Source organism: Seriola dumerili, unplaced genomic scaffold, assembly GCF_002260705.1.
Source record: "Seriola dumerili isolate Sdu_G_001 unplaced genomic scaffold, Sdu_1.0 BDQW01000449.1, whole genome shotgun sequence".
In the NCBI taxonomy this organism is placed as follows: Eukaryota; Metazoa; Chordata; class Actinopteri; order Carangiformes; family Carangidae; genus Seriola; species Seriola dumerili.
The window spans coordinates 6,467,811-6,520,273 of record NW_019174704.1 but is presented as its reverse complement, the minus strand read 5'-3'; the positions used below and the strand labels follow the sequence as shown (position 1 = coordinate 6,520,273).

The 52,463-nt window shown below is 40.6% G+C and overlaps 3 protein-coding genes across 3 annotated transcripts; 2 read left to right on the top strand and 1 right to left on the bottom strand.

Annotated features, from left to right (window-relative positions):
- The first annotated feature begins 5,770 nt into the window (after window positions 1–5,770).
- LOC111234632 (pleckstrin homology-like domain family B member 1) lies at window positions 5,771–32,031 on the top strand. Its single transcript, XM_022762809.1, has 24 exons — window positions 5,771–5,836; window positions 7,938–8,036; window positions 8,821–8,944; window positions 9,712–9,882; window positions 11,120–11,245; window positions 12,459–13,543; window positions 17,959–18,195; window positions 18,292–18,423; window positions 18,614–18,751; window positions 19,415–19,543; window positions 20,375–20,530; window positions 20,643–20,753; window positions 20,884–20,973; window positions 21,605–21,727; window positions 21,926–22,084; window positions 22,311–22,451; window positions 23,129–23,221; window positions 23,303–23,381; window positions 23,672–23,816; window positions 24,160–24,250; window positions 25,173–25,319; window positions 26,469–26,688; window positions 30,379–30,464; window positions 31,151–32,031. The coding sequence occupies exons 1-24, from the start codon at window positions 5,834–5,836 to the stop codon at window positions 31,289–31,291; spliced, it is 4,026 nt and encodes a 1,341-aa protein (XP_022618530.1). The 5' UTR covers window positions 5,771–5,833; the 3' UTR covers window positions 31,292–32,031.
- Window positions 32,032–38,317: 6,286 nt separating this feature from the next.
- Window positions 38,318–43,348, top strand: LOC111234455. The gene is made up of 4 exons (XM_022762565.1): window positions 38,318–38,501; window positions 39,469–39,717; window positions 40,031–41,219; window positions 41,310–43,348. The coding sequence occupies exons 2-4, from the start codon at window positions 39,576–39,578 to the stop codon at window positions 41,494–41,496; spliced, it is 1,518 nt and encodes a 505-aa protein (XP_022618286.1). The 5' UTR covers window positions 38,318–38,501; window positions 39,469–39,575; the 3' UTR covers window positions 41,497–43,348.
- Window positions 43,349–44,364: 1,016 nt separating this feature from the next.
- Window positions 44,365–50,754, bottom strand: stk36 (serine/threonine kinase 36). The gene is made up of 20 exons (XM_022762699.1): window positions 50,671–50,754; window positions 50,444–50,584; window positions 50,219–50,296; window positions 49,994–50,124; window positions 49,657–49,906; window positions 48,919–49,012; window positions 48,617–48,804; window positions 48,357–48,529; window positions 48,161–48,266; window positions 47,827–47,958; window positions 47,560–47,736; window positions 47,361–47,461; window positions 47,160–47,223; window positions 46,913–47,023; window positions 46,730–46,804; window positions 46,505–46,622; window positions 46,284–46,410; window positions 45,998–46,178; window positions 44,885–45,808; window positions 44,365–44,519 (listed from the first exon to the last, which is right to left on the bottom strand). Exons 1-20 carry the CDS (start codon window positions 50,752–50,754, stop codon window positions 44,424–44,426), a joined length of 3,351 nt encoding a protein of 1,116 aa, XP_022618420.1. The 3' UTR covers window positions 44,365–44,423.
- Between the last annotated feature and the right edge of the window lie 1,709 nt (window positions 50,755–52,463).

Genomic DNA, 52,463 nt, shown 5'->3' with positions numbered 1-52,463 from the left:
TCGTTAAAACGGTTGCCTTTTAGGTAAAAGTGCCCTAAATTTGTGCATCTCTGTGGTTAGAGCCTGCATAAACAAGATAACGGTTCTTTCTGCTTGAGGCTCCAGGTGTTCCCCTGTTACACGTGAAAGGAACAAACAAGTGCATTCAGTTTACCAAAATGAGCACAGTGACATCTGATCAAATGCACACATATAAGTGCAACAGGCATATCACTGTGAAGGAACATAATTTATAACTCTCTTAAATTACAAATTGTCCAAATGTATAGGATATATGCTAGAAATTTGGCAGTAAATAATTTATTCAAGGAGAACCCATTCTGTGACATGACTCAAAGGCCATCAGCCTATAGCAGCATAATTCTAGTACATCATGAGTTATTTCTGGTAGTGTAGTAAGAATACCATATTACCATTTGTGCTGTGCGGTTTAGGTTAAAGTGTTTTGTCCAGTCTCAAAGGAATGTGGTGAAATTATACAAGGATCAGGATAACCCCAAGAACCTCAGCTCTCCAAAATAAAGCCACCAAACAAGCCACATGTCAGAAATGCACACTAGATTGCATAAAAGAAAGTCATGACTTCTGACACCTTGCCAGACAGCTACACAGTTCTGCGATTGGACTCCCAACAAGCCCAAGAGTTGCAAATATAACTGATACAGCATGCTGGGAAAAGGCAATGCAATGGCAATACTGAGGTGGTTTCAGTTAGATCCAACCCTCATTGTAAGAATCCATTGTTTCTGCAAAAGACCTTATTCAAAATATAGTTTGTTTTATATCACAACCATAGCATGTAACAGAAACAACACTATCAGAAATAAAATCTTGTGAGAGTATTCTCGGTAACTGTGACCGTGGGAGTGTACCTCACTGACTTTGCCACCAGGTGTCAGCTGTTTCATCTTCGAAAATCTGGGATATGTGTGATATGTGTTTATGCCTGTGTATGTTTCCATTTAATAACAACTCAAGATAGTTATTGCTCCAACAGATGTTCAACTCATGCACCCTCACCATAGTCTCAAGAAGAGATTGAAGCAAAGGTTTCCATCTTAAAAAATGAAATCATTAAACATTTACGTAACAACAGTAACATAATGTTAAACAGTAAAATATTTAAAAAAGCTATCTTGAAGACTCATCAGCTGTCATACTTGATAACTCTATGATTGGGATCTATATAAGATGTAGCTTTTTCATGTCAACTGTGGTGCAGGGTTACTTGTTTTCTCATTGCATCTCTGACATGTGCTGGTAAAGTCACCCATAACCTTTCCACAGGAGGAGAGCATGCAGATATTTCTGTCTGCTTTGACTGTTTTATTAGTGGCAAAAGCAGCATGACGCACTGAGTTTGAGCTGAACCCAGGACAGGCTGAACCAATTACTCGGTCCCTGACAACGTGTCCCGCACCAACAGCCAGGCTAAAAATTCCAGCCTGAGAGGAAAAACTTGAGTGTTCATTGGCTGTGATAACTATAATTTCCTGATTGGCACCCTCTCAAAGGCTCTAAATTTACCACTGTCCCCGCTCTCAGCTGTTTGTGACAAAGCAAAGCAAACAGAGAGATATTCAGCCTTTTGTATGGTTAAACAGTATAGCTTCATTTTATGTAGGAAGCAGAAATGTAAAGTCACTTAAAAAAAAAAGCTGCCAAAAAAAGTTGGCTGTCCCTCGTTAATCCTTAATGAGTTTGAAGTGATCTCATCCCACTCACACTTTTTCCATGTTTTGTCAGCTCTTTAAGTATCACAGAGCAATGCAGGAGTACGGAGTGGGTAGATTCAAATGAAAGAGAAAAGGGAATGATAAGTGGTGGGAGAAAGAGGGCCGGAAAGAGGGGTGGACCTGGCAGAAAGATGTATGTAGATGCACTGGATATTCCACTTTCTGTGTAACTCGGCATCAGTGAAGAACTGACAGCACATTTCCACCCTCAAGGAGAGAGCTGAGAGACCTTTCTCACAAAGAGCTGGGAAGATGTCTCATCTCTGGTGTTTTTAATCTTTGGACTGACAGACAAGGAGATGTTCCTCGCCAGCTTGGGTAATGAGAAACAAAAATATTTGCTTGCTTGTCCGTGTGTGTGTGTGTGTGTGTGTGTGTGTGTTGCAGGGAGCGAGAGATGGAGATAATGGGGCTATTGTGGCAGTTTGGTTGTCGTTGGTTGTCAGCCCAGTATGACCCAGTTATTTCTCACTCACTATGCACTATGTGTTAGAGGGTTTTATATACTTTCAATATCATTGCTTTAATCATTTATCTTTGTCTTTGAACACACCCACTAATAACTTAAATATTACAGAGCACTGGGAGCAGGTGGAAGTCATCTGGTTTCAGAGAGAGAGAGAGAGGGAGAGAGAGAGGGAGAGAGAGAGAGAGAGAGAGAGATTAGGGGTCAAACCCAGCCGGCTCTGTGAATGGAGACTTTTATATGTGTGTGAGATCAGGCTGCCTTCGGGGCTCATGCGTCTAGTAATGTACTTTAGTGGAATTACATGCTGATGAAGTATTTCCCCCGACAGGAGTGTGAGGTGCACATGTGCCCGGGTGAGTTTTTCTTTACTTTAAAATGCTAATAAACCCTCCAATATGATGCATTTCTGTGTGACAGGGGAAAACAGCTAAGATATAACCTACTTCATGATTGTGATTTGTTTGCCTGTGGACAGATGTTACAAAGGAAATGGCACATCTGTTTGGTGGGAGACTCAAAGGAAAGGTTTTGGGAATATCAGCTGCTTCCCGTTGTTTTTTCTTATTCATTCTGCCTCGTCTGGGGTCATGCCTTATCAGGGTAGCATTTAGCTTCACATTGCTTTCTATACCGTGCGGTGATCATTGCAACATACGAGAATGTGGGTGTTATGTCAAGCATCAAAATCAGAGGATTCAAATGGTATTCATGTGTACACGTTGTTAATTTGTTGCTGTATAAGACGACAGTTTTTTTTCTGACAATTTTAAAATTGAGAAACCATGTTATATCACAGTGGCCTGCATCATCTAGGTCTTTTCTGCAGATGATGTTGATCTCTCTAACCCATCTCTGAATCAGACCTTCTTCAGGATGAGGGTATTTCTCGTCCTGAGTTGAGCCTCTCATGCATTCCTCCCAGCGTGTGTACCACCACAACAAGCCCCCCGCCACTCAAATGGTTATGTTTAAGTTAAGGTCAAGGTTAAAGGGCAAAGGTGATATTTTCGGCCCGTCAGTGTTAGCGGCAGAGGCAGGCATTTGTGCGTGGCCTGAGAGGAAGTTCTGCTTGAGAGGCTCAGTTCAGGGCAAGGAAGTTTGCATTATGTAATGGGGGAATTCATATGAGAAGAATGGTGATCAAAAAACTGTTTCTCATCAGCCTCCCACATGTTCTTCTGGTGCATAAATTGAAGCATTTTTTTTAGTTTCTAACTGAGACATCACTTCCACAGTTGTTACTATTCTTCATCGGTTTACTCTCATTTCATGCGCAGACATTCTCCAGGAACTTGCACACATCTACTGTAGTTGGTTGAGACGGTGTATAGCAGTGTGTGACTGCAGGGCACACAAACTGACCGAGCCGAACCTCCCACCAGACACATATTTCAAGACCTGTCAGAAAACCTCACCTCTGTGTGATCAGTAAACACACACACACTGAGGCTGCAGCTGGCAAAGCCTCCAGTAGTGGTGAACATCCTCCCACAGACCTCGTAACCTGTTAAATGCTGAGGCATCACTTACAACCAAGAGCAGACACACAGAAAATAAAGTTGCATTAAGTCATAGTATTGGCTAGCGATCAAGAGCAAATAACAAACAGACATTACCTTTGAACAATTATCCAACTGGATTATCTTGCATAATGAAGTTATCAGTAAAACTATTTGGACCAATATGTTTTATATTTGTAACAGCAAAAAAGCAAAATGAGAACCTTTTCATAGCCTGGAGGATTTTAGCTTATTGAAACATTACATTACCTATATATTAAAACTTGATGTTATTAAGATGAAGCATTTGTGTTGTTTTGGAACTTTTGACCCATTCATTTAAACAACAAGGAAATTTCACACCAGGAACAAATTAATTCTTTCAAACTGCGACACTGTCTGATAACTGTCAGACTAGTCAAAGGTGTAACTGAATACATGAATAAGTAATACTTAAGTGAAATGTCACATGATATCTTATTAAAGATTAACACAAAGATGTTTTTTGTAACATCGGTCGCAAATTGTTTTGTACGGAGCCCCCAAAACCGACAAATCTAAACCATCAAACAACAAAAATATATCACCCAGCTGTTTGTTAAATAATTATAATACAGTGATAAAAAGCTGATCCATGTTTTCAGCTATATTTTTTCTCCTTTCTGATAATGTTTTACTATATTTTGTCAGTTTTGAGGCTCCATATAATTTTGGTGTAAAAATTGTTTAGACAGCATCTTTTCGAATCTCTGTGTCAATAATCAAAATAAAAGTCTTTATGATATTAATTAAATTAATAAAAATAAGATACATGTGGCACAATGATAACAACAAAGTTCATTTTTTTAATTATTTGATGACATGTCAAAGTTAATAACCTCATACCATTTACCAAATATTTCACAAATTACATTATATTAGTAAATATTAATAAATAAGGACTTTGCTTTTAATAATCCCTTGCATCTGCTACAGTGAATCATTTGCTAGATAGACAGTTAGTGAGTAATCTACATTCAGAATCACTGTTTAAAGGGCATCCCCTCAGCTGGACCCTCCACATCATCGCTGAGAGCAGCTGACTCAGAGCATTAACCTCTCTGCAGACTTTGCTTCGAGTCCATCTGGTTACTTAGCTGCCTCTGTTTGTTTGTTTTTATGTTCCTTTGTGACTCATCATCTACTTCATTTCCTCCATCTCTCCTCTCTGGCCCCAGACCATGGGAAAAGCCTTGAGAGATCAATAGTGGAGTCTTTCTCCCACTCTCCTTCACTCTCTCTCTCTGTGTCTCCGAGCCAAATCGTTCCTGTGGGACGTCTGAAAAGATGGCTAACTTGATTGCTCACTTCCTCTGGAACATAGTATTTCTCTATCCCATTATCATTGATGTATCAAACACAGTGGACACATTATAATCCACTGTGCTTAGTCATATTATCATAAATTGTTATTCAACAGTTTTCCAGAGTGGAAATACCCTCTTTCCAGTCTGGTTGCATCAGTGGTACAGAGCTTGGAGCAGGAAGTCAGAGGACACGAGGTCTTTTCCATCTCCTACTCCTACACCACGTGTTATTTCCTCCCTGGATCAGACTGTTAACACCTGCTTTACCAATAGACAATGCTGAGGACAGTCAAAGTATTGCAGGGTTTGGTTTCCAGCTTCCTCTGATACTCTGGTGTGGTCCATCTGAGCTTTCAATCAATGGAAATCCTGTAGGAGTGAATACATCTCAGGAGGATCTGAACTTTGACCCAACGCTTCTTTTTACTTTTTATAACTGGAATCCAGTGTTAGAGTGAAGAGTAAGCTAAAATCATCGTTTTATTTGCCAAAAAGAGAAAAGGAAGTTAATGAAAAAGTAGAACATAAAGTCAGAAGTACGACCACATTTTAGAGGGCAGTGCCGCTTGCCCTGTCTCCCTCTGCTGCGTGTTGGGGATGTAACTCTGCACCGGGATGGGGAGGAGAAGGGGTTGGGAGGAGGGAAATAGCAGAGGAACGAATGAAAAAATCTAGGAGCAAGACATAAACAATAATGTGGACACTGCTCTGCGGATTAATAATCTTCAGACAAAGTCATGGATGTGGATTTAGCTGTTGTCTGGACTCTGTGAGAGTAGAGAAATGGTAAGAGCTGCATGTCTGTATAAGTAAGAAAACTGTTGGCTGTGTTTGGCAGCACTGTTGTTCTGTTGTTCTCCCATAATCTTATGCTGTCCTTTATAAAATAATACCATCTTTTTTTTTCATCAACCATTTTAAAGGTAGATTTTCCAGTGTCTTCCTCTGTTTTGTCAGTGTTCTCAGCAAAAGTCATTTCTCTTTAAAAGTAGCAGCCCAGACTGTGTGGCTGGCGGTGTCTATTTTCAGAAGCTCATGGCAACTCTGAAGGGCATAACTGCCCCCATAATGACAGGTTACAGTGGAAGGCCCTGCATTTGCAAGCATTAAAACTATTCTCCAGCCTGGGTGTGTACGTTAAATCACTGAGGCTTGTGGGAGCAGGAGCATATGTGTGTATACGTGCGTGTGTGTGTGTGTGTGTGAGTCAGACAGACAGAGACACATTACCCTGCCCACTCTCCTGTCCTGTGTCTTGAGTGCGTGGCTGAAAGAGGGCCAGTGTTGACAGCCAGTGGGCTGACAGCAGAGGCGTGAGGGGTCCAGTGTCAGCGCTGAACAGAGGGGACGGTCTGTTCTCCGTGTCACTGGGTCCTCACACAGAGACTCACACACTGGACGTGATTGTCAGATATGTGTGGTTTCACCCAGCAGCCTCGTCTGGAGTGACATCAGACGCAGATTGAACGCCCCGTTGTCTGAAAAAAACCTGGGCTAAACTTGGAACATGACAGCTGTGGATCGTTTTTGGCTGTTTTTAAAAAAAAATTCTAACTGATCAGTGATGTCAGCACGGAGCAACAAAGAGCTCAAGCATTTCTTTTTTGATGCAACAGTCATGTGCTGGTGTCTGAATGGGTTGATGTGGTCATTTCCTGACATACAGGCTGGTGAGAAATTAAGGGAAAAAAATAAAATAATTGAGAAATGCAGGAGAAGAGGTGACACTAATGGTTGATGATGAGCATGAAAATGATGTGAATCACGTGCTATTGCCTTCAAAGTCACCAGATCTCAGCTTTGTTAAACAGCTATGGGTGACTTTGGACAGAGAGACAGCGCTCTTCACCAACCTCATATCTTTTGGAAGAATGGTGTCCATAGCGCCTCAGAGATTCACTGAAACTGTGGGCTAAAGGTGACCCAACACCTAACTGAGATTTTGTTTTGTTTCAGAAAATTGTCACATGATTCAAGTTAAGAAATCCCCTCTGGGATATACTTGTCAGAACATGACACAAGTTAAATTCCCCATTGATTCATGGCAGACAAAACAGACACCAGATAGTAGGTGACTGTCTGTTTCAGTTTTCCTAAGAATGCAGAGCTCTACTAAATTGTTGCCAGAACAAGCAAATCCATGTGGGTGATATAGTGAAAGATGTGAATACCAGCTTTTAGCAGAAAAATATGGTGAGTCATCTGGACGTCTTATGTGTCTGTGTGTGATTGTTTGAGACATGTCTGGTCCTCGCGGGTTGTTGTTTCCCCTCTCGTTTGATGTGAGCGCGATGAGCAGACAGCTGGATCTAATCTTCAGCATCTGTCTGCAAACACGGAGAGTGTGTTTGTGTGTGTGTGTGTGTGTGTGTGTGTGTGTGTGTGTGTGTGTGTGTGTGTGTGTGTGTTTGTGTTTGCAAGGTCTGTGTGAGTGAGTCACAGTGACTCATCGTGGTCAGAGGAAGCAGTGATCTGACCCCTCATGTGTAAGGCACCTGCAGAGCTCAGGCACACCTTCTGCTACATCTCCAAACTACAACTGTGATGATATTCACCAAAGATTAAGGTGTTATTGCCGCACTTTTTGTCAAATACCTGTGCGTGCTTAATCTCTAACATTTAAAGTCAATAATCTCTCTTAGATTGAGGCATAAATGAATGCCAGCTTCCTTGGTGGATCGTTTTGTCCGGCTAGTTCTGGAGAAACAATTACCCAGTAGAATGGTTTGGTCACATGGGCTTATAACTGGGGCAGAAAGGTTTCTAAGGAAAGCACTGTTCCCATTGTAGTACAACTGTAGTAGCAGTATTCCCAGCGCTCCCATTCATCCCCTGCTCTCCTCTCTCTCTCTCTCTCTCTCTCTCTGTATGTGTGTGTTTGCTTCAGGATCTTCACGTGTCAGATAATTCTGACAGTCCAGCCGACATGGACCGCATGAGCAGGAATAGAGTGGAACACGGGCGACAGACTCACCAGGTCTTACAGGTGAGTCAGTTCTTACTTCAGCACCATTGGCCCTTTAAAGCTGATACAAGTTGGATGTTAAATCAAGTGTAACTGACTTTATTTCTATTACCATCTGTGGTGAGTCAGCCTGTTATTCAACATCACTGAGAACTGAATGATTTTTTGTGAGAATGTAAGATCATTTTAAGAACCAGCTTCCATATTAATCAAATGAATCTGGCAGTCAGTGTTGCACAATAATCTCCAGTTATTTCTACTGACTATCTCTTTGGACTCTAACTATACTATTATTTTTAACAAGAGTTTCTCACTTAGTATGAAACAATTGCTCATGAAAATCCTAACATGTTCAATCTTACAGCTCCAGCCAGCTGGGTTGGTTGTACATGAGGCTGTTTCCAGGATCACAAATAACCATGTAACAGCCAGTGTATTCATACTCCAGTGGTAAAAAAATTCTGGTCTTGATAGTTTCTGATCTAGTGTCTCCGTCACAGTGTTGCGTCATCAGATTCATATTGTGTATCTTCATATTCATTATCATGTGTCTTGTCTTCACTTGTAAAAGAAAAAGAGACGCATTTCAGGATGAGTACAATTCAATTTAAGTACATATGCTGGGCGTCTTATTTGAACAGATTAATACTTATTTTTAGTTGTTCATACATCTAATTTTCACTGTGAGGATTCCTTACAAAACTGATGTGGAAAACCTCATCAATATGAGTGTTGACTTTGAAGATGTGTATATTTTCTGGTTAATGTAATGATGTCTTTCAATTGATTTTGTTTGTTTTGACAGAGCACTCCTTTAGACCTGATTGAGACAGGCAAGTCCCTGAAGGTCCAGGCAGAGCGCCCCCACCTGGTTAGTTTGGGAAGTGGACGTCTGAGCACAGCCATCACTCTGCTACCACTGCTGGAAGGTGAATACCTGAGTGTGTGTGTGTGAGTGTGTGTGTGTGTGTGCCTTTTTAAGATGACTATAACTGTAATGCTGCAGGATCAGGAAACTCAGTTTGTGTCAACTCAGACATCTCTGTTCTGACAATAGGATCTGTACTTATGTTACTGTTAGCAGCAAGTATAAACACTCTCAGAAACACACAAAACAAATCAGTGGTTCTTTAATAAGTAAGCAGTGCAACTTGTCATGAGTGATGAATTGACAAAAACTGATGAGACATTACCTTCACACCATCTTGTTGTTACTCATACTGTCTGTACCACAGTTGTGATTGCACCCATGTCTGTGATTTTCTTGCACCATGGTCTAACACTGGCCCTAGACGCCACAGAGGAAAAGAGAGACAGACAGTAGCACCAAGGAAAAAAGTCTGTCTCTCTGTCAGTTTTCTGTGAGCTGTATCTCAGCTTTGCTATTAGATAAGAATAAGTAGGATACTGTATAGTGTTGAGTTAAATCTCTTGCATCCTGGCAGTGATGGAATATAGCTCATAATAAAATGACAACACAGTAAATAGTAGGTGGTTATATAACTCCCACTGACAAGAAGCCTGTCACCTGCCTGGCTAAGGACATCTCTTGAGACTAACACCTGACTCCATATGTGCCTTGACCCCTGAGATCTCTGTCTTTGAACCTCAACCTAAGAATACTTCACAAAAATATTCACAAGTCCATATGGATGTCCAGTAACCGATACTGAGAAAATGTATTCTCTTGTTGCAGGGAGAACCACGCTGGGCAGTGAGGGGACAGATATCCCCCTGCAGGGCCTCGGCATTGCAGCGCAGCATTGCTATATTGAAAACCAGGCAGGCATTATCACCTTGTACCCATGTGGAAACCAGTGCTCTGTAGATGGCCGTCCCATCACCAAACCCTATCGACTGACACAAGGTAGCAGAGTCACAGACTTAAAAGACTGCAATAACATGAGTGTTGGTGGTAAAGCTTGTATATATCGAATCTTATATCAATAATGTCATAATATTTGCCATAAAAATGTAAATAGATGATCACTAGTCATTTAGTGGGACAGCAGTGCATATTGTGTCCACATTAGTCTAAAATACTCACTGATGTAGAGTCAAATGACTTAAATTGGCCACTGTATTTGCAGGATTACAATGTAAAACTTTTAGTGGATAAACTGGGTTCTGCAGTGAGTTTAAATTGACACAAAGTAGACAAAAACACTGTCTAGCGTTCACCAATAATCAATATTTGTATAGCACCAAATCACAACAGAAGTTATCTACGGGCACTTTACATATAGAGCAGGTCTGCAGCTCTTTACTTACAGAGACCCAACAACTCCCACCATGAGCAAGCACTTGGCGACTGTGGCAATAGCAAAACAGTCCCATGTCCTTCCAGTAACATGCATACTTACCCACATAGCATAACAGTCCCGCCCCCCTGAGTCCCCTTACATGGGATCCAAGCCAGCAGCTACACCAGAATGTCATTTGAAGCTGGGTGATCAGCCAGTGCATGAGGACGCAGCAGCTGCTCAACAAGAATACTTCAGGCATTTCTTCATTCAAAGGACAATCATGAAATGCTGAATAAAACAACTCAGGAATGGAGGAAACGGCTTCATTTATAGTATAAGGACAATGTTGACTTTATTTTGAAGGAGGAAATAAACACTGAACTCCCTGTGGAGTATCTCAGGAAATAATATCAGGCATTCTTGAAAACCACCGGAAATGCAGGGACAGAAGAAGGAGTTGATTTCACTTCCTGGTTAATCACACGTGAGTTAAACTGAATTTATTGATGTCAGTTAAACAGCCAATACACTGGCTGCTGTTCTGGAGGATGAATACACTGCACTCATGGATCTCCTTATTTTACCACATATCAGGCTGAAATGTGAAACGTTACATTACATGTTAGAATAAATCTCCCAGAACTGATCTATACACTTAAACCTCCTATTGGTGTTACTGCACCAAAAAATACAACAGCTGACTGCAGTCATTATAGACATAAATTTGTTAAGCCAGTCAAATTTTAACTGAAATTGGTTTAATGATTGAAGTTACAGAGTGGGTACAGAAAGAAAACACTGGCTCAACAGTCAGTTTTTGTAGTAGTACATTTATGGAGGTGTCTTCTCTCCTGGCAGGGTGCATGCTGTGTTTTGGTCAGTCGGCCTTTTTCCGCTTCAACCATCCAGAAGAGGCCCTGAGGATGAAGAGCATGCTGCCTGGAGGAAGCCAAGGACTAAGCACCACAAAAACTCCTCCAACTGGTAAAGACCCTGCTTTGATACTTATACAAAACAATAAAGCAAAATCTAAGTCCAAAATGAACAATTCCTGTGATCCAGAAATAAGCTGGTCCCTGACAACTGTGTGTATGAAGGTTGCACAGTTTCCTGAGCAGCTATTCTGGGCAGAGCAAATGCTTTGGGCTGATAGTCACACAAATTGTTACAATCACTTTGGCTTCCTTCAACCTAACTGTAAAAATAAAAACACTGTATTAGTTCCCACTACTGCGGGTTGTAGAGTTTCATGTCAGTTTAAAACATGCATGTCTCAAGGCTTACATCCTTGGTTAGTTGGTTAGTTCATTGGTTCTCAGACCTGAATGACTTGTTTTGAGGTTTTCAAATCTTGCCAGCTCGTGGTTTCCATATCTGCAGCCCAATTGGTCTTGAAGTTTTGATGCTGGTTATTATTATCCTTGGCAGGATGTAGAAATAGCTTGCTCAGAACTAATTATCTGTGGCCTACATTGTGATCTAGTTCATTTAAAACTGTGCTTTTCGCTCAGTGTGTGACCCTTTTGTGACAAAGGATTATTACAATCTTTGGCACCAGTTTTTGGATAATTTTTTTTTTCCTTTTTACAGTCACATTTGTATGATGTTATGTAATTGTGGTAACTGTTTCCTTGTGCTGTCGATGATATTTAGAAGCCATTCTCCTCTGACCTTACTGGTTTGGCTGTCAGTGCCTGAACAGCACAGTAAGAACCACCACACCCTGCCCAGTGTGCATGGCGCACTCTTTCCTGACCAGCCCCTGATTTCATCTGCTCTGAATGAGGTACACGGCTGCAGCTTTTATATTTAGCAACTCCAGATCCCTGTGGGATTACAACAACTAGTGAGCAGCACAATATCCAGATCGCCGGGTTTGGTTCATACAGAGGAGCGTGTGCTCCAAGAGATTTATCACTATTTAAAGTGGGCCATTGAGACACTGTGTGTGTGCAACAACATGTTCAGGCGTGTGTATTTTTCCTTTTATGGGCGACCCCTCGTTGTCCGACAGCAACTGACCTGAGGTGTGGTAGATGTCAAAAGGACAAAGATGACACACACGGGGAACGACAGATCCTTCCCACCGTGTGTTTGTTTATGTGTGTTTTTACAACTGTCTCTTCAAGTGTGCCTGACCTCCTTATTTATTCAACAGGAATGCTCATGCACAAGTGTTTCTGTCTCCCCTCTGCAGACTCTCATTGTGCCCCTAACGGGAACCATCAATCTCTTTCGAGCAACGGCAACTCCAAAGTGAACAACATTGCAAAGAACCTCCAGGACTCGTTGGTGCTGAGGGCACCATCATCATTAGGACCTGGTAAACAAGCTCTTCCTCAGCCCTCTCTTCCAAACATGCTCAATGGAAGAAACAGCTCCACAACAGAGGACCCCATTTATGAAAACAGCAGCAAAACTCCTCCAGTACCTGCCCGGTCCACTCTTACCAACCACACTCCTGTTCCCCATCCACGGACCTCCCTGTCTGTTGCCTCAGGCAGTGCTAGTGGTGGTCAAAGGGCCCAGGAGAGCCCAAAGCTTCTTAGGAACATAAGGTCAAGCCCCACACCGCCTAGCACGGGGTCAGGACAAGGGACAGAAAGCTGTAACCTAACTCAGAAATCATCATCTGTTAAATTTTCCCCAACGGCTCCATCCAGCCCTCAAGTAAGAGGCTCCTCCCTACAGAAGAGATCCCCCAGCCCCATGCGAGAGCAGGGTCAGTATGATGATGTCCCTCAAAGGCTCAGGAATCCAGAGCCAACTGGGCCCACCAACCTTAGGGAACTTCCTCCTCTCAGCCCTTACATGTCCCGCAGAGGGACTCCAGGATCGCAGGGCTCAGCTTCCTCTCTCCCTTCACAAGGCTTCGCTGCTAAACCTGTCCCAGAGAGCCCCCAGGGCCACCGTAAACTCACAACAAAAGCAGAGGCCATGAGGGCAATGTATGCCCAGAGTCCATCACCACTCTCTGGGCTTGAGAAGGACCCTGGAAACAGGCAGATAAGGCCTGGCCCAGGAAGTGCCATCCTGTCAGGCCTGGGTTCTCTGTCTGGTACGTCTCCTCTTGCTAGCCCTCGTAGCCAGAGAAAAACATCTTGCATGACTGTGACAGGATCCTCCAGCAAAGAACAGAGTCTTAAAGAAAAAAGAGAGAAACCATATACCCGGGAACGCAAGAACAGCATCTCTGAGATCAGTGACAATGAGGACGAGTTGCTGGAATACCACCGCTGGCAGAGAGAGGAGAGGCTGCGTGAGCAGGAAATGGAGAAACTGGTAAGTGATCAGCCTTTTATATATGACTTTTATATCTGACAAGCTTGCGTAAAGGTACAACAGCTGTACAGAGCCACAGCTGTATCCAAGCATACAAGCTGTTAGCAAAAAACATCTTTTTAAACAGTTTTATTAAACATCCAGCAGAGGTTCTAGCTCTGTTTTGGGTTCTGCCATTTTCTGAGAATATCTGTGTCTTTCTCCTGCTGGTTGCTGAATTATGTTCATCAGCTGCTTGGTGGTGGAGAGCAGGGGAAAAGGTTAGGCTGGCTCTGTCTGAAGGTAATAAAATCCACCTACCAGAACCTCTAAAACTCACTGATTAAAACGTATATCTTGTTGGTTTAAACGTAAAGAAAAGTGGACAAATGAGGAACTGTAGATATCAGATTTCTTTTGTTGATATAATAAATATTGAGTATTGCAGATGTTTCTGTGAATTTAAGTCACTAGTTAGTCAGAAACCTTATTTTCCATAATTTGAAAAAAACATCTTTGGTTTCACTACACAGCATTAAAGAATGCACAGGAAATTGATGAAGACATACAAACACCATGGTTTTATAGGACATAAATACAGTTGAGTGGAGAAGGCGCTGAGACTGCTGGTATGGCAGACACCATGTCTGCATTCAGATATCTTGTCCAAATCTCCTGGCATACAGCCACTATCTCATCCCTCTTGAGCATTACTGGCATCGTCAGCGCATGTGGCCCGAGTGACACGGGGTGAACATTCTTCCACACAAGTCTTGAGGTTCAGAGCGGAGGGCGTGGCTGCTTCTTGCTCAACACTATATTTACCAAGAGGACGATTGGCATTTACTTTCAAAGCTGCCACCGCTTGACTGAAGGCTCTTTCTTAATCATACGCGCATCAGATCATAGACTGCATACTTGTTATCCATCCTCAATCCACACCCACCAGACACCCCACCTGCCTGCCAGTATACTGACAGCTGAAGAGACCACAGAGAGAGAGAGACGGGGGGCGGCGGGCGGGGGGGGGGTCATTCCCGGACATTCTCCATGTCCACAGACTATTTCAGGAACCAAAGGGTTTCTGGTAACAAATAAGACAGTTACTGACAACGTGTGCCTGTGTTGCATGGGCTTTGACTCCCGTGGATGTTTGTGTCAAAGCTACTCTGCCCTGCTGAGTCATCCTGTATGTGGAGACAATGTACAGGAAGCCATTACCTCTGCAAATACAAAACTTCATAAAAGACAAATATTTCACCTTACGATTTGTTGATTAGATTTTATTTGTAGGCAGTCAACCCTTGTGTTGTCTTCGGGTCAAAAATGACCCGCCACTGTGTTTAACAGCAGAGAAAACTCCCTAAATGATCTTTTTTCAACTTGAAATTCGATGACTTTTCCTAGAGTGAGCCCAACATTAGAAAAAGTGAAATTTTGCCTTGCATTCAAAACTACTTTCTGCACATTTCTGCTACTTTCTTAGGCTATACAAGTACTATCTCTTGATAAAAAATATTGTTTACCACCTCTGCAGTACCTTAAGAAATGAAGTAAAGAAGACAATTATGACAGCAGTGTTGTAATAAAAACGAGTGTGGTCCTCTGAAGAAATGCAGTGTTTCTGCACTGTGCAGAGGGAAAACTCAGATATTCACACAGTTTGTGATGAATGGCAGGTTGTTTCTTCATGCAAACTACATTTGGTGTTAAAAATTCAATTAAGCTTATTTATTTTCAGGGGTTTAGTGAAGGTGGGTCATTTTTGACCCAGAGGACAAGGGGAATATGTGAAGACAACACAAGGGTTAAGATGCATCCATGTGGTGGTAGGATAGTCTTACCTCCACTGCTGCCCAGTGGACAGCTAAACAGCATCAGTGTCAAACCACCACCTCGGTAGCCAAAGAAAAACACACACACACGTACAAAAAAAAGCAAACATACAATTATGGCTGAAAGCAAAAATTTCAAATGTGTTTGGATGTTGGCTGAAGTTTCCAGATTTTTTAGTGATTTGAAATGTTGCTGGTACTTACACAAAATACACAATGATGGTAATAGGGTTTATTGCTTCTGTATATACAGTAAAATGTGTGCACTTCTGCATACACACATGCTGAATGTAGATAACCACTGAGTGAAAATAAGTTCTTTAATGACACATTGAACAGTCAACTACTACATTAATATCCCAGGGGACATATCATGTAGAGGTGGATGGAGCTTTAAGACTAGATGATAATACTGCAGGGCTCCTGTAGAAAGTGAAAAGAAATATGCTTATTCTTTTCTCTTTTTTTCCCAAGAGTTAAACATAAATGCAACAGAAATGATAGAAAACAAAGAGGTGACCTGAAAAAATGGGGCTTAAGGGCTGATAATGAAGGGCCCCTATTAAAGGAACAGAGAATAATAGCATATGCTAAGCTAAGCTACGCATCTCTTGGTTCTAGACAGAGTTGTATCAATCTTCCCATTTAAATGGTGCATATCCCCCACAAAATCAGCTGGCCTATGGTGAACATGTTTGGGTTATGGACATGGTTCTTGATTTGTTGGTGTGGCAGCCTTGAAAGAAGCACACAAAAATGATAAATTGTAGATCTATAGATGAGAAAGACAAAGAGAGGATTTCCTCTCAGTGGAACAAATGCTCTATATTTGGCACACTGCTCTTTTGGCACACTTGGCACAGCTATGCAGGATTTTTTTTCTCACTTTATTGAATGCAACATACACCTACACATGGATATTGCTGCACTGCAAAAAACCCATGCAGCACTTCATCTCTCAGCACAAGTAAAGGGCATAGCTAGAGTTGAGTTGAGGCCTAACTGCTGGCTTGCAATCCAGAGTCTGAGTCTCTCAGTGACTGAGAGGCTTTCTTCGATGATACGTGGAACAAAAAGATTTTATTTGCAGATTAAACTGCAGCATGTTGATGTAATTTTGAGATGAAAATGTACCAGAGGTTATTTAAGTGCTGCATTTTGTTGAACCAAATGACCCATATTGTCTAGTTAAAGCTATAGTTCAACATTTTGGGAAACTGCTCAGCATAAAGACTGGAAACAGGGGGAAACAGGTTCAAACAGGTGACCTGGTACCATCTGAAGGGAACAGAGTCTGCCTACCAGCACCTTCAAAGCTAACATCATTCAGTGTTTACAATAAAACAACTCATAGATAGATACTGTAACTATGATCATTTTCTGTTGTTTGTTGACTGTAATGAAGTGAAACAAGCATAAGGAATCATTTGTGGTATTGATTTGGAGTCACTGGGTCACATTACATGATGGAAGCTATTGATAAATCTGCCATTATTTTCTATATTTAATATTTATGTAAATAAATGAATTGCACATTATCAATCAAAATAAGTCTGCTATGGGAGACCAATTTTGTGTAATCTATTTGATCATACATATTCAATGATATGGGCAAATTAGCATGAAGCTATTGAAAAAACATTGGTATTGTTCAGTTTAACCACCTGCCATTAAGCAAGAGAGAGTGGTGAGCTAAATGTCCTCCCACTGAAACTGAGTCAGAAGACACCACTGGACCTGGAGTTAATGTCAGTCGAATATCCATCTTAAAACTAACTTCACTGCAGTCTGACAATTGTGGTATCAATCTTATCTTACTCACCGTCTGAAAGCTTAAGATTTAAAATCTTTCAATCTGTTAAATCAAAATGTCTGGATCATAAATAATCCTGTTAATCTTGTTGCTTTTCATCAAGGAATGACCTAGATGTACACAGCATAAACAATTGTCTAAGGTGTAAGTCTTGCAGTTCAAGTAAATGCTCATGACAGAGCTGGCGTGGTTATTTTAACATCCTTAATAATTTAAATTCAGCCGATGGTTGCTGAAACAACAAGAAGCACATCAGACACAGTTGTTCCTAGTCGAGCAGATTCTGAGTTATGGTCAGATTGGAATGATGATTACATATTCTGCGCTGTTATTTTGGTAGATTAAAGGAAGCATCCCATTGTGCGGAGTGATGAGAGACAACAGAATGGCGCAGTGAAGAAAACATTAACCAAGAATCTAAAAAAAAGTCCAACATTTAAAGTGTCTCTGAGCAGAATAACAACTGGTGTAGAGTAATCTGAGATACTTTCAGTCAGCAACCAAAACTCGACAGAGTCTCACATTTATTCTTCTCATGTTTATCACAGTCTGTCAGATTCTGTTTTCATAAACAACTCCACCTCTGACAGGTCTCACGATGAACCCCCTCCTGAGAGACAAACTGCATCAGCCTCAGCCCTCCTGCTATCAGGTTACAGTTGTCCTGTACCATTGGCTGAGGGACAGCTGCCTAAATGGGACAATGTCACACAAGGACATTTGAAGCTTATCTGCAATAAGATCTGTAATGTGGGACAGCACGTTTATGTCTCGCGTGTCTTCCATAGGAGCGACAGAGGCTGGAGACCATCCTCAATCTGTGTGCAGAGGATAATCATGAGGACAGCGCTGTGGAGCTGGCTGAGGTGGTGAGGAGTGGGCTGCTGGGGGGCGCTGCAGGGACCTGCTCAGACGCAGGAGGGGGGATGTCCCTCCAAGGAGTAGACAGACACCAGAGGGTGAGGGAGAACGATGAGGAGGCACAGAGAGAGGAGTCCAGCAGCACAGAGAGCACACACCAAGAGGTAATAAACACATTCATGCATGCATGCATGTGTGGAGAGAATTAGATCATTTGTGTTTTTGCTCTGACAAATTTATTTTCCTAAATCTGCATGAAGTGTGAAGAGCTGTTAGCCGGTCAGGATCAGGTCTATCTGGAGGACGAGAGGAACAGGATCTTGGCCAGGGTTGATAACTTGAAGCACAGAGTGAGTGAACTGGAGCGGCAGCTACAAGAGACCAAACAGGAGGTCAGCGCGCACACACATACACACACACACACACACACACACACACACACACATACATACACATTACAGAATGTATACTCTTCTCACTTCACCCTTAGTGAGAGGAGTGGAAGCTGTTTCACCTTAAAGTATTTCTTTAGCATGACAGTACTTGGTGGTTTGCAGACTCTGACCCCATATTTGTCTGTAGGCGGAGATGGAGCAAGCCCTGCTGCAGGCAGAGAGGCGGGCAGAGCAGGAGCAGGTGGAGGCTGAAAATGAAATCATCTCTCAGCTGCAGCTCAAACTGAGCCAGCTGGACAAGGCCATCCAGAAAGAGAAGGACGAGGTGGGCACCCAGAACGAAGGAATGTGATACTGTAGATACTGTCAGTTCACTCACAGCCAGTTTGCACGTGAATGTTGGACATGTTCTTTAGCGTCTGTGTTTGAATATATAAAAGCTCACTCCTTCCTGAATGTGCAAGAAATCTATATATACAGTGTCTGTTTTCTGATAGCTCAACTGACTTGCACTGCTTATTCAGTAGATGTCTGTCCTAAAACACAAAGCACAAACTGTCTTCACTCTGCAGTGTCCAACACGTCTTGTGTTTAAAAAGACAGAAACAACAGCTGAAATCTTGTTCACATGTGCTGGGCTTTTATCTGGATGTGACCAACACTAAAATGTCGATTCACACGTGCACAAAACTTTTTATTTTTTTCTTGTTTTGATGTCATCAGATGTGTAAAGCTTTTAACCCCTAACACTCCTGCCGACCTAACCTCTGCCAAAGTCCTTTAATACTCCAACTGCCTTGGCCTGTTAGCTTTAAAACTGGCTGCATGGATTTGAGTTGTCTGTGATTTTTTTTTTTTGTTTCTCCCTGGGGTGGTGTGTGTATGTGTGTCTGAATGTGGACCCAATTGGGCTTATGTGTGTGTGTGTGTCTGTGTGTGTGTGTGTGTGTGTGTATGTGTGTGTGTGTGTGTTTCCATGTGTTTTTAGGGCAGGGCTAATGTGTCGGCTGAGCGGAAGGTCCTGGAAAAGCAGAGGAATGAGTACAATGAGCTGAAGAGGCAGTTTGATAAGTGCCCCTTGTCTCTAAGGGAACAGTTACAGGAGCAGCTCAGCAGGGTCAGTGTTCTCACACAGCCCACTGGCTGGCAACAGTGAGTTATAATATACCAAATACCACAGTTCTGTATGATCTGCACAGAAACAGCCACAGACATGACACTGACTCTGTTTTGAAGCACTCAGAGCTACTCATGAATTTGCAGACTGTGCATTTTCTCTTTTTCTGCTGTGGCCCTTCATTTCTTAAATGTGTAAGGTTTTTTTAAGTCAATACCATGCAAGTGTGACCACACAGTAGGCAACGCTTTTAGACTGCTGCTTAATTGCTGCTATTCCCTCATCCTGGATGCTTGGCGCTGTCAGTTGCAATTAGTATTAATTAATAATGTTATTAACAGCTTTCCTCTAAAAGTTTGCATGCCTTTTGCATTTGAAAATTGACTAAGAATGATTCAAGTCACCTACGCTCACTTAATGCTTTTAGGCAGAGCATTGACAGATCTGATGGTATGAGATGTTTGCTATTTCATTATGAACTTTAAAGGCTAAAGCAATTCTTTTTTTCTCTGTTTTTCTTATTGTGAACAAATCCCATGAAAACACCAAGACAACAAGGTTTTAGTCCATCTCTCGATATTTTACAACCTCTCCAGGAACCAGGATAAGAGTGGAGGCTGGCATTCAGGAATTTAGTTATATCAGGCTTTGCAAACATGGAGAGAAGTAGATCCACTCATTGTTGGTATTTGTCTATTCATGATCTTTGTTGACAATCAGAAAAATATAATATATAGTAATAGTAATAAATAGTAATATTGCCCAACCTTATCCTTTCCTAAGTGTGTTTCAGTAATTTCATACAGTGTATGTATATCTGTACGTGGACAGAAGGCTGAAGCTCTGGAATCTGGGACCAAGCAGTTTGAAGAGCTGGAGTTCTGCCAGCTGGAGGAGGAGAGCAGTTTGGAGGAGAAGAAGGAGACTCAGAGCTCGCAGCTTCTCCAAGAGCGAGCCGAGTATCAGTGCAGCGTGGCCAAGAGGAAGGTGGGGGTACATGCATCACAGAAAACACATACAGTATGTGTGTGTGTGTGTAAAATATGATAACCTACATGAGATTATATGTCGGTTTGAAACTGGGCGTGTTGATTCTCAGGAGAAGATGGCCGCTCTGGACGCTCAGGTGAAGCAGCTGGGGTTACAGGCAGCTGGAGACTGTGACAGGATGGCTAAAGACAGGACACTGACCCTGCAGCTGTTACACAAGGTTAGCCTCTTATAATAAACCCAGTCTTAACTGAATTGTATTTAATTGATAATAGTGATGCAAGACTTGCTGGTAGCTGAGACTAAACGTGAAAGCATCTGTATATACATGCTGGTTCTGCCTCCCATAGGAGCAAGACAGATTGTGTGCTGTGGAGAAGAGGTACCACTCCTTGACAGGAGAGAAGAATTTCCCGAAGCCCAACAGCAGCATGAAAGAGGTGAGCGGGAACTCCTGTGGTTTCTAAGATGGAGCGATTTTACTGCAAAAGTGGTCAACTTAGATGAACTTTTTAAACAGGAACTGCTTCACATCAGCGAACCTGACCTTGTTTATGTGGACGGTCCTCCTGATAGCCCCTGTCCCTCCTCTGCCTCCTTCTCCTCCTCTCACATCCCCTCCCCTGAACACTACCCTGTTAGGCTACAACAGGTAAATCTCAACAAAAGCTAACAAATCCTAAATGCCTGTGCTGCAGTTTCTGCAATAAAACGGGCACGGTTAGAAAAATACTGACAAACAATAGCAAGCTTGCAGTGTGTGTGTTAGTAGTTTAAATTTCTGCCTTTGTCAATATATTGTTTGTTTGAAGTTTGTACAGTCTCTAAATTAGTGGTTGTTTCAATAGAAACATTTGAGGAGAACTGTTTTCTACGACGTAAACTAACATCATAAGCTGGATGATGAAAAAATGGAAGATGACCTGATGATTAAACTGTGAAGTGACTGTTAGAAATGAGTTGTGAAATGCTCCTGTTCGCTTTTGTGAATCTCTGCATGACTTTTCTAAGCGTTGACTGTTGTCATCTTCCTTCAGCCTTCTCATCCCTGTGTTTTGGCTGTTGATGCAGGAGTACCTCAGGCTGTCTGATGTCTATAAGATGTATGGAAATGCTTCTATGCAGCCTCACTCTCCTTCCCCCGCTGCTCTCCACTGCCTCTCCCTCGCTGTAGCTCCAGCTCTGCCATGCGAGGTAGACACCCTCCCTGCTCTCTGTCTCTGCACGAAATACTGAACCAACCAAAGCAAATCAGTCTCATCTGAAAATATGTCTCTTTTAGATTCACCTTCTTAATGATATTTCCCACTTTCTGCTCTCTCCCCGTTCTGTAAATGTGTGTGTGTGTCTTGTTTCTCTGTGTGTCTGTACGGGGTGGTTATTTGTGTGAAGGACTACATCACAGTCAGTCAATTAAGTCAGATCTTTGGGATGCAGAGACTGGATCCCTCATCTTCCTCATCTATTCCATCATTCCAACTTGCCTCCTCTCAATCTGCCTTCTCATGCTACTCAGCTGCATGTGGCCCTTCCTCCTATCTCTCTGCCCAGGTTTGTCTTTCCTAGTTGATGGTGTCCAATTTCTAAAAAGCACTTTTTGGTAATTGACAACTGTCACCACTTACTCTTCCTGACATTGCATCCATTTCTGATCTGATATTGCCACACGGGTTGGTCCATGGTTATCTTTCCTGCCTGCCTGATGCTTCTATTACTGATGCTGTTGCTTTACTGCTTCCTTTTTTTTTTTTCTTTGGCTGGATGCTTTTCACCTCAGAGCCAGCCTGAGCTGAGCAGGAATGCAATGCCTCCTATTAACCTCGAGCGCTGGTACCAGGACATCATGGCTGCTGGGGAGCCTCAGTCATGTCCTCCACCACTGCCTGCAAAGTCCTTTTCCACACGCAGACACGGGCAGGTAAATTCTCCACTCTCTCTCGCTCACTGCTGTATGCTCTCCTGGCAGCTACTTTTCAGGGTGTGAATTCAGGGCCTTGCAAAAGGGTGCTAACAACAGGCCAGATGCATCACTGTCTCGAAGCGCTGAAGCAGGTGATTCTGAATAACGATTCAACTGTTTATATTTTTATGACAAGGAGGCCCTCTAGTGGACAAAACAAGAGAGGGTAGTTTGTGAACCCTCCCTTTTACTATAAAGGTTTAATCTGACAAATCTGAAACATGAGTACGTTTAAGCTTAGTAAAGAAATTTGCTAAGATTTGTCAAAGAGAGATAGTGTTAATTGTAATCTTCAGTTTGGTAATTGATCATGTAGCCACAAGGTAAAGCATGTTACTGTAAATTGTCCTGCAAAAAATTATGGAAAAGGAAGTATTTTAGCTAACATGACCGACATCATGATTGTCACTCAATATTGCATTCAACTGAAGAAGTGAGAAACAGACAAAGACCTGAGTCACTAACTGAGGTTCAGATCAGCGCTGAGCTCGACCACAACGACAACTATAGTCCTGATCACTTGTTCAAATGAGTTCTAATGTACGTTCATACTTTGTTTTATTTTATATGCCCCAGACATGTAACCTATTTACCTCAGGTCATGAAGCACAACTGATCTGTCTTCCTTCCCTCAGCTGTTGAAGTCCAAATCAGATGGTGAGGTTGGACAGGCAGCAGCGGCAGCTCTGCCACACTGCAGTGGTGCAGAGAAAAACACATCCACCAAGGTGAGCACATCTGTCCAGCACAACTAAATTGTAATTAAATCTTCAACATACATCATGTGATGCTTTCCATGTGTTTTTCAGGGGTTACAGTTAGTGCTGAGAGAGATCTCAAACCCATTAGACATGGACTCCAGGAGGCAGTTGGCTTTTCAGAGCAAAGGTACTTGAGTCTTTCAGTCCTATCTCATCTATTTAGCACTGGAGGCTTTCACCTGACATACATGACTTTTAGACAGATAGATGTCTATAGAAGACAGCTGTGGCCATTTATTCTGGAACATGTAGGGTGACTGTAGCCTCTCGTTCTTTAAAGTCTCAATAGATAGATAGATAGATAGATAGATAGATAGATAGCTCTGATTATAATCAATTAGTAGCAATGTCTTGTCACTATCAACAGAGGGCACTGTGAGTCTTTGACAGCTGTCTGCGCCCTCTCTGCTTGCACAGATGTGTCTCCCACTGTCCATCACTCCATCCTGCATCATCAGTCGCCACCGAGTGGAAACCAGGCGTACGACACCCTGAGCCTGGAGAGCTCAGACAGCATGGAGACCAGTGTCTCCACTGGCAACTCCGCATGTACCCCAGAAAGGTGAGAGACTGGAAAATGAGCAATTGGCTCTGTTTCCATGGGAACACTCAAGTCTGCCCCGTTTCCCAGGAGAAGGGTCACTGCGCTTTGTTCCAGTGACATCATGTTTTGTTACACGTCTGCTCCCGTGACTACTAGTACACTGGCTGTTGCCATGCCAACCTCTTCAAGTTTTCACAGTGTTTTCGTGAAGTTCAAAGACTGAGTTTACTGGCGTTCATGAAGAAACCTTTGCCTTTGTCTTCTTGCAGTGTTTGGTTTCCAGGCATGTCTGTTTACTTTTTTCAATCCAACCCTTGTTGTAGCTGTGTCATCAGTCGCTCCTTCCCTCTGTGTGTTGTAGTGCCTGTGGGTTAGAGGCCCAGAGGATAGAAGAGATGGAGAAGATGTTGAAGGAGGCGCAGCAGGAGAAAGCCAGACTGATTGAGAACAAAGTGAGTTCCTAGCTTGGGTGCTGCAGAGTTTTGATGTGAATGTTGCTTCCTAATATGACTGAAAACCAGTTATCCCATCACTTCCAAAACTTCATCTCCTCCAAGGTCATGTAAAGTTTCAACTAAAGCTGCAATGGGGGCTTTTTAAAAACATTTAGATTATTTTTATGGTTACACATTTGGTTGCAGGAGTTAAGGCTGGGTAAAATCTGTAACAATATTAATAAGAACATAACAATGTCTTCCGCTATAAATCACAGTATGATAAATGTGTGCAAATCATATGTGAAATAATCAAATTGATGCGCAATGAAATTAATTCTTACATGTTCCACTGTTTTCATCATTGATCTGACTCTCTCTACCTACATGTAATTAAAGATCATTTAATAACAAATCTAGTTAGTTTTTAATTATATAAAATTTGTGCAAATCATTCATTTGGACGACAGATTTTATAAAACGCAAACATGATATGATCATATAATTACTAAACAAGCCAGTTTCACTGAAAGACAATAAAATGTAACTATAAATTATTGGAGAAAAGTCTCATGTTGCTCAAAAACACAGTATATCTGTGTCATTGTGAAAGTGATCATTGAACTAGTTTGTTTACCTTTGTATTATTTCTACATGTTGAAACAAAGTAAACCTGTATGTAAGTGTCTGAAAGCTGCAAAGGATCATTTTACATCAGCAAAGCTTACCCTTCTATACACAGACTTAAGGGATATATTTTACAAAACCCTGGATTGGGACTTGAATTCTCATGTGCCTCTTCTGATAGTCATCCACTTTGTATTGCAATATTTGCCTACCATTAAGATATTCTCCCTGTCTCCTTGCCCCCCCCCCCCTCATTACTTTTTTCTTCTCTTCTCTCCATCTGTTCCTCTTTCTCCTCTCCCGACGCTCCCAGGAGAGGGAGGTGCAGGCTCGGCGGCAGATGTTAGAGGAGGAGCGGAGGAGGCGAGAGGAGGCCGAGAGGAGGCTTCAGGACGAGACGGCCCACAGGCAGAGGCTGGTGGAGGAGGAGGTGAAGATGAGAGAGAAACACTTCTCCCAGGTCAGTGGAGCAGCCGGAGGAGACAGCGGCGGGAGGGGTGGGAGGGAGGGAGGGAAGGAGACTTGGGGGAGAGGATGAGAGGCGAGACACTAAAGAGAGGCTGGGTATATGGGAAGATCAAAGGTTGTCAGGGAAGGGAGAGAAAGGGGGAGAGAATGGAGGGGAGGGAAGAGAGAACAGACAGTAAAATGGATGGGGATGGAGGGAATAAAAGAATATAATATACACATAATTCAAGCTTTAATCTTGTCTGATTGTGTTTAATCACCAGCTTCTGTTGTATGAGTACAAGTAAACAAATATGCTGAAATACGAATTCACCTAGCTCAGCTTATTCAGACTTTTATATCAACAATAGATCAAATGACTACGTCTAATGTGAAAGCTGTTGCTCATAGTGATGAGACTATTAGACTAGTAGAGCTTTTTAGTGTCTTTCAGCTCATTGTTTTGGTTTTACAGGCCTCAAGCGCCATTTTCAAATGCAGCAGACAGCTGTTTTTAGCGAGAAAAATTTATGATGATAAGCCCACTGTACAGGAGCACCTAATGCCTTACAGCAACATCAGAGGCAAGCTGGTGAACATATAGTGAAGTATAAAGCTGCCAAAGAGATAGATATTTTCCTCAGGAGTTGATGGACACCCTAAAAGAGCTAAACTAGAGTGAATATTGGACTTTCATTAATCTGGTGGCCAGATACATGACTCCAAATGAATGCTGATGTTGTTCTGTATCTGCTGGGTGGGTAAATACGTAGGCAACTGTTTGGCATCAAGTTCATGTTCAGCCATCAGCTTCAAAGATGATGATGTGTCAGTACTACACCAAGTGGCCAAAATATCTGTTAAAGCAGGTGGAAGTCACAAAAATGAGGACATGAGATTTCAGAAGTCTCAGGGTTTGACACATTTTCACAACTTGAATGATGAATGGTGAATAGATCCTCAACAATGTCAGGCAGGACTCTATTGTACTGTGCCATTTATTGTAAATGGTCTGAAACCCCATCTTGACTTCTTATTTGGTTCTGAAGTCTTGGGACCTGACTTGCCCCAAAATACTTTAAATCAGTTCTTGCTAATCACTCCCTCATCTCACTCTATTTGGTAGGCACATTTAAAGCAATATGATACACTTTCTTCACAGGCCCGTCCAATGACGCGCTATCTGCCCAACCGTAAGGAGGAGTTTGATCTACGCGCCCACGTGGAGTCGTCCGGCCACAGCATAGATACCTGCCCCTACGTCATCCTCACAGAGAAGATGTGCAAGGGCCACCTGGTGAAAATGGGTGGCAAAATCAAATCGTGGAAGAAACGCTGGTTCGTTTTTGACCGTCTCAAGAGAAACTTCTGTTATTACGTGGGTGAGGATACTGTATAATGACATTTCATCTATGAAATTAGGGTGTATTTGCTTAGATTTTATGACTAATTTGTTAGTTGAGCTCACACTGATACTGAAGATCTCTTTCACAAGAGACACCTGAAGATAAATCACATTTGAAATGATTCAGTCACAACACAGACACTAATTAACTAAGTTGCAGTTCATTCACAGAACTTGTATAGGGAACTTTTAAAACTAGGCTATCCTGTGATCTGGTGCCTCAGTTATTAGCCTTGAACTAAAATATCCTATTTATTTGGTGATGTGTCACTGAGGTGAGTACCCGGTGAGGAGAAATTAAGCAGCTATAACACCTGCTGGTTTCAACCTCACAGGGTCTTCATCAGGGCGGAAATAAAACCAAAATGATTACACCTGCTACTCTAAATAGATCACATAAAAACATCAAAATATTCATATCCTAAAAATAAAATAGAAATAATGATCATATGAATTATATCAATCAGAATGATGCTTTGCCATCAGTGGGTAAAATTCACTTTCATTTTTTCATTGTTGATTAAAAAGATTCATAATCTATTTCCTCATTCAAACCTGGATATTTTAAGGCATCAAATTTAAAAAGCCAACAGGTTTCTATCTGAAGCTGTTCTTTAGTTAGTCAACCTGCTCTGATAGACTGTTTAACACACTCTATTTCCTCTACCTTCTGAAGACTGTCATTACACTCAGGATGTTCAGCAAAGTGAGTGAGTGAGTGTGATTTGTTGTCTCCAGACGGACAGGTGGGGCACATGTTGTTAAAATGAATGGGTTTTTTTTTTCTATGTTTTGTAAGTATCCTTAAGTCTGAGAAATCCTTGGGCGTGGCTGTGGAATATTTTGGTTTGGAAAAGACTTTTCTAAACATGGGATCCTGAGAATATCCCTACTGGATTCAATGGTGTTATTCATCTGTTGACCCTGTTTACTATAACACATCACTACATACAGTACATACCAGAACTCTCATGATCTTGTAAGATCCGTCCAGAAAAGTTGTGTTATATGTTGAGACTGTCTATTAAAGTGCATTTCAAAATCTGCGAATTTGCAAATACCACATGAAGAGCAGCTTAAGTAAAAAACACACCCTTCCCTCCTCCCTCCCTCATGCCCCTTGAGGTCTAAAAGTCACACCCTATGTTAAATACTACTCTGCACCAACAGGACTTCACACGAATGGCATCACTTTAATGAACTTTTTTAGATTCTGGATAAAGGAACGTTCAAGTTCTGCTTGGACTGGCTTGTTAAATTCACAATGTTTACAGAAACGGCTTCATTTTAATGAGATCTAACCAATTTTCTCACATTACAATCCACTCATATGTATTATTTCCCAGCTGTACACACCAGGCTGAGACCTGGCTTATTTGGTTCACCTGACAGCAGAGCTGAGGCTCCTCTGGGGAATGTGCCCTTCACTCTCTTTGCTGTGTCTGTCCCAGCCAGCGTTTGTTACCAGGAACCAAACACTAATTAAAGCTGCACAAAGTGGAATTTTCCGCCTTGTTGTGTGTCAGTTGGTAATTCTCGTCTGTCAGACCGTCCCCTCCATTTCAAATGAGAACAGTTAGTTTTCTTAATAATTCAGGAGCGTGTTTTGAGATATTATTTTACAATCAAGTTCAAAATACAATCCAAGTATATTTTCATTACTGACGCCCCTGTTCCCTTTGCTCCTCTCTCTCCACTCACTTGCCTAGCCTTTTCACCCCCTCACTCCTGACGAAGATGATGGTGATGATGGTGATGAAATAAGATGCAATGCTTTCTCTAGATGTGTTTTTCTTGGGGAGGAGGCTAGCTCCTGGCTTGTTCGTGACTAATAAAACGAAACTCACATTTCAAAAACATTTATCTCATTACTAAGCAGATTTGACTTATGGAAAAGGGAGAGCAGGAGAAAGTGTCGGACGTATTTCAAAAGACTGCTTTTAATTGTTGCTGGATGTTTGTTTCTAAGCCACGCACTCCAGCATGCACGGAAGAGAAAAAGAAAAGACCATTGTTTATTTGAACAAGACTGAAATCCAGAAACTCTTTTAAACACATTTTATTTGAAGAAAATTGATCTTAGACGAGAGAAAGTCTCCTTCACACTTGAATTCCTATAGTTTAGCCCCAAACTAGAAAAACCCCTTAAGTCCAGTGACTGCGTCCGATGAGCTCCATCTGCAGATTTCACTGAAACATAACTACCAAACTCTTCAGTATCAAGTGATTTTAAAGTGGTTGAAGGTATGCTGTGAATAGAGAACGAAACTCCTGAGGACTGGACAGAAGCTCTGACCTGCTTTAAGGGAAACGTTGAACTGGAAGATCAAATCTTATATTCAAAAGAGACATTTCTTTTTAAGATTTACAAAAGATCTCAACCTCGCCGGCAGGGGAAAAAAACACAGAGACAATCCAGAAAGTACGAGTGTAGAAAACAAGTCAAATTAATAGGATGGTAAAGACTTCAGGCATAGCTTGAAATAGACTCCACTTTTAATTAACTTTTACTCTGATACAGTGCTGCTCATACCTATTCATGGATTATGTGTTGCTGGGAAAAAGAGTTAACACCTTTCTCCGCTCTTCTCTAAATTTCAGTTATTGTTCCACTCCAACTATTTATTACCACTACTGCTATTTTTTGGGGAAATTATTTTAAGAAAAACAATAATTTTTTGATGACATTAAATAAAACATGCAAAATTCCTATGCAAATTACAATAGAACAAATAATCCTCATCCATTCAAATATATCTGCTATTAACTATTGAATTGCTCTGTCCCCAGGGCAATTTTGGGCTCATTGAATTGTATTTAGTCAAGTAATTATTAATAAAAAAGCCGAGAAAAAACTGTCCCAAAGTAAAAGTGTCTAGTTTGATCATAAAAGCTAAAAAGTGTGATGGGAATCACATGTCTACAAGAAGATGAGTTCTGATGATGATTTTAAAGTGATGCCAATATAATGAACTTGCTGTCATCTCAGCCAACTTCCTTGAAAACGTCACAATTAATAAAGTCACATTTGAGTAGTTTCTTTACATATCAGTTTAATAATCTGGATAAATTACCAGACATTACAAAGCTCTTTATTTATTAGGCAGGGGTTTGCATTTTCTATGTGCACTGTTTGACGTGAGCAGTTGTTCCAGCAGGAAACCCATAAACATATTCTTCCCACTATATGCTTTTCCTACCTATTCAGAGTCACGCCTTAAAATAAAAATAATTTTTGTGTCTAGTTTTCATTTCTTTTTTGACATATTTATGTTCTAGATATAAGTTTATTTTGTACGTTTTAAGATGTTGTCTCAATCATTGGATTTCTTGTCATCTGTTTAGGGGTGTGAGATTATTTCTGGTTGCCATTAAAATGTCTAAAATGTTCTTGAAATAGAGGAATTTTTGAGACAGAATTTTTGCATATAAAATATATTTAATAACTACTGTGTGATCCTTGGGCCAAAAACAATGATAAATACTTGTTTTTTAAAGAGGAAGACTGACAATCAGTCTACTATTACTTGACCAAAAACAAACATGAAATGTGTCCCCACATCACTGGCTGGTTGTACTGTCTGCAGCTCGGACTGGCAGAGGTCTTGCATCAGTACAAGACGTAATGTAATGTATCTTAATATTTTTTTTCTTTTTCTGCTCTCAGACAAGCATGAGACCAAGCTGAAAGGGCTCATTTACTTTCAGGCGATTGAAGAGGTTTATTATGATCACCTACGCAGTGCCACCAAGGTAAACACTCTTTATTCATTACTTACAATTCATTGATTATTTTATAATGCTTTGCATGGATGCCTACCAGTTTTAAATTTAGCAGATTTATTGGAATAAAATCTGAAGGATTATATTCATTCATATTTATTCAAATTGGGAAAAAAATGTTCAGTATTTTAAAATCACAAATGACTCTGTACTCAAAACCATCATTTATAAATGAAGGTGATGCTCTAAGTTTAACAATTACCCATATTAAACTTTATCTTAACAACATGCATAACTTGTTTTTTATCAAAATGGTAGAAATACTCATTTTAGAATAGAACTACATTTCTATAGTCACTCACAATTCATTTGACATGCTTGAAATTGTGTCTGTGGTACATAAAAACAGGGATGTTTTCAATTGTGAAATATTGTTAGAGACACAGAAAGGATCCATATTAGACTGGATTAAGTTGTTTTTTGATATTTGTTAACTTCAATGAATGGATTACCTCAATTTACAAAAGTGTAAGGTGTTACAGGCTACAAAAGATCCTATTTGAAACAGACTATTGGACCAAATTATGCTTTAACTGGTAGTTTACAGTATAATATATTCTGTTGTTCTGACAAATGTCTTTGAGGAAAAAGATGCAACAGGTGCGTATTGCTGTCTTTGGTCTAAAAAGTCTCCCTCTCTCCCCACGATCTTCCAGAGCCCCAACCCGTCTTTGACCTTTTGTGTGAAAACCCACGACCGGCTCTACTACATGGTGGCCCCGTCCCCGGAGGCCATGAGGATCTGGATGGATGTCATAGTAACAGGTGCCGAGGGCTACACTCAGTTCATGAGCTGAGGGACCACTGGGTGACAGATTTGGAGGATGACGGGGACTGAGCGAGCACCCAGACACCTGCGAGCCAACCTGAGCTGCTTCCTGCTGGAGCTGACATCGATGATATGCGGCCTGATGATGTGTAACGGATGGACATCTGAAGAGATGAATAATCTGGTGCTCTCTGAGCCTGATGCCTTCGAACAAATGAGGGCTTAGTCGGTGGTGCTTTTTTGAAAGAAATTATGAGTTGTATTTAAGAAGGAAAATAGTTTGAGCAACTTGCCATTGGATGTATGAAGGGAGCTTTATAGAGACAAAACTAAATCAAACACATTCTGTTACCAAAATGTATTGTCGATAATTACAATATAATTTTTGAGGTTTCAGGAGGAACATTTTGAAGATTTCTTACTTCATATAAGCTCAAACTGTTTACACCTCTGATGCCGAACTATGCATGCAGTGTTATCACTCTAACTGATGCCTTTTTTTCCCTTTTGATACATTTGTACTTTCCCTTGAGTTTGTTAACCTTTCTCAGATTTAAAAAAAGAATCTTTTAATATTTCAAAACACTAAGAAGTAAATGAATTTTAGTAGAAAATATTCTAAAATATTTTAAAAGAGTCATATATTACACAGTATTGTTGCCAAATACATTATGTAATGTTTTTTTTTCAGATTTTTACAACACAAATTTTAATATCACTTCAGCTAAATAACACAGCATTAATGTGTCTGTATTTTACATAAATATATCAAAGAAAACCTTTTATTAGCATTTAAACAAAATTCGTAAATGATAGTCCTGTAATGATATTGTAAAACTACAGTGTATATCTAATAAATAAAAATATATGATGCATCTGATGGTTTGTTTGCCTGATAAACTAATTTGTTGCTGACAAATTGGCTAAACTGAACACATTCAGTTACAAACTGGTTCTTCCTTCATTAATTAGTGTTTCTCACAAAGAAGTCCTTAATTACCAGCTTTCTTTAAATAACCTCATACGCCCTAATGAACTAGTAGAATTCATATTTAATTGAGAGCACACAATAGGTGTTCCCTTTAAGACGCTACAACTTCTCTATTTACATAAAAGGATTCAGGTGGTTTAATTAGTTAATTGGCTCTTAATTCTCATTATCTACAGAAGTTGTTCCAAAAGAAACCTGAAAGATAGAAAACTGAAGGCATACCTCATATAGTGAGTGTATTTCTGGCTCAGCGTACTTAATTATATGGCTTGCCCTCAACTAGGTAGGCCACATAAAAATAGAAAAACATGAAGTGAAATTACATGCAACTTAACATGCATGATTCAACATCGAGAAATTTGACATCATGCGTAAAAAAAAATCTCATGGAGAAGATGTCTAACAAAAAGTTTCCATAAACAAGTTCTTGCATGAATTCCTCGATAAGAATATATTCACTGTATTTCTCTTCTTATGCCCTTGGTTCAAACCAGTAATGGAGAGGCGCTTGTGCAGATAGATAGTAATGTGTGACTGCGCTGTGTGATTAATTTACTGCAGGGATCCCTTGAATATTTCACAGATGCAAAGTTAATCACCGAAAAGCACCTTGCTCCTGACAGGTACCAATTAGATTCAGCATTTGAAACATTCATCTTTAATTCCCTGGTTTTGAAGTTAAAAAACAATATCATGTTTAATGGTATGTATTAAAATCAACATCCAATTCAGGTAAAGGATCCTACTTAAAACTCAGCCACTGATGAGAGCTATGTTTAACTGCAGCTTCATTGACAGCGTTCACAACATCTGCATTTTCTCTGACCTTGAGAGAGATTTTCACATATCGTGCTATTCAGTATCTTTGAGTCTGAAGTGCACCCGCCTGAATAATAAACAGATCTTTAAGAGAGCATGGTGAGCTCATTATCGCAGTGATGAGCATGAGTGACACCCAGCCTTATTGTTGGTGAAATATTAATGAGCCAAGTGTGATCTCTCCTCACTTTCACACATGCAGACTGGCCTTTTCCCAAGGCCTTTAGAACACAAGTAAGATAGTGAGGCTGTGAATTAGTAAAGGTCTCACATTATTTTGTCAGTATTAATGGGAGATATTAACCTTGTCTGAAAACAACCTCAAACATTCTGATGAAATGGAGATATCTCTCTGCTCAGAGGGCAAGTTCATAGCATCACCTGTCAAACACTTCCACTCCCACATCCTTCACTACATTTCACCACAGACATTTGTAATTTTTAAGTTCTCATATCCACATGTGAGTTCAGAGTAATTTAGCAGATTAAAGAGAAAAATCTTCTGCCCAACCCTGAACATGCCCACACACACACACACACACACACACACACACATACACACAGAGAGATAGAGACACACACAGAAACACGTACGCATTCAGACATAGCAGATGAAAGCATCTAAACGAATCTAAATGCATCTGATACACCAGTGAACGTTCCACTCTTAATGTGTACCGCTTTGAACAGATCATCTTCAGCCTCTTTGAAGGGAATGTAAAATGACAGTCATTAATTTAAAATAGGGTACATGATATACAGATCATTAAATTGCAATAAAAGAAACATGTTTTTGGGTTTTCGTGGCAAGCACAACAATAATATCTGAAAAATATCCAGAGGGGAAAAGTGCCAGCGTTGACCTAATGAGGCCAACAAAAACACAGATTGTAAATACCACAGCTGCACCCAAGTGTGGGATATTATTCTTTTTATTTCATTGACTACCAGCCATGAAAGTGAAGTGCTTTCCAATTTCATCGCAGCGTGAAAACTTGTATCTTATTGTATGTGTTTAGCCCCATTACTACCCACCCAATTCTTAGATAGAGAAATATTTTCAAACTCTTAATATACTTACACAATTCATATAAAACAAAGTAAATGTATCAGAAAAAGACTAGTTATTCTCTAGCTCTTTTTCAAAATTTCGTGCCTGCAATATAATCATTTTGGGACCCATTGCTGGGGTATGATGGCCTTGACCTTTGCCCTCAGTAAATTAGTTTGTGCTTGTAAGTTCAGTGATGTAGTTAGATTTAGAGCAATAGAATGGTGAGGAATAGAAATGTTTAAAATTGCCTTTCTTAAAAGATGAATTAGATTTAATTTCATTTAATATATACAGGTATAGATAAATTTATATGTAATTTAATCTACAATTTAAAGTTCACTAAACATAAAATAAAGTCAAGTGACAGTTAAGTTAAGTTCTGATGAGTGTATTGTATAAATTGTGTTATGAGTATGAGGTATATGGCCTAAATGAACACGTATAAAGCTCCAAGGTGAGAGACGCTGAGCCTCTGGGGTTTAAATGGCTCTGCAGAGCAGCATGACACAGCCTGAGTGCTGCGAATGACACCGAGGAACCATGAGGGACTTGTTTGCCATGTTTGCTTAAAGAGCTAAAAAGGTACAAAGCACAAGTGAGTCACGAACAGTAAATCTGAGTAAAAATCTGCATCGCTAAATTATCATTTTCCAGATAACCCTGGTTGTTCTGTTGTTAATGATAACGTTCTGTTTCATCTGCAATTTCTGCAAATTCTATGACCTTTTTCTTACATAAGTTTTAAAATTTGACTTAATTTTCTATCCACAATATTTCTCAATCTACTGCTGATATTAAAGTAAGTATATAGTATGGGTTTTAACTTTATCATACCAGGTCAGTACAGGCTATGCTTTGTGTGTGATGCACGCCTCCATTCAAGATGCCTGTAGGAGTTAGAGCTAGTTAGAGGTGATCTCCTAAAAGCTGTGACATCCCAAAGGATGACAAAACAGACGCTGTAGTCCTTTACATCAAACACCTCTAATTTACCATGAAGTCCTTGAGGAATAGTAAATAAACAAAACCATGTGACTGACTGATACAGATCAGTCATGGCTCCATGCAAATGAAGTTAACCTGGTTTAAACATTCATGAATGAAAAATCATATTATGTTTGTCACTTTTTCAAGACTTGATTAATACTTTTCATGCCAAAAAGAAACAAATGAGAATGATTTGTAGGCTGAACACACACAAAAACATCCACAAATCCCCTCTGAGAGGTTTCCATTCACAAGTTGTAACTGAATTCCATGTTTTCTTCATATGTTCAAAGAGGGGCAAAAGTTGAGGACAATAAATTCTGAGGGAGATGATGATGAAATGATGGTGTAACCCTTACTAACGTGCCATACGTGCACTTGGCATGCAGCATTGACTTTTCTGACTTCTCGGCTTATACACAATATTCAGACAATGAATTTGGGTATCATTTGATGGACAGCCTTGTTTTGGTGTAGAAAAGTGATAATAAACACCTCAAATATATTTGAAGCTCAGTTTTACCCAAACTTGTTTATGTCATCTAACGTCCTTCACTTAATTCACCAGTTAAGTTTCGTTGTGTTGTTTCAACAACTTGGAAAATTTAGATTATCTTGATTTTGCAGTGAGACACTAAACCCATTGGATTATCTAAAGCAAGAAGGAGAATTGGTGGCATTTTGCTGTGTAATTGACTCATTTTACATCGTTTCCTACATGATGATAAAGGAAATTGTACTCAGTAGCGGGGACAATGGGGAAATGCAGCAGTAGTGTCACAAGCAGCACCTTGGACTTTTCTCATGATGCGCAAACAGGAAGCCCTCAGTGGACCAATTAATACAGACAGAGAGAGCAGTCAGCGATTTCCTGGGAGACCCTGCAACTTCACCAGCTACTACTGTTTCAATCTGGTCTCCATTACGACCACATTTATATGGATTGCATCAGGTAGTCTTTCTACAAATCTCTAAAAGCTCCGCTCATGTGATTGCTATCACACAGTGGGCAATTTGCTGAATAGCCCCTCTGTGACAGGGCTGTCCCTTTAAATGACTCAGTTTAACACAGATGGACATGAGTATATTAGAGGCCTGCACAAAACACAGAAATTCACTGTAATCTACAGATACTGAGTTTCTGTAGATTAACTCTATTCAAAGGAGATGTTTCTCCTGCATGGAAACAACTCCTCTATAGTTACTCTGGATAATGTGATTATGTGAAATCAATTCAAGTTAGATGTTTCCTGACTTTCAGTCAATACAGAGACATGTTGCTCAGTGGACAAATCTATTAGAGGCTAGCCGCTAGTGTCCCATCGATATGCAAATTCAGCAGAACTGGAAAGAAGCCTATTGGTTTTGGCAAAATGATAATGTCACAGACATGCAACTCAGCAAATGAGAGGATGGAACTGTTGGGCAGGGAGGGGTGCAGAAACAGAGGTGAGGTGGAAGGAAAACAGTAAGTACAGAGAAAGAAAGAGAGAGAAAGAGAGAGAGAGAGAGAGAGAGAGAGAGAGAGAGAGAGAGAGAGAGAGAGAGAGAGAGAGAGAGAGAGAGAGAGATGCAAATCCCATGGCAACAGCAACCAGAAAACAAGTCTAAAATAGGGGGCAGTGTCCGCTATTACTATAGCAACAGGAGAACAGCACATTCACTCAGCTTCGGGATTTGCTGAAAGGAGAAAAACAAAGCTTTATTCCTCACATAATTTTTATTGGCAGTCATTACCAGTAAATTAATTTGGTTCTGCCAGCTGTGTCTCACTAAATTAGCTACGAAAATAAGGATTCTCAAAGTGTATTAGGATAACAGTCAACAACACAGAGCAAAGAATTTCAGTCATTTCATCAAACAATGCCCTGGTGATGTTGATATTCATACGAACTGACAACTATTGATTAAATAAATCAAAAAATAAAAAAGAAGAATGAATGATGATATAGCATAATTACAACAGAGTAATTGAAAAATAATACCAGACTCTATGCCTATGATGACAACATAGACTCCTTTTATTAAGTATTTTTTCAATCAACACACTGCTGCAAAACTGAGGCCAATAATAATTAATGCAATTTAGAGACTTTTTTTCTCAAGACTTAACTATCACAAGCTGTTTTGAAAGAAAATGAATGAACTATTAAGTTGTAACTCAAAATATTATAAAGCTTTTCTCAGACATAAAAAATGCAGTACTGATTTCCACACCCGGTTTGTTTACCTGAAACATGTGCACAGTCTGCACTGCAGAAAAAAAAGGATAACACAGTGATGCTTTGCCTTGCCTACCATTGACCAATCAAATGTCATATCTACCCAAATCCAACCAATGACAGCGCGACAGTCTGAGCACGCTCAACCAATCGCTCTGAGCATGGACCACTGATGCAACGGAGATGCAAGAGACTTCTACTGAACAACAAAGTGCGCTGTGAATCAAATAGTCCCCATCCAAAACAATACCATGCCTCGTTGTACAGTATAGTCTCTGAACTGTAGTGGTGTGTGTTTGAGAGCCGTGTTCACGTAAATCAAGCCTCTCAGCAGGTAATGGACGTCAGTTTTCAGGGCGGTGCACGCCCCGTCGAGCTCTGAAACTAACGGTCCTGCCCCGTCTCCCCTGGCAACAATGGGCTATGAGAAAAACAATGACACGGTGTAACGCGTTACAGTAATGTGATTACTATCGGATTACTACTGAAACACTAAACCGAGGTGGAACCACTTATTATTTACCTACCCAGTTAAATCTCACTGTTCCGTTGACACATCCACAATGAATTGTTCATGAGTTAAACGTCTTTTCCCGTTGGTTTTCACAAAAATGTACAATTATCCCCCTCTCCATGGAAAAGTAACAGCTGTGTGCGATAACGTAGGCTATACATTTAATGACATGTTTCCCTTTTATCCACCGGGAGCAAGGTTTTTGAATTTGAAAGAATCTATGACTGTATTACAATAGTAATTCAAGAAATTACAACTCATCGTAAAACATTAAGTGATGCCATTATACTTTAGAAACAAGCATGAAGGAATAACTCACTTCTTTTACACAGGAGCCCAGCAGTGAGTTTGTGGGACGTCCTTCGACAACACGCGGAGGGAGGGGGCGGAGGGATCTAGCAGCACGGTTTGTCCTGGTGACGCAGTTGGTTGCTAGGTGTGAATGAACTGATGCTTTCTCACAATTAAGCCGCTCCTCAGTTTACAGGTCGACCACAACAAAGCAACAACTCGTTCTTTTGCGCTGTCCCGGATATTCCGAGCTAAAATATGGCTTTTTAAATTCGTGAAGCTGTTGGACCCGAAAAGAAGTCGTGCTTTGCTTTTGCAACGCACCCCCAAGTGCTCTACATTTTTTTCTGCAAGAATGGAGTAAGTCATTGTTACAGTTATCACTTTGTTGTATCTGCTTGTGAGTCACAAGTGGTCCGTTCTTTGGCTGGGTTCTTTGCGTTATATGTAGATGCCTTATATGCTTATACTTTAATTTCTTCAAATAGACTATTTGCCTAAATATTCCATGCTTATTTAATGGCGTTCCCTTCAGTGAATGGGCTGTTTTGGTTGCTTTGATAACATTACTTGGTAGGGTTAATACAAGACTGTTGTGTTACTGTTGATGGTGTGACGATATAGTCTATATTTCATGTAAATTTATAATTTCCAGCCTATGTAGCCTACTGTAAACTGGAGATAAAGTATCACATTTCTGTCATTTCAGTTTCATGTCTTGCAATGTTTTCACTTAAATATCACATTATTGTCAACTAAAGCTGAAGGGCTTAAGTGATCAAACAGAGGTGATTCATTTAAAAGGAACACGCGATTGGAAGCAGGTGATCTGCATTAATCCGATTTAATGATTAGGGTGTCTCTCACTTTGAGCGAAGTAGTTACTCTGGTGTCTTTTGTCAACAGTTGGGCCCTTGACGGCGTCACTAGGTCCCACGTGTTTTGAGGATGTCAAGTGCATTTTGCTTTGGGCCAGTTCAAAGCCCAGAGGAGACAGCTCTTACCTTTGTATCACTGATTGCCAGTTCTGAGTGTTGTTTTTAGAAATAATTCATTTTCAGTTCTATTTTAAATCATTGGTATTTGCTGTACAAGTGTATGTTTAGGAGATTTAATTGTCTATTGCTCAAAAGCCCATGATCCTTACATGAGGATTTGCAGATGATTTCTTCATTGTGGCATCTTTGTTAAAACAGACTGAGTCATGTTGAGAAAGTTGCTGAGAGCAGCAAGAGGGATATTCCTCATTCCATCAGCCGACTGAGTAAGTTTTTTCAGTCTTTTCAGCTTCACACTTTTCTGAATGCTGTTTCTGTTTACCCTCTAGGTTTCATTATGCTCACCCAGCCCTGCTCTCTGTGGCCCATCTGTCAGACCCTGCTTTCTCTCAGCATATGCTTGGACTTGGACTGAATCAAAGCACCAACAGACAAAATGATGGCAACATCAGCTCCTGTTTGGAAGACTCTTCGTGTCTGCCCGGCAGACCCCCTCGCTCTCTCTCACCCACAGGCTAACCACAGCCAATCACAGGGGTGCAGGGGGGAGGTGTCAGAGGAGAGTCAGCACTTAATTGGTGAGTTGCAGCGAGTACGCTTTTTTATATTTTTCCCCATTTCAGGTGGGCTCGGCACTGCAGCACATTCGTCCTTCTTGAACAGTAAGTAATAAACTAGCTTCGTCTAATACAATGATATGCTGCAACTTTATTTTGAAAAAATATTGCTTTGCATTTATTATTATGAATTAGATCATGCTTTTAGAAAACTGCGACATGCACTGTTGGATGACTTATATTTTTATATTTGCATGAACGCTATTTTTTAGCTGTAGTATTTTCCTCTACGAGACAGCTTGTAACGACTGCAATTTTTTACCCTCCTCAATAGGTGATGGTCTCACTGACTGGATGACGGAAGAAGTGGATTTCTCCTCGTACCTCCCAAACCCCCCTTCCCCTCCCTCCTCCACCAATGCCTCCCTTCCCCCTTCACCCCTTCAGAATGATATCCAGGTGCCCTCTGACTTGGAGGTCATGACCTCCTTGCTGCAGGAGGAACTTGCCCAACTAGAGGACTACTTCCTGTCTGAACCAGTGCCAGAGAAAGGGCCGAGGCTGGGAAAATGTGACAGGGGTCCACTGCCGGTGGGTCCTCAGCCGTTCAGTCAGCTGCCATACGCATCATACTCTACATCCAACCAATCGGAATCCAGCCCACTTCTTGTTACCCTGGCAACCGGAGAACTGGACCTGCTGAGTATCTGTGGCGGGCCCATTGGGCGATCCAAAATTCCAAGACACGCCCCGTACAGCTGCAGTCGCCCCAGTGGGTGTGGTAGGAAAAGAGTTCCTGATAGTGTTAGGTTCAGTGAAGGCTATGATAACAGTTTGTTGAATTCCAAAGGAAGCAACTCAGGTAACTCAGCAGTGACCCTGACAGGTAATTATGGCTGTGTAGAAGACGAGCAGCTGGTAGGAAAAAGCTACTGTCTGGGTAGCGCAGTCGAGGTCAGAAGATGTGCCGTTCTACCCAAAGAAGAGAAAAATTGCTGTTTCAGTCAAGATGTTATTGGTGGTGCAAAAGTTGTTGGTGGAGGATTTGGCTTTGGTGGATCACTTGATGTCCCACACAAGAAAGAAGATTTGTTGATGTATAGCATGAGGGAGGTCAGTGGAGGTACCAGTAACAGCGAGGTGCTGAACAGTATCAAAACTAGTGTGGAGGTGACAAAAGCCACTGTTTCTTGGAAAACTGAGAACAGTGAAGGTTGTTATCTTCCAACAACACCGCAGCCTGAGGCCTATCATAGCTTTTTAGGCAACATCAATGACCAGGTCAAATCAGAGAGTCTACAAATAGGGCAGCATGATTTACACTGTAATTTCCTTGAGGATCAGGGGCCAGAGTGTCTTTTAATGGCTAGGGAGAGTCTGAACTTGGAGTCCTCAGGGCACAGACAAGCATGCAGGCTGAAGGAAGACCACTCTGCTGTGAAATACGAAGTGGACATCACTCCAGTTGAAGGCGGTGAACGCAAACAGAAGAAGAGAGATCAGAACAAAACTGCCGCTCACAGGCAAGTTTGGTTTCTGCTTGATGAAGTGTAACTTTTGGCACAATTTCACGGGTAAAAATCTTCATTGAATCTTTCTTTTGCTTAATGCAGGTATCGCCAGAGAAAAAGGGCGGAGCTAGATTCTTTGGAGGAACAGTTGCATTGTCTTGAAGGGAGGAACCGGGAGCTCCGGGACAAGGCAGAGTCCGTAGAACGTGAAATCCAGTATGTTAAAGACCTGCTGATTGAAGTTTACAAGGCCCGTAGCCAAAGGCTCAAGCAGGACACAACAGGGTAACACCAAGCTCCTGCAAGTACATTTAAAGAGGGTGTAACAGGGAAAATGTGGAGCTTTTTGTGTCTTTAAGATTGTCCAGAATTGAATGTTTAATTTAGTTTTTTCATGGCGGGCGGGGTAAATGCATGCTTTGCTATGTGTGAATTATTTTTTACATTTCAAATCAACACTATCCAATGCTTCCACTGCTTTCGCACTCTATTCACTTGAGCCTGCACTGTGGCATTGCAATGCTTTAAATGACAATCATTTTTAATAGGTCTCGCACTGCGTGAATTTACAAATTGAAATAGGGTTATTTCTTATGAAGTAATGTTATTCATTATGCAGGTTTAATCTTTTTAATAGCCTTACATTGGAAGTGATGTCAGCAATAGAACTTGATGTTTTGTTTTCAGTTTTAAACTTTTATTTGCAATTACTGTATCACCCTTTTGAATTGCTGAAGTATGAAATATGTCGTTGGTATCAAATGCATCATTTTATTTTGAACACATCTTTCAAACCAAATATTTTCTAGAATAATTTCTAGTCACCCTAAAACAGCAAATGATATTTCAATTGCTATAAATATTTTGAAATATAAATGTGTTGACTTATACAATTGCGGAAAGAACCGCTGACATACAGAGGGGGAAAAAACTTTTTGTCAACCTTAGCAAAAAATGTAACATTTTTATAATTTCAATATTTTATATTTTAAAATGTTTTTTGACAAAGCATTTGATCAACTTTAGGTCTAATATTCAGTAGTTCATGGGATCTCTATATATAGAGATGTTAGAAATGTTACTTTGTCTACTATATTTACATTTGGTTTTCTGAGATTTGCATTACATGTGACAAATCACCTTCTTTTTTCAGCAGTGGCTGCAAATATTGCCCCAGTTATAGATTCTGTGAGCAAAAGAGAAGTAATTTAATATTTATACTATTTTGAAGATAGAAACTGGCATTTTTTTTGTGTTTGTGGCAATTTGTAAAATTTTCTTCTCTTACATATTGCAAATTATACAATCTCTTTTGCAGTTAAGGATATGCAATTTATCCGACAAATGCAAGTTGATAATTTATTACAGGAGATTACATACTCTTCTGACCTTCATTTTACATGGTAAAGATTTCACTGACATACAGCTTTTCCTAATGTAAAAAATTGGTTTTCCAAATGTACAAATGTTGTAACTAGTGGTAGTAACTAGCAGTCTCCTTCTGCATGTTTTTCCATAAATGTACCTTTTCTCTGTCTCTGGAATAGCAAATTTAGGATTTCAGAAATAAATCGGGGATTCTTTCTCTAATCTGCTTGTTAAGGCAATAAGTTTTATAGGCCTCTGGCTGATCTGCACTAATTTGTAAGAACTTTTGTATATTCAGGGAGTGGAGTGTGTAAGTCTTTTCTTTTTAGAAAATTAACTTTAAAAAATCTCATTAGACTATTTGTTAAGGCTTTTGCAGTGTTAGCTTTGGTGTGAGAGGATATTGTCTAATTTGTTTTCCAGTTCTTTTGTTGCTATTCTTAAAAAAAAAAAAAAACCCACTAGTTACTGTTGAACATGCCTATACTGAGGATAGATTTTTTTCTATGCATATTTATTTTAAGACAATCTTGAAAATAAGCGGTGACTTATGGATATTTATTTATATTCAGTTTTTGGCAAGAAACCCGTGTCACATTTTTGACCCCCCTGCGGTGTACTATCAACTCCGATTGTTAAAACCAAAAATGTGTAATGACAACAAAATTTAAAAGCACATTACAATGATTTGTAATGACAAGTTCATTTAATCATATATGCGTATTTCCTTTGTGTGTCGTCAACTTTTTTCATTTCAAAATAAAATGTCATCAACTCAGTCTGCTGTTCCAGATCTTTTCTCTGTCCGAGCCGGCCAACCCATCAGAAATGATCTGTGCCTGCTCCGATTATAACAGTCTGTCTGTTACAATCACAAAGTAGGCTACAATCTGCTGTCTAAATGAGAATGAAAGGTACTTGCCTTTTTAAATGGTCATAAATCCCTTTTCCCGGCAAAGCGGAGTTCAGACCTCCTGGGCCTGATGGACGCCGAAAAACGCTCCTTTTGGACCCAAACCCGCGGGCGTGGATACTTCCACACCATTAGACACCTGAGAGGAATGAAAACGTTTATCGGTCTCATCGGCAACGGCGGGTCCTTTTTATTTAATGGATATCATGCTGCAAAATGAACAATTTCAAATGAACAGTTGAAGTCAAGCCGTTTTTATGGATTTGGCCACAACCTGCCTCAAAAGGCTTTAAAATCTGTAGCATCCAGCACACGACACCCTGTTCTCAGACCCTCATTTCGGTTGAGGAAAACCTAATACAACCAATATTAAAAAAAACTTAACTGAAAACGAAAACCTGCTGCTGTGACACGGATCATAAAGAAACACGATTAATGCAAAAGTTAATCGACCCACCTATTTGTTGCTCTTTTAACGACTATTCATGATTATTATTGCCGAATAAGAAAGAATAGAATAAATCTTTATATCTGTAAATCAACATCATAAATGTTTAAATGAATTAAATAAATAATCTCTTCTCTAATTTAAAAATCTGCCGATATTTCTGTGGGATTTTGTTGAACGTTACGTTGCTTTTTCTTATGAAACAGGAACAATGGTGTCATGAAATTAAAATTAAGATTACAGTAAAAACAAAGCACACAGCCAACAAAGATCGCCATTAGTAAAAAAAAAAAAAAAAATTTATTTGCACCATTTTAACTGTATAGATTAACATACTTCAGAAAAAATAAAAAAACAGGGGATATGATTATTATTCCTTGTCCTCTTTCACATCGCTTAAGACATGTGGAAGTCATAGGCTACTGTAAAGTAAGGAGGAAGAAGGAGGTTTTTTTTATTTTATTTTAAACCCATCAACTGGACTCATTCACAGCTGGCCAATGAGCTGATGATAGTTGCATTGTGGAGGTGCATGTTGCGAAGCCTGAAGAAGTTTCTTACTGGCGTCCAGGGATCTCAGGACCTTGAAATAAATACAGAAGAAAATGACTAATTTGAAATTAGTGTTTAAAGTGTTAACACATAAAGACGTGTGACTGATTGAGGCAAGACATTTTACTAACCCATGAAAGAAGATGCAATGACCAGTAAGGAAATGACTGAGCTCAAGGCAATTGTATAATAATTAAGAGGCACATCCTTAAGGCATTAAAAAGGAAGAAGTGAATTTTCTTCCATGAAGAATCTTAATATTCTCTAATAACTGAATAGTTAAACGTTTTGCTATTAAACGATGAAATTGACAAAAAGGTCCTTCTAACCAAATTCTGAAGACAGAAACAGACTAATGTCGACATCTACCCTCCTCTAACCTGTTCATTTCATTACCTGGCGTATTGCATCCTGCTCGCTGTACAGGCACAGGGTTGCTATGGCAGCTTGTCTCACTGCATTGTGGGAATCTGTGCATGCAGCTCTGAGAAGTAAGCTGGACACGTCCTCCTCCAACAACAAGGATACAGCGCCATCAACATTCACCAGGTTTCCCAGAGCTGCACAACAGTGACGACGTGTGAGGGCATCAGGGTCGGTGATCAGAGGCGCCAGCATGGCTACTGTCCTCCTGGCTTCCTCTGTCCAACTGCTCTCCTCATCATCATCCACCCCTTGCTCTACTACAGTAGCCAGATCTCCTGCTGTCTCATTGTGTGAACACTTGTGTTGCTTTTGTTCCCTCTCTTTGTCCCAACCTGTAGTGTCACTGCCCTTTCCATTGGACTTGCCCATTTTGAACCGTGCAATATATCCCAACCAGTTCCCTACTGCCCTGCAAGCCATTCGCTGGACAGGCGGGCAGGGATCATGCAGACAGCCTATCATGCTTTTGAAAATGTCAGGTTGAAGCGTAGGAGGCCTGAATGGATCCAAATTTCCCAAAAGTCTGCATGTGGCAGCCCTGATCTGGTCATGAGAGTGAGCCAGCGCCTGGTGCAGCACTGAGGCGTCCAGGTAAAGCTGAAGGCTGGCAGGCCGAGCAGAACAACAGGCCACTTGGGACAACAGAGTTAGGAGCTCCACGGCAGAGTCCCACAGCGCATCCAGCTGCAGCAAATCAAAGAGCAGAGAGCTGGCAGTTCTGATTAGTGAACACTGGTGTTTGGAGGCAGAGAGCTGGCTGTCCCCGGGTGGCGTGAAAAAACCACGAGCAGCTTTTCTGAGGCGGGAAACGGAGCGCTCAAGGTCACAAAGGAGCAAACGGCTCAGCAGGGAGAGAGGCAGCTCCAGTAGCGGAGGAGGGAGAGTTTGAATTACCTGCCAAAGCATGAAAAACAAAACCACCCAGACAACTTGTCACAGATCAAACAGCCAACAACACACAGCGACATTAAGATGTACAGTAGTGTGAGCCTGATGTGAGCCTATTGCAAGAGTTATCCTGTGTTGCATCAGAGAATTATGTTTGTCTGCATGGTCTTTATTGGAACATGGGAAGGCCCTAACCTGCAGGAGGCTTGCGATAACACCACAACTGTCATACAACTGGAGAATTGTGGACATGGTGTGTGAAGGCAAGTCCAGGGCAAATGGAATGCACAGCAAGTGGCAGCTCAACACGGACAGGCTGTCATGACTCAGGTCCACTTCAAGTCTCCCAGGACTGACTTCAGCAAACAAATGAAGACTGTAGGGTATAAAGAGGTTATTGTTAGGCGTAGAAGCTGTGCTGCTCTAACATTTGTGGTACATTTGAAACATTTGAAGTTAATTAAGACATCTGTACACCAACCAGTCAGTGCCCAGCAGCCGGCCAAGAGTGTAAATGCATTTTGATTCCCTCTCAGAAAACAGAGGAATGCATGAGTGCGGATCCTTCGTGAAGACAAACAGTGCCGTAGACAGAAAGTAATACAGCCCTGATGTAAAAAGAAAATGAAAAAATATGTACATTTTTAACATCTAAGTGTTTTCAAATAGGCTGGGTTTCATATATTTACTGCATATATTTACCCTTTGCCGAACAGATGCCTGTGTCTGCTGTTGTCTTTTTGAGTGAAGTACCAATTTTTTTCCACAAATCCAGAAACATAACCGGGTCTAAACACGAAGATCCAGAGCCACTTTCATGCTGTTAAGAGAAAAAAAAACAGCAAATTCACTAAGGAAAAAGATTGAAGGTTTATGTCTGGGATTCATCCAGTCTAATTTTTTATCGCATTGCAGGTATTGTCTGACCTCAGAGAGCATGTGTAGGAGTAAAGACAGGAGGCCATCACAGAGTCCCCAGCCAGAGGGAAGAGAAATTTGGGGCTGACAATGCAGAGAAGAGAGTAACACTTCAAACAGTGGTGGATCAATTTAACCTTGCATCAAAAATTGTCGAAATATCGCTGAATACATGAATCACAGATTCAGTACCTCATATGAGTCCAAAAGCAGGTTTTTCAGCAAGGAAGTTAGATCGTTCATATCAACTTCGACATTAACATTGTGTTGTATTAACAGAGACAAAATGGAGGCAGCCAAAGGCTATGGAAGAGAAGCAGAATCAACTCTGTCAGACAACAGGTAGGCTCGCTGTATAACCAAAAGCAACTGTCATGAAATATACAACACGTGGAACATGGTCGACAGCTACTGTTAACTTACTTCAGTGGGTACTTACTGCTAAAGGAATGAGGTCTGGTCGACTAAGAATTGTGATGAAGGGCTTGGTGAACTCTTCCAGTCTAGAGAAGGAGAACAGAGAATGAGCTGCATTTGATGAATGCATGTGATGTATGAAAGTCAGTCACCTGTACACACACAGTATTCAACAAATGAACAGAGTCACCTTCAGTGAAGAAGAAAAAAAAACCAAACAAACCCATCTTCCCTATATTCTTCTTCCATCCAGTCATGATGCTCATCAAAGTAGATCAAGAGCACTACAATGATTTCTCTCAGTGCTGGTACACTCCATGGTTTCTGAGCAGGAAAAGAAACACAAAAAAGTCAGTAATATTTCTGTCTGATGCCTCACTGACACTGCACTGCTGAATTTGGTTTCATTCCTAAACAATAACCTTGATGAACTGTGAGTTTTCTACAGTATCTTGAACCAGGTCAAAGAGGACATGGGGTAGTCCAAGTTCACGGCTCATGTGATACAACTTCTCCAGGTCAGAGGTCAGAATGAGGTTGCATAAGATCTTCAGCGGTTGGTGAATCTGCCATGCTTCTTTAACAACACCACTTGATAGCTGACGAAACAGCAAAAAAAAGAGATTCAATACAAAATTCTTCCTCAGTAAGTTTCAATTTATGAAGAAAAACAAAATGTGCCTAATTACCTGAGCTTTAAATGCCAGAATCTTGGAGTTAAGTTGCGGTATAATAGCATTGTAGTTTAATAGATCTTTCTGCTGATTGCTTGGATCTGACTCTTGGACCAGTTTCTCCCAATACTCCTCACTGTCAACATTCTGAAACAACAAGAAATAATTAAAACTGAAGGACACATTTTCCTTTATGATAGAAAACAGTTTCTTTATTAACAGGCCACATTTGCTACTGGAAGAGGATATGAACTCTTATATAATGGAACAAGACACATTTTCTAAATGGACCATGTCGTTTTATCATTAGAAAAAAAAAAAAAAAAAAAAAAAAAAAATCGACACTGACCTGCCTGTGCGGTGCTGTCTGTCTGTCCTCATTGCATCTCCACACCAATCGTGGACCGACCTCTACAGAGGGAAATTCCTGTTCATAGTCTCTGCTGATCTGACCTCTGCAGAAGGAATGCCCATAACCGTGAACACACACACATCAGTCTGTTTTGGTTGTATATTGTATCTTTATTCTGAACTTCCTTAAATACCTGTGTTTTGATCTCATGCAGGCCTGAGTCTTTGGGTTGAGGATTTGATTGGCAGCTGCAATGACCAAGTGACCTGAGGTAACAGAGCCATCACTGGAGTGGGGTTTGGCCCTGGGTGGTGTTGCTGCCATTGCAGAGTTGGCCTTTTCATTTCCCACTCCATCCTTTTTTTTCTGTTGAAGTACACAGAACAGCTTAAAGCTCCTCCAAGAATTTCCATGGGACTTATTCAAGAAAGAAAAAAACAATTGGTGACTCACTTTTGTACTGTCACTACCCACTGCTTTCCCTCTGCTACTGTTGTCCCTCTGTTCCCTGGCCTTTCGCAGTAATCTACTCTCTCCAGAAGTCGGTACCATCTTCGCTGCCACTTGCTGAAGTTTCAGCGCCAGCATGTCTGGACTGGGCGTGACTGTCAGAGGGCTGAAAACACTTGTGTCTGACAGCACTGTGCCAACACATCAATATGGGATAGAAACAGACATCAGGATAACCTCATAATCAGACTAGTGTCGTGCACATTTAGAAATTTTCCATTAAATTGAGGAGTTTTAAGCATCACCTATAACACCATCAGCAACAAAGGGATGGTGCAGGAGGTCTGGCCACGACAACCGCTTCTGAGGGTCTTTGGTTAACAAACCTTTCAGGAAACTCTGCAAGGAAAATATCAGATAAGCATTGTGGTTAATGCAATATATCCTGTTTGTCACACATCAAAAAACCTAATAACTTGTCTTCATTTTCCTGTTTAGCAGGGTCATAGCGATCACTGAGGATAACAGGGACATGTCTTAGTATATTTGACAAAAACGTGAGAGTTTGAGTTCAATGAAGTAAAGTTTCTCCTCTGTAGCCGATGACTTTTGAAGATATATTTGACTATTTTTAAGTCAATTAAGAAAAGGAAAACTTAAACTTAGAAATGTGTTAATGGTGTCTGGGGTATAGGCGCAAGGATCTTAGAAATACTGTGGTCTACTGAATATACTGAAGTCCATGTAGGTGGTACTTGGTAAATCCTTGTTATAGTCCTGCCCTTAAGCTCTGGGCCATCTGACTGTGAAATGCCTTTTTTAGATTTACATTTGTTCATTTGGCAGACAAACTTATCCAAAGCCACTTAGAAGTCAGGGATAACACTAAAGCTTCAGTACAGTAGGAGACCTTGAAATAAATACTAAGCACTAAATCTGTTCAATAAGGTGAAGTGCAAGGAGGAATCACATTTTTATACAGTAGAGACATTAGCTTTGATCCAAACATGATACAGCACAACTAGACAGCAGCTGTACTGTACCGTGCAGGTGTCGCTCATTGTGCCTGGCCATTTTACTTGGTCTCTCACAATGAGTTGCACCAGGTGGAAGATGGAGTTAGTGTAGAACGGAGGCGCCCCCGTGTGGAGCTCATACAGGATGCAGCCTAAAGACCAGAGATCAGCAGTGTGGTCATATGGCTTTTCCTCCACCAGCTCAGGAGACATGTACAGTGGTGTTCCCTTGATAGAAGTCAGCACCAGGGTGGAGACGCTCATGGCCCTGGCAAACCTACAGGAAGATTGCATCACACATGGTTTATCTTTGTGTAAATGATTAATGAGGCTACTTTTTCTTCAATTTAATCAAAATACCTACCCAAAGTCACACAGTTTTACCACCCCACTTTTCCCCAAGAGTATATTTTGTGGTTTCATGTCACGATGAAGAATCCGATGGGAGTGTAAATAGTACAGAGCTGAAACCAACTGGCAGGCAATCTCACGGACCTTGGAAGAAGGGAAGAATGAGCAAAAGATGACCATGTGACATTGCGATAAATCTACTGTTTGACATAGCTGTGTACAGACTGACAGTGAATACCTGGCTTTCTGGTAAATTCCCATCATCTTCAAGAATCTGGAACAATTGACCCTCCGCATACTCAGTTACAACCACAACCTGTTACAAACACATGGGATTATGGCCATGGGATTATGAATTCAGATGTAAAGATAATTAGTTTGGTAGATAAAACACTCTTGTCAGAAGTCTTGTGAACTAAGATGCAATCTGTGTGTTTTAAACAGACAATTACAGTACACACACCTCAGTTTCAGTCTCAAAGCTGTCAAAGAGCTGGACAATGTTTGGATGTTGGAGACCCCTCATAATCTCAATCTCCCTCTTGAGACTTCGTAGCTCCTTTTCAGAACGACCCACCTTTGGCATGAACTTCAAAGCTACCACCTATTTGAAAGAGATAGTGAAACGGTGTGTCTTACCGAACCCATCCGAACAGACTATCAGACTATGCTCCTAGAAAAGCTACTTACCTGGCCAGTGAATCTTTTCCTACCCTTGTAAACTCGACCAAACGAGCCCTCTCCCGCCAGCTCCAAAACGTGATATGAGTTCATGTCCACGGCAGGAGGCTAACGTTACAAACTGAACGTCTTTATTGTTAGCATCGCCAAGTTATCTCTTAGGACAGTACACAAGCGGTTGCTTCACATAAGGCACCTAAATACTTGGATTAAAAAGTTCTTAACTTAACAACTAACAATTTATGACTAGCAGCCTACCGTTGGTGCAAGTGTTACTTTACCGCTGTGTGCCACTGCTCTTTTGAGATGGTAACAAAAAATATGATGACCACCAGAGAGGAATACTATCTGCCGTTTCATTAAGGTAACAGAAGACAATTCAAAGTTTGACTTGCCTCACATATATTATCAGTATTTGTATATGTGGCCTTTTAATTGTTTATTTTAACAACAAACTGTAATTTTACTAATTTCTTTACATTGAAATGCAAAAGTCAAAGCTGGCTTTTCTGTGGACAGCCCGCAAGCAGGGGTCCTTAGCCTAGCAACCACTGTTGCGTTCCTGGCAACTGAAAACAAAACAGGCGGCTGTCTGGAGCTTCCACGTTGTTAGCATCAACGAATCTTTTATTAAGAAAGTCGGAAAGCTGAATATAAATAGACAATACGATTGCTATGTGTGTATTCTCACTTCTTCCTGCTGTCATCTTCTTTTGAGTCTGTTTATAGCACACAGCTCCACTGCACTTACAGCTATACTAACAATGTTCTGATATTGTTTACATCCATTAATGTAATGCAGAAAGAGAAACTGTTGTGTTGGATCAATGCTTACTATGATTTATCCAACAGAAAGTTGAAGGGTTGGACCATAGATGTACAATAATATGTACTGGTCCTCTGTTTAAATGCAAACATGATAATTTGACCATAATTTGGTACAAATGTGACCCAAAAAAACCAAGTTTGACCATAGCCATGTATGTACATGTGCATGTACATGTGTTGTTATAACCAGTAACAAGTTGAGTAGATGTCCTCTGTCTCAGTAAGGTTTTGGTTTCCATGAGTTTTTGACGTGAATATACATGGATTAAGATTGTTGTTAATCAAAACATCTCCAAAATTTCCATGGAAGATCATTCACGCTAGCGAATTAAGCTATGTACATGTTTTACATGTACCTTTACTCTGTTTTTATTCTTTGCTTTTATAGCAATGCCAAAATGCCATCAAATTTACTGATTTACTTTAGACACATGAGCTTTATTCTAGTGCCACCAACAGGGAGAATAAATTTCAGACCCAGCACTAGAAAAATTATGGTTTGATGGTTTGACTATCCGTCAAATCCAAGGGCTCACTTACTTTTTATTTATTTATTTATTTATTTTTAACTTTTTTAACTTTTTTTCCCGGCACTGTGAATGTTCAAAAAAAGACACAAAAGATTATAATTCTTTGTGTGATATTATCTTAAGCACATTGTGTTTATCTATATTTGCGACCTAGATGAAAATCAGATAACATTTTATAATCAATATTATCAATGCAGAAAACCAGGTCATTTCAAAGAGTTCAGATATTTTACTTGCCGCTGCATAGTTTCTACTCTACAACGATTTTCATATGGAATTCTTTAACTTCATTAAACCCACAATGACTGATTTCTCAGTCACATCAGGGCAGCTGAAAAAATCTGTAAACACCAATCTCATATTACCCCCTTATAAGTTTATATAATGAATTTAGCAGACAGTCAGCAGCTGCATCCATCAGATGCAGAGCAACATTAGCTATAC

Excerpts from the sequence above, each read along its gene's own strand:
- LOC111234632 (XM_022762809.1), top strand. Across the intron at positions 18,424-18,613 it reads TACAAGAGACCAAACAGGAG|GCGGAGATGGAGCAAGCCCT; the intron begins GTCAGCGCGCAC and ends ATTTGTCTGTAG. Across the intron at positions 23,222-23,302 it reads AGAAAAACACATCCACCAAG|GGGTTACAGTTAGTGCTGAG; the intron begins GTGAGCACATCT and ends TGTGTTTTTCAG.
- LOC111234455 (XM_022762565.1), top strand. The coding sequence starts at position 39,576 with ATGATGGCAACATCAGCTCCTGTTTGGAAGACTCTTCGTGTCTGCCCG. Across the intron at positions 39,718-40,030 it reads GGAGAGTCAGCACTTAATTG|GTGATGGTCTCACTGACTGG; the intron begins GTGAGTTGCAGC and ends CCTCCTCAATAG. Across the intron at positions 41,220-41,309 it reads AACAAAACTGCCGCTCACAG|GTATCGCCAGAGAAAAAGGG; the intron begins GCAAGTTTGGTT and ends TGCTTAATGCAG.
- stk36 (XM_022762699.1), bottom strand. The coding sequence starts at position 50,754 with ATGAACTCATATCACGTTTTGGAGCTGGCGGGAGAGGGCTCGTTTGGT. Across the intron at positions 50,297-50,443 it reads GCTTTGAGACTGAAACTGAG|GTTGTGGTTGTAACTGAGTA; the intron begins GTGTGTGTACTG and ends TGTTTGTAACAG. Across the intron at positions 46,411-46,504 it reads AGGCATCTGTTCGGCAAAGG|GGCTGTATTACTTTCTGTCT; the intron begins GTAAATATATGC and ends TTTTTACATCAG.